The sequence below is a fragment of the Neomonachus schauinslandi genome, chromosome 6 (genome assembly GCF_002201575.2).
Source record: "Neomonachus schauinslandi chromosome 6, ASM220157v2, whole genome shotgun sequence".
NCBI lineage: Eukaryota > Metazoa > Chordata > Mammalia > Carnivora > Phocidae > Neomonachus > Neomonachus schauinslandi.
This window is the reverse complement of record NC_058408.1, coordinates 1,501,166-1,567,575: the sequence shown is the minus strand read 5'-3', so window position 1 is coordinate 1,567,575 and position 66,410 is coordinate 1,501,166. Positions and strand designations below refer to the sequence as shown.

The window sequence follows — 66,410 nt, the reverse complement described above, 5'->3', positions numbered from 1 at the left end:
CTCGCCTCGGGGGGTGACGGCCCGGGGCGGACGCGGGGGCCCCGGAGTAGCCGCGCTCGCCTCGGCTGGGGGTGCGTCTGGAGCGGACGCGTGCGGTCAGAAGGCTGTGCTCGGACTTCGTAAATAGCACAAACTGTCTTCTCAAACTCATTACCAGTGTAAACCAGCAGCGTAGGGCAGTTTGAGTTGGTGCTCCATAATCTTTAAAAATTGTAGTCCTAATCACTGGTGTTAATTACGAGGTTGAGAACTCTTTTTCATACGTTTATGAGCCATTTGGATATCCCTTTTTTGTGAACTGCACGTTCAACTCTCTTGGCCATGTTCTTTTGGGTTGTCTCGTTGATTTGTAGGAGTAAGTACTTTATTGGGGATACAAACCCTTTGTCAGTTTTATGTGTTGAAAATACTGTCCTGTCACTCTGGTTGCCTCTTCGTTTCCTTAAAGGGAGTTTTTTAGGAGAATAGAGGTTTGTTATTTTGTCTTTTTAAATGTAGTCACATTTATGGACCTTTTCAAATATTACTAATGCTGTTTATGTTATGTTCTGGGCTCTTGCTCCTGTCTGTTCCAATTTCACAGAATGTTTAAAAAGTGTCTTAGAGTCCCCAAGGAGACTAAAAAAGGGGAGGGTGTTAGGGGTGACAGAACAGCAGCTAATAAATGTAGAAGGAAGGACAGAATTTAGATTGCAGCCATCAGTTTAACAGTTTATTCAGATGAGGATCATCAATGGATGTTAAAACCTTTGGGTGATAATTTATGGGAAAACGGGATGGTTTCAGGATTTCAAAGTAACACTCTACTTGTTCATTACATTGAGAAAGCTCCTTTTACAATGATGGATGCCAGAATTAACCAAGTGATCAAATTTAGCATCACCAGAGTGAAACAAACTGCAGTGATGTCAAGTGTGGTAGATAGAAAGCATCAGCTGTGTATCGTGTTTGCCAAAAGCATTTAACCTGTATCTGAAGGGAACAATGAGACAAATCCAGAATGTGGACAGTCTGTAAAATAACAGGCCTGGCATTTTCAAAAATGTCAAATAACAGGGCGCCTGGGTGGCTCAGATGGTTAAGCGTCTGCCTTCGGCTCAGGTCATGATCTCAGGGTCCTGGGATCGAGTCCCACATCGGGCTCCCTGCTCCTTGGGAGCCTGCTTCTCGCTCTGCTTCTCTCTCTCTCTCATGAATAAATAAATAAAATCTTAAAAAAAAAAAAAAGTCAAATAACAGAAAAACCAGAGGGCCTACTGAAGCTAAGAGGACACTAAAGAGATAGTTCAGCGTAAATGTAATTTGTGAACTTTGATTGGAACCTGGATTGGAGCGGGGGTGGGGTGGGGCAGCCATTGGGATAACTGGAGAAATTTAAAATTAGAGCACATTAAAAGAAAAAAGAAAAAATAGAGCACATATTAGAGTACATTATGTCCATGATGGGTTTCTTTGGTTGGTTAATGATATCCTGGGTATGTAGAAGATCTTATTCCTAGGAGAAACGTGATAAAAGACGTGTCTGCAATTTACTTTCAAAGGATGACACAAAGGAAATAAATATGTAGAAAGATAGAACTAGTGTGACAAAAGGTTAACAGTTGAATCTAGGTGAAGGTTATATGGGATTCTTTTGTACAGCTCTCTGCATTCCTGTAGGTTTGACAGTTTTCAAAATAGTGTAAAAGGTGAGAGTAAGTCTTGTCTATTCTGGGCTTTTTTATGGCCACATAAAATATTTAGAATTAGTTTGTCAGGTTGCACAGAAAAATTTAAAAATCTCTAGGTGTTTTGATTGGGATAGCCTTGCATCTCTGTAGATCGTTTTGGGGAGAATTGACATCTTTACGGTAGTCACTTTTCTAGTTTTTTTTTTTTTTTAAGATTTTATTTATTTATATGACAGAGAGAAACAGCGAGAACAGGAACACAAGCAGGGGGAGTGGGAGAGGGAGAAGCAGGCTTCCCGCTGAGCAGGGAGCCCGATGTGGGACTCGATCCCAGGACCCTGGGATCACGACCTGAGCCGAAGGTAGACGCTTAACGACTGAGCCACCCAGGCGCCCTCACTTTTCTAGTTTATATTCTTTTTATGTTTTGTTTTGTTTTTAAAGCTTTTTTTATTGATTTATTTGACAGAGAGAGACACAGGGAGAGGGAACACAAGCAGGGGAGTAGAAGAGGAAGAAGCAGGCTTCCCGCAGAGCAGGGAGGCCGATGCGAGGCTCGATCCCAGGACCCTGGGATCATGACCTGAGCCGAAGGCAGACGCTCAACGACTGAGCCACCCAGGCGCCCCTCTAGTTTATATTCTACCATTGATTGAGGCCTTTTAAGTTTTCTCCAATAATATTTTATAGTTTCATTTATAAACATCATATACATACCTTGTTACATTTATGTTTTATCTATTTCTGTTGCTATTGTAAATGAAATCTTTAAAATTTTATTTTCTGTTGTTACGGAGAAATGCAGCTGATGTGTATACTGACATATCCAGCAACACTGCTGTGCTCACTTAGTAATTTTAATAATTTATCTGTAGACTCTTGGATTTCTACACCATCATATCCACAAATAATGATGATTGTATTTATCCCTTTCCAAATCTTATATATAACGTTTTGTTTTCCTCATCTCAGTGTATTGACTAGGAAGAATGGTGTGGAATCAAATGTCTTGTTCCCCGCCCCCCCCCCTTCCCATCTCAAGGGGAAGCTGTAACCCTTCACTTCTGAGTCTCATGTGGACTGAAGAATTTTTTTTTTTTTTGAAGATTTTATTTATTTATTTGACAGAGAGACAGTGAGAGAGGGAACACAAGGAGGGGGAGTGGGAGAGGGAGAAGCACACTCCTCACTGAGCAGGGAGCCCGACTCAGGACTCGATCCTAGGACCCTGGGATCATGACCTGAGCCAAAGGCAGACACTTAAGGACTGAGCCACCCAGGCGCCCCTGACGTGGACTGAAGAATTTTTGTCGGTACTCTGTTGTCTTGTGGGAAGTTTTCTTCTTTTTTTTTTTTTTTTAAGATTTTTATTGATTTATTGAGAGAGAGAGAGCATGAGAGGGAGGAGGGTCAGAGAGAGAAGCAGACCCCCCGCTGAGCAGGGAGCCCGATGTGGGGCTCAATCCCAGGACCCCGGGATCATGACCAGAACCAAAGGCAGATGCCCAACTGACTGAGCCACCCAGGTGCCCCTAAGAGTTCTGTTCACGAATGGATTTGGAATTGAAGAAAACTTTCTCTGAATGAAGGTGATAATTTTATTCTTCCTTTGTTTTGCTAATGGGATAAATTATAGTTTTTTCCTTTTTTATTGGAGTATTGTTAACATAGGTGTTATATTTCACATGTACATAGGTGTTATATTAGTTTCACATGTACAATACAATGATTCAACAGTTCTGTAAATTTCTCAGTGCTCATCAAGATAAGTGTATTCTTACATAGTTTGATTTTTTTTTTAAATAATATTTTTATTTATTTATTTGAAAGAGAGACAGCAAGAGCGAGGGATGGAACACAGGGGGAGTGGGAGAGGGAGAAGCAGACTGCCAGCTGAGCAGGGAGCCTGATGCGGGGCTCCATCCCAGGACCCTGGGATCATGACCTGAGCCGAAGGCAGATGCTTAACGACTGAGCCACCCAGGCGCCCCTACATAGTTTGATTTTTGCATATAATCTTATCTTGTATTCCTGGAATAAACCTTGACTCATTTGTCTTCTATTAAAATGTTGGATGGATCTAATTTGTTTGGGATTTTTGTATCCGTGTTTATGAATGAGATTGGCCTATAATTCCCTTTTTATGTAATGTTTTTGTCGTTTTTTTTTTTTAAGATTTTATTTATTTATTTGAGAGAGAATGAGAGAGAGCACATGAGAGGGGAGAGGGTCAGAGGGAGAAGCAGACTCCCTGCCAAGCAGGGAGCCCGATGCGGGACTCGATCCCGGGACTCCAGGATCATGACCTGAGCCGAAGGCAGTCGCCCAACCAACTGAGCCACCCAGGCGCCCCTGTTTTTGTCATTGTTAAACATCATTTTGTCATGATGTTAAAACATCAACATAATATTGGCCTCAAAAAACAAGTTGGGAAGTATCTTTCCTTTTTCAGTTTTCCCCTAGAGTTTGTATGAGATTGGCATTATTTCTTCTTTAAGTGTTTGGTAGAATTTACTGATGAAGTCATAAGGGCCTGGCATTCTTTATAAGGAAGTTTTCGACTATGAATTCTGTAATAGTTCTATCTTGAGCCACTTTCGATAAGTTGTATCATTCTAGGAATTTGTCTCTTTCATGTTCAAGTTCAGTTATTTCCATCAAATTGTTCATAATATGCCCATTTAATCTTTTTTTTTAAGAGGGTGGGTGTGCATAAGTGGGGGAGGGGCAGAGGGAGAGAGAGAATCTCAAGCAGACTCCCACTCAGTGTATAGCCCACCTGGGGTGGGGGCAGGTTGATCTCATGACCCTGAGCTCATGACCTGAGCCAAAATCAAGGGTCGGATATTCAACTACTGCGCCACCCAGGCGCCTATTTAATCTTTTTTAATGTTTTTAAGATCTGTAGTGTTAACCCTTTATCATTTCTGATGTTGCTTATTTCAAAGGTAAAAAGTCACTTTCACTTTTTTCTTGAATATTCTCACCAGATGCTTTTAAAAATTAATTTTAGTAGCATTTTAATAGATTTTATATATTTATTTGAAAGAGAGGGCATGTGTGCATGAGTCAGGGGGAGGGGCAGAGGGCGAGGGAGAAGCAGGCTCCCTGCTCTAGATCCCAGGACCCTGAGATCATGACCTGAGCTGAAGGCAGACGCTTAACTGACTGAGCCACTCAGGCGCCCCCAATTTTAATAGTATTTTCAAAGAACTAAATTTTTAAGTTTTGAGTTTAGTACTTTAACGGTCATTTAGTTTGAATTACTTTCATTTCCATTCTGATTTTTTTCTCAGAAGAGTATTTCTTAATTTCCAAACATAAGGAATTTTCTGTGAATGTATTTGGTGTTCAGTTTTAGCTTAAATTGCACTGGGGTCAGAGAATACCATTCGTATGATTTAAGTTCTTTGAAATTTGTTGAAATGACCTAGTGATAGTCAACTTTTGAACAGGTATAGGTGTGCTTAAAAGAAATGTATACTCAGAAGTGTTTGGGTTAATTAAAAAAATACTTTCATTAAGACAAATTTGTTTATTCTACTAGATTATGTTCTAATTGACTTTCATCTCTCAGTTACTGAAGTATATTCTCCCACCGCAGTTTATTTTTCTGTCTATTTTGTCAGTTTTTATTTTCTGAGGTTATGTTATTAAGGCATACTACTTTATTTTTTAAAATATTAACATGTAATGTGTTATTTGTTTCAGGGGTACAGGTCTGTGATTCGTCAGTCTCACACAAGTCACAGCGCTCATAGCACAGACCCTCCCCAGGGCCATCACCCAGCCGCCCCATCCCTCCCCGAAACCGAGAGTCGGTCGCTTAACCAACTGAGCCACGCAGGCACCCCCTTTTGTGATTTTAAATGTTTTAGTTTACTTCATATATTTGGCTCTGTGCTACCTTTTGAGTGTCTGATGTGAAGCAATGGCCCAAATTCATCTTTTTGCATGTGCATTATTACCAACTAGCCCAGCATGATTTGTTGAGGATTATTTTTCCCCCAATAAATTGTCTTGACATCTTGACTGAAAATCAGCCGACCATAAATAAAAGGTTTTTATCTGGATTCTCAATGTTGTTCCATTGACCGAACCGCTCTCCTTACTGCCCATACTACACTGTCTTGATTCCTGTAGCTTTCTGTGATGTTTTGAAAAAAGGAGGAGTAAGTCCTCCCAGTTTGCCTTTATAAAAAATCATTTGGGGGGCGCCGGGTGGCTCAGTCTTAAGCGTCTGCCTTCGGCCCAGGTCATGATCCCGGGGTCCCGGGATCGAGCCCCGCATCGGGCTCCCTGCTCCGCGGGAAGCCTGCTTCTCCCTCTCCCGCTCTCCCTGCTTGTGTTCCCTCTCTCGCTGTGTTTCTGTCAAAGAAAATATTAAAAAAAAAGAAAAAAATCATTTGGACTATTCTAGGTTGTGTTTGTTTCTGTATAAAATGTAGGGTCAGTTGCCAATTTTTGCAAAGGAGTCGGCTGAAATTTTGATACTGATTGCATTGTATCTGTTAGATCAGTCTGGGGAGAATTAACATCTTAACACTACTGATGAACAGGGCGCCGGGGTGACTCAGATGGTTAAGCGTCTGCCTTCGGCTCAGGTCGTGATCGCGGGGTCCTCGGATCGAGCCCCGCATTGGGCTCCCTGCTCCGCGGGAGGCCTGCTTCTCCCTCTCCCACTCCCCCTGCTGGCGTTCCCTCTCTTGCTGTGTCTCTCTGTCAAATAAATAAATAAAATCTTTAAAAATAATAATAGCAGGTGAAGGGGCGCCTGGGTAGCTCAGCCGTTAGGCGTCTGCCTTTGGCTCGGGTCATGGTCCTGGGGTCCTGGGATCGAGTCCCGCATCGGGCTTCCTGCTCCACGGGAGGCCTGCTTCTCCCTCTGCCTCTCTCTCTGTCTCTAATGAATAAATAAATAAAATCTTTAAAAAAAAAAAACACTACTGATGAACATAGATTCTCTTTCCATGTATTTAGATCCTCTTTAATTTCCCTCAGTAATGTTTTATAGTTTTTGGTGTGTAATTTTGCATTTCTTCTGCTAAAACTGCTAAGTACTTTACATTCCTGCTATTTTGAATAGAATTACTTTCCTAATTTCCATTTTGCGTATCTCATTGTTAGAAATATAGTTGCCTTTTGTATATTCATCTTGAGTTGTTGTGACCTTGCCAAACTTATTTTTAGTTGTGGGAGATCTTTTGAGACTTAAGGTTTTCTCTATAGAGAATTATGTCATCTGAAAATAATGACAGTTGGACTTTGTACTTTCCTTTTTTTTTTTTTTAAGGTTTTATTTATTTCTTTGACAGAGAGAGCACAAGCAGGGGAAGGGCAGAGGGAGGGGAGAAGCAGGCTCCCCGCTGAGCAAGGAGCCCAACGCGGGGCTCGATCCCAGGACCCTGAGATCATGACCTGAGCCAAACGCAGACGCTTGACCGAATGAACCACCAGGCGTCCCTGGGTTTTTTACTTTCCAATCTGGATTCCATGCAGTTGAGTAAGAGAAGCCCCAAGAGACCAGCTGTGGGGCAGGTGCAGCAGGGAAACAGTAGCAATCAGGGCATGAGGGTCAGGTCTGTAGAAGGATCTTAAGAAAGGGGACTGGACAGAGTAGATTACAGATGACATTTAGTGAATTACAGAAGTAATGATGCTAATTCATCAGCGGGATCTTTGTACATCTCTGACGGTCTAGCCCTACAACTTCCTGTTCCACATTCATTAGCGAAAATGAGGCCTACTGATCCTGACTTTCGCCGCCCAGAGATGGAAGCCACTGTCCTGGCCTCCTCTGCAGTGGAGTTCAGGTGCCCACTCAGACACGGTCCCGGCGTCCGAGTGTAGAGCGGATGCGGCCCTTCCCAGAGGTTGTGGGCACCACTTCATTCCTTCCCTTTTCAAATGAAATGAGTGCGAGGGCACTCAACTTACAAGACAGACTCCTGACAGGGAAAATTTCCAAGCTACGTGGAAACACCAAAGTACAGAAGAGCACGCTCTAGTGTTTAAAAAAAGCCCAATTTATGTGTGTACTTTTATCTCCAGAATTCGGTAACAGAAGTTGCTTCTAGAAAAGGAGGCGAGAAAGGAGGCTGATTTCCATGATACATGGTTCTTTCTGGTTTGAACATGGCTAAACAGTAGGAATAAAGGCGTATGGAAGCTGCCCAACGATCCAGCTGCAGGACAGCTCAGGTCAGCGGCCCTGTGTAGGGGGCTGACCCCCTCCAACGGCAGCTAGAGGGGGAGGCAGGGGTGTGGGTAGAGAGCAGACTGGCAAACACGTGTAGGAGCTCAAACAGGAGGTGACGGGTGTGACAGCAGTCCACGAGGATGGAGAGGACAACGGGCTTTGACTCTTGTGAAGATAGAGCTGAAGACCTGACCGTCCGTGGTGGGGGCATGTCAGGGCTTGGAACAGGCCTCCAGCCTCCCGAAGCTGGGGGCTGATGGAGCAGGCGCTGTAGGGTGGGGATCTGGACCCTCGGCCAGCTGACCTGACTGAGGACTGGGTCAGGGCGAAGGTCGGGTTCTGAGAGGGAGCCTTGAGGCGTTTTGAGCATGGGGGAAGCTCCCTCTGCAGCAAAAACGCCGATGCACGCCCACAGACCATCTCCCTCGTGGCCAGTTTTCAGATAAAGTGCTATAAAATCAAGTCCAAAATGGTAGCAGCCGACCACTGAAGGAGTACTGCCCATGTGTGAGGCACTTTACACACACTGTGATTCGGTGCTCACAAACGGCCGAAAAGTTCGATCAGGTGACACAGGGCAGGACGGGGGCTGCGGGGCCCCAAGACGGCTGGTAAGTGGCAGCTGGGGCGCAGACTCGGCCTCGAGCGCTACAACAGGGGTAGGACAGGGAATTCGACGCCGCGGAAATTGACTGGAGTCACTATTTTCTCCAATCTCCCAAGCTGGCATGCACATGTGCATGAAGGAGGGGCTCCCTCCATCCGTCCGTAGTACTCGGGCCCCTGCAGAGGCGACCGCGGGAGCCAGCGGACCGGCGTGGGAGGGAGAACTTAAGGGGCAAATTCGATCTCCTGACCTGAATCAAGTCTGGAAATAGAACTAGTGGAAATTTCTGCAGAATCTGGTCTCTTCAGACCCCTCGCAAGCAGAATGCTGGAGAAATTCAATTTGGCCAACGAAGGCAGGCTCTTTCCATTTTATAAATCTAACACAACACTTTAAGAAAGATAATTTATTTAAGGGAAAGGTCCATAATTACTTAAAACATGAAAACCCCACCTAATAAACTAGTTTCAGGAACAAGAGGACATCTCAGGCCACTACCGTCAGTCTTCACCGAAGGCTGGGAGCTGACTCGTCCTGGCCACATCCCGTCTGACTGGGTCCAGGACAGGAAATGTCCCCTGTCTTCCAGGCGGGCCGTGACCGCGGCTTAAAGGTAGGCGCAGAGCCGCTCCAGCTGCCCGGGGTTTGCGTTACTCAGGAACAGCAGCTCCTTCTTGCCTTCTTCTGTCTGAGCTAAAGAGGGGGGGAGACGCACACAGCTCGCAGCTCTGTCTGCAGCACCGTGCTGCCCAGAAAATTCTGTGCTCAGAGGCTGCGTGCTCCAGATGGTGCTGGAATGTCATGACCACTGCCGAGAGATCGCACTTCTAGACCCGTTCTCCCAGCAAACGATTCTTTTTTCTGTCTCTCTTCCTCTGTAATCTAGCATCTGTCTCTCGCTCTGTTCCAAGAACATCTTCTGGACTCTCGGACTTTGTCAAATGCCAACCCCCTCCGAAATCTCTGCACTGTGCCTCCCGGCCCACCACGTGCTAAGGCTGCTTTCTACTCCTCCCTCTGGTCTTCGAACGACCCCCTCCAACGGCAGCTAGCTCGCTCTCACCCAGCGACAGAACCACCTCGGCCTCTCTGCTCGCCCGCGCCGGGGGCGGGGGGCAAGGCGGCAGCGCACGGCCCAAGGCGCTCGTGTCTGCAGACCGGGACAGCCGAGCGAGGGGCTGGCCTGGCGCCGGCTGGCCTCTCACGTGCACGGGGCTGGGCTTCCAGCACGAGCATCTCGTCCGACGTGAGAATTTGGGAAGAGATGCGCTGTCTTGTAACCACCCCTGTCCCCCCACCTTTCCTACCGCCTCATCGGCCAGAGAGAAGTCAAGACAAAGGGAGAAAGAGAGATAGTGCAGGCTGCTGCCGCAGGAGGAGATAAGGCTCTGACTCGGTGAGACTGAACGCAAAGCCCGGACGGAAAGTTCTATGACCGACCTTTCTCATGTTGAAGCCAGCTGTTCTCCAGATAATACTGAACACAGCTTTCAAACTCCTCTGGGCTGTAGTTGGAGACCAGGATGGGAATAAAGGGATCCAAGGCATCAAATCCTTCCTGGAGAAGGAAGAAGATTCGTTAAGTGACGAGTCAGCAGAGAGAGTGGCCTGACTTATTAAACACTTTCCTTCCCCGCTGCTCCTCGCGCTCTGGCCAGCCTGCCGTGCACGCGCGCAACACCGGGCTGTCCTTGTGCGACACGTAATGCCCGCTGGGGGCGCCACCTGTCTGTGTGCAGACACAGTTGCGATTCTGATTTTCACAGTTCTGACTTCAACAGTCAACAACCACTTTGACGGCTCATAAACTCAAAAACAGAAACAAAATGAACAAGGGTGGCCATAAAGACCCATTAAATGGAACATACAATGAAACAAAAGAATCCACCAAACCGTATTTCAATTTTCAAACACAATACTGAAGGGGCAAGGGACCCGAGTTCACTTCTGAACAGAGCACCTGGACGGAAGACGGTGCCGAGAAAGACAAAAACCGCGCCACGCAAATACTGAGCTCTCGTTGGCAGCGTCGTTTGCATGAGCCTGGGGCTAGCGGCTGGGGACCGACTCGCCCTGTGGGCTCAGACGGCATTTGTCCCGCTGGAGGGAAGGCTCCCGCACACGGGAAGCGGGGCGCAGGTGAGGCCGCACTGCTGGCCGGGATCAGTCTGCACTCACGGGTTTTTCACAGGAATTGGGAAACGCAGAGATGTGCGTGGGTGTGGATGTGCAGACACGTGCACACAGCACATGTACGTGTGTGCATGCAGGCGTGAATACTGCATCTGTTCTCAGCCTGCGCTGGGGGCCTACAGGAAGTGACACCCCAGCAGCAGTGAGCACACCGAGCACTCGGGTCCTGGAATCTGAAATCCAGCCCATGCTCAAGAGGTGGGGAATTCGGTTCCACCTCTGGAAGAAGGGAGCATATTTTAAACATTTTGTTTAAAAGTGAGCTCCAGGGACGCCTGGGTGGCTCAGTCGGTTAAGTGTCTGCCTTCGGCTCAGGTCATGATCCCAGAGTCCTGGGATCAAGTCCCCCACTGGGCTCCCTGCTCAGCAGGGAGTCTCCTTCTCCCTCTGCCTGATGCCCGCCCCCGCAACGCTTGTGCATGCTCTGTCAATTAAATAAATAAAATCTTCAAATAAATAAGTACATAAAATAAAAGTAGGCTCCACACCCAAGGTGGAGTTTGACCTCATGACCTTGAGATCAAGAGTCGCACGCTCCACCGACTGAGCCGGCCAGGGCCCCCTTGCCCCCGCCCCGGGACTTGGTATCCACATACCACTTTCCTCCACACTGAACCAGGGCTGCCTGCGGAGTGGCTGATTCTAGGCCTGGGTCATGGAAAGTACAAGATGAGTGGGGAACATCTGTATTCCCTGCCAATAAGAGAGCAGGGGCTCAAGAATGATGGGGGTGTGTGAAGAGGACACAGAAGCCAGTTCGAAGGGGCGTCTGCTGGCCAAATCTGGAATAATTTCAGCACCAAAACAGAGAGCGATAGTAAAGGTTTAGAACTCATGAAAGAGGAGTCTGCGTGTCCACAATGAAACAAGTAACTGTAAAGGGGCAGGAACGTTCTCACATGTAACAATGCCAACCGACATACACGCAGAAGTGAGGGAGCTGGAAAATACCATTCGGCAAGAATCACAGCCGGGTTTAGGGAAGAATCACAGATGGACGCTCCGACCAGTAAGGGGCATATGAGGAGTAACAGGACAGTTACACAGCCTCAGCGTGAGCTTCCACAGTGACTTTACCGAGGACACAGCAGATGCACGGCACCTGAACCAAGTGTTCAGACTTCACTGTGGCGGCTGCTAGGAGAGACACCATCCGGAGAAGTCACTGGACGACCCACAAAACCACCCACGACTGGCACGTACTCTTCAAAAGGTTGTAAGAGACAAAGACCGAGGTGCCGTCCCAGAGTGAAGGGACCGAAGAACCAGGACAATCAAATGGGCCGTGTGATCGAGGACTGTTCCTGTGAAGGGCACTAGGAGACCTGGAGAGATCACAGCCCGTTCTCAAGATAAGTTCCCAGAATTCTATCGATGCCAGCTCCCTGATTTTGATAATTCTGCTGTGGTTATATATTTAGAATGTCTTCGATTTTAGGAAATACACATTATTTAGAAGCAGGCAGCATGTCTCAGGTAATTGTCACATAATTCAGGGAAAAAAGTAGATGGAAAAGAATAAAGCCAATATAGAAAAGCGCTAACACTTTAGGAATCTGGATGAAATCATACAGGAATACGATTTTTCTCCAAGTCTATAATTATGTCTTAAAAAAAAACAAGTAACAAAAAAACCTCTTCAGACAGAATGACCATCTAAGGGGAACCAGATTTTCTGATGATCGGACCTTTCCCAGCAGCTCCTGGGGCAGATAGGCCTTCCGTGGTTTAAAGAGGGACCCAGTCTGGCTCAGTGTCAACACAATGGCGCCTCCGTGCTGAAAGAGAGGACAAAAGGCCAAATGAGAAAAAGGCGGGAAACCGAGAAAAATGCATTTTAGTCATCTGTAGATTTTCAGTCCAGGTAGATGGCAACTAAATAGGTTATTAGTCCTGGATTTGGCTCTGACCACAAACTGCTACATGATCTCACATTGATAAAAATCTTTTCCAAAGTTGGTAAGATACAAAAACACTCTGAACTGCCAAGTAAAATTGTGCCAATACTTAAATACAATGGCTACTTCCCAATCCAGTGGGAAGATCAGAAGCCAAATACATAAGACTTTATTTATTTTTAAAGATTTATTTGAGAGAGAGAATGAGAGAGAGAGAGCATGAGAGGGAAGAGGGTCAGAGGGAGAAGCAGACCCCCCGCCGAGCAGGGAGCCCGATGCGGGGCTCGATCCCAGGACCCTGGGGCCATGACCTGAGCCGAAGGCAGTCGCTTAACCGACTGAGCCACCCAGGCGCCCCTGTTTTATTTTATGTTTTTAAAGATTTTATTTATTTGAGAGAGAGAGCTTCAGACAGAGAGCATGAATGGGGGGGTAGAGGGAGGGGAAGGGAAGTGGACTCCCCGCCAAGCAGGGAGTCCGATGCGGGGCTCGATCCCAGGACCCCGGGATCATGACCTGAGCCGAAGGCAGACGCTTAACGACTGAGCCCCCCAGGCGCCCCTAAATACAAAGACTTAAAACGAAGAACCCTCTGTCCCTAAACTCAGACTGACGAGCAGTGGGCGTCCCGCACACTCACCCAGTCGTTTCTCACCATCTTCCTCAAGCCGTGCACGAGTGCCAGCTCCTCGGGGGCCATCTGCGCGCCGCCAGCGCCGGGGAGGGACAGAGGTCAGGCCGAGCTGCGCCTGGACGCTCCCCTGGCACAAACGACTGGCCACAACTCGAGCAGCCTCTGAGAGGGGAGGGCTGCCAGCCGCGGCCCCCACTGCACCCCCCCAGCCCGTTTCGGATGAAAACCAGTCACTGAGGGAGAGCACACCCCCCTCCCGACACCGCGGCTCTCTCGTGCCCCGAGGCCAGGTGCTCCGGCCACCACACTGCAGAAACCAGTCACCTAGCCTCCTTCTGAAAGTAGAGCAGCAAGAAAAACGGACAACACACAGCTTCTGCTGCGGGGGCTCTTTTCCAAACAGCCGCCTTGCGTTTTCAGTGGACGGGGGGCCCCCACAGCCCCCTCTCCCCCAGGTCCCATTTTTATGCTACATCTTCATTCACACGCTCCTAAGGCAAGAAAATCTGCACGGGCTACGAGGCCACGTCCCAGCCCACACGCACGGCGGCACCAGAGGTCAGAGTTTCCTACCAGGCTCTTCTCTTCTCTCCTCAGCGTGGTCCTTCCCCAGAGAGCATTGACGCCATCCACCGCCACCAGGAGGCGGAATGCCCCCGAACCGCTCTGACGCTTGAGCTCTTTGAGAACGATCCCAACGGCATCCGTGGCATTCTTCACCCGCGTCAGGCCCTGCAGGGAAGAGAGGCAGGGGCTTGCGGGCCCAGAGGACGCCTCCTCTGGAACGACACAGTACCCATCCCGTGTCTTCTTTATACCTGTTCAACCACTTCTCCCAGAGGACGGCCTTTCTCAGTGCTTTCTCGCTTATTCCAGACGTACTTCTCCTGAACTTTTATCTAAAAACAAAAATAAAAACCAGAGAAAGGCTATTTAGACTAAAGATGAACCCATCCCTAGCTGAGAAGGTAGGAGGATAAGGTTGTTAGGAGTCAGTTTTAATCTGTTTTTCAAGCCACGTGAGAGACTCCAGTAGAGAAGTGAATGCTTTCTAGCCCTTTTCTGCCTATGGCGTAAGAACAAAACCAGTGATGCATTCTGACTAGAAAGGTCCGGGATGAGGCCTTAGCATCCACAGGTTTAAGCTCCCAGGTGACTCTGATTTATATCCAGAGTTGAAAACTCCTGGCCTGGAGACTGTATCCAAGAATCACCAGAGCAAAGAATAACTTTACCCTTACATTTCTGATTGCATGAAAGACCTTATCTGGAGAAAATTCTATGGCTGGAAATGTGCTTTAGAGGATTTGAGGCTGTATCTTGGGGCAAGTCAGTGGATCCACGTGGCCTGGACTTCGCTGCTGGGAAGCCCCTCACTGCTTTGGGGACGGCTTCCTTCGCGGCTTTAGTTCGCACAGAGGAGTGAGTTCCAGGTCGTGACGCACTGTGCGTAAGACACAGGAGAGAAATACACAATGGCCTAGCGATCCCAGCTACAATATTAGCTTTCCAGTCTACCGTGCTCAAGGCACAAAGATGAAGTCTATTTAAGGACTGTCCAGCATCAAACTTCTGGGAGTCTAGTCACCTGACTCAAGAAACGCTCATTCGCAGTTTGGAAGTCCTTCAGCCAGCTCGAAGCCTCTACAGGTTGGTCGAAGCGCAGCTTGTTGTAGGCCGACTGCAGGAGACCCCGGCAGTTCTTCACCCAAAGATGAGCTAAAAAAAACAAACCAGGAAGGAAACCAGGCGGGAACTGACGGTATTCAACTCAGAACACTCTGGGCCTCTTTATGTTATGGGAAACGATGTTTGCTTCCCACAAACTGACTCCTGAGCGAAAAGGGCGAGAGACCCCGACCCCGACGTTCGCTTCCCACAGACAACTGACTCCTGAGCGACAAGGGGCATGCGACCCCGACCCTGATGTTCGCTTCCCACAGACAACGGACTCCTGAGCGACAAGGGGCGAGGGACCCCGACCCCGACGTTCACTTCCCACAAACTGACTCCTGAGCAACAAGGGGCGTGGGACCCCGACCCTGACGTTCGCTTCCCACAGACAACGGACTCCTGAGCGACAAGGGGCGAGGGACCCCGACCCCGACGTTCACTTCCCACAAACTGACTCCTGAGCGACAAGGGGCGAGGGACCCCGACCCTGACGTTCACTTCCCACAGACAACTGACTCCTGAGCGACAAGGGACGAGGGACTCCGACCCTGACGTTTGCTTCCCACAAACTGACTCCTGAGTGACAAGGGGCGAGGGACCCCGACCCCGACGTTCACTTCCCACAAACTGACTCCTGAGTGACAAGGGGCGAGGGACCCCGACCCCGACGTTCACTTCCCACAGACAACTGACTCCTGAGCGACAAGGGACGAGGGACTCCGACCCCAACGTTCGCTTCCCACAAACTGACTCCTGAGCGACAAGGGGCAAGGGACCCCGACCCCCAACCCTGCACTTGGAAATCTGCATATGACTTTTGTCCCCCCCAAACTGAACTCCTAATAGCCTATTGCTGACCAGAAGCCTTACTGATAGCAAAGTCGATGAGCTCTATGTACACCACACTGTATTCTTATAGCAGAGCAAGCTAGAGGAAGGGTGATATGACTCCAAAGATCATAAGGATGAGAAAATACATTTACGGTGCACTGTTCACTGAAAGACCCCTGCATGGAAGAGGACAGGCACAGTTTAAATCGTTCAAGAGTCAATTATGTATTTCTTTCTTTTTTTTTTTTTTAAAGATTTTATTTATTCATTTGACAGAGAGAGACACAGTGAGAGAGGGAACACAAGCAGGGGGAGCGGGAGAGGGAGAAGCAGGCTTCCCGCAGAGCAGGGAGCCCAATGTGGGGCTCGATCCCAGGACCCTGGGATCATGACCTGAGCCGAAGGCAGACGCTTAACGACTGAGCCACCCAGGCGTCCCTTCCTGGCAGTTTTTAAAGAGAGTCAGAAAAGGTGGATGCCCATGACGCTGAACACAACGGGGAGGGCTACATGCGCAGTATAAGGCTTTAAGTGTGTCAGATCCATGCTGACAAGTCTAGAATGCTGATAAACAGCGCCACGTCAAAGGCCTCCTAGGGACTCAAAACTGACTGATGGGAGTAAAGCCTGTGCTACCCTCTAAGGTGGGAGTTCAAGCTCTGGGGGTTTCATCCAAGTGAGGATTACTGGGCCAAAACACTTCTTTTCTTTTTAAAGGTTTATTTGAGAGCACGAGCACGTGAGCACACACGCAGGAGCAAGTGTGGGAGGGAGGGACAGAGAGCGCATCTCACGCAGAGCCCTGGCTGAGTGCAGGGCCCAACATGGGTCCGACCCCACAACCCTGAGATCAGGACCAGAGCCAAAACCAAGAGTTGGCCGCTCAACCGCCGGAGCCACCCGGACGCCCCCCAAATACTTCATTCTTATTATCAAAAGGCTCTCAGAAGGTTTCCACTGCACTTCTCTTGTTGCACTTGCTGACATCACATGCAACGGGCTTGTGACTACTGTGAAGTCAGGATGGGCGAGCTCCGCCCAGCTGTTCCTGTGCCATAGCCCAATGCCCGGGCCGCAACAGTGAGGAGAGGGCCTTCTTACCATCTGGAATGTGCAGAATCAGCCAGTCCTGTTTTGCACAGAAATGAATAACATGGCAAAGACTGAGGGTTTTTCCTGTCCCCGTCTCCCCATCTAAAGCACCTGTGGTTAAAGAAAACATCACCAAAAGGGTCACCTGGTCTATCAGCAAATGGCCCCTTCCCCCCTCCTCTTTCCCCTCATTGGTCAGGACGGCTCCAGCAGGCAGCAAAGGATACAGAGAACATACCGCACGGCTGGGTGAGCAAAATTGGTGTTTTTCAGGTAACGCAGAAGCTCTAGGGCTGGCTTCCTCACCATCAGGCAAGCTTCGTTGAATGTCCTCACCTGACAAAAAAAAGGAAGGAGGGCGGGGTGGGGCGTGGGGCACTGAGCCTAATACGGCGACCAGAGCGCCCAACTGCGCACTCAGGAGAGGCTGGGCTGGTACTGAGCTGGAAAATCTATCCACAGAATTCAGCTAAAACACCCAGTAACATAATAGGCACCTTCTGATGATTTCTGTTAATGAAGCCGAGATATATTACATCAGTAAACTGAAATCTACAAATAATCGATAGCCATCTTGTCACATAGCTAGTAAACCACTTAGGATTACCATCTTAAAAGAATGTAAAACGTTTAACTAAGTATCTGATACATAGTAAGTACTGAATAAATGTTAATTCTTTTAAATCTATTTTTAGCTCATTCTTCTAAGTATCTGGACTTTTCTCTAGAAACACATACATGGCAGCTCAGGAGCAGGTGTGACCGGGGGCCCCACAGCCCGGGGGCCACACTGGACGCCAGAGAACTGACACACAAGGTTCAATCCCTTTTTGTCACCAGGAATACTTTGGTGGAAAAATCTGGGAAGCACTGATACGTGTGACAGTAATTTGCAGATAAAGGATTTAATGATGTCTTTTAATGAGAACAAATACCTAACAAGTACTATTCACAAGTAAATAAGGATTAAAATAGTGTTGGTATTTTCTTTTTTAACGATTTATTTGACAGAGCGCAAAAGCACAAGCGGGGGACTGGGGGTGGGGCGGGGGAACCCAAGCGGACTCCCTGCTGAGCACGGAACCCGAACTGGGGCTCGATCCCACGAGCCTGAGATCATGACCTGAGCCGAAACCAAGAGTCGGAGTCTCAACCGACTGAGCCAGCCAGGCGCCCCAATAGTGTTGGAATTTTTAAAGAAATCCTAACCACACAACTGGATTGGAGAAGGACTTGACAGGCAAGTTCAAACTTAATGGAAAGTGAAACCTTCGAAAACATGATACAGATATTAAAACAGAAATGCCATATTAGGCAATATGACAGTGCTAAAATACACAAACAATGGGGAGGGAGTTGGCCTTCACGTAAATGGAAAGAATGTATGAGTAATACCCTCCAAAGCCCGGTGGTCAGGCCAGTCTGAAAGCAACTGGACATGGTTACAGTGCAGAAGCCAGAAGCTGCGCTGCATTTGCCAGGGGTCTAAGCACCATTACACGTGATTTCTTCTGGTTGCATCCCATTTCCAAATTTAAGTACCCCCACCCCAATTTAACAGTTTTGATGACAAGTCTAGAATTAGCTCCCTTACTGGTGTCTCATGTAATCTCTTGAAATAAAGGACACGGAAGGAGTGTGATCCTCTGGCTCTGAAGCTAAAAATCACCTGCACAGACCAGTTTGCTATTTCAGTGAGAAGGAACCATCTCTGAGGCTGACAGGAATTCAGCAGGAGTGAGTCAAGAGAACCAATTATGCCAACAACCATGCTTGCAGTTGATCCTGAATTCTTTCAATGGCTATAAAGCAACCCAAGATTAGAGGTTTGGGTTGAAGTTATAGCCACAAAACTACATTTTCTGAAAATCCATGAGAATGAAGAACAATAATGCATCTAAGTCCAAATATCACTTCTATTTGGCTCAGGAATAGATCATGATTTTGTTTTTTCTACAGCATGCTAATTATTTTCACGGTATTATGCTAAGGCAAATATTAAATTCATTATAGACAATTATTTGAATGCCATAGGTTCTAGAAATCTGTCAGGTGGGGAACAAGGAAAATTGCAGGATACTATTTATCTATGATTATTGTGCCTTCAATGGTGAGCCACAAATACACAGACTTAAAGTAATTATAGGAACAGCACTATTTACAAAGATAATCAATAGCCAAATTCATCTGTTTTAGATTCCAATTTCATCTGTTATAGTTTCGTACTCATTTAATCCCACCCTCTGCCTGCAACAGCGTGTGTCCCGAGCTCCCTCGGATCCCGTCCGGTTTTGAGCACCTGCATGCCGAAGCGAGGAGGCAGGCCGTGGGGGAAGACCGTCCTGAGGTCCTGGAGGGGAATGCGGTAGTGCCGGCCCTCATGCTGCTCCCCGTGCCTGGCCTGGGAAACAAAAATGCCGACAGCTACAACGGGGCCACAAAAGGACAGGCACTTTACAAAAGTGGGAAGGGCCGGCGGGACCATATTAAGGACTGACTGGAATCTCTCCGGGCTAGAAAAGATGTCTTTCATTTCTTATCTTAGACAAAAAATGCTGGTGGTTGTCCTCAAATCCACAGTGTGTCTATAAAGCGGCTGTTGGCTCCAGGACGAAGCCAGTTGCTCAGCAACGTAAACCTGCATGTGGAGGTAACAGACAATTCCTGCCATCTGGATTCTTCTGCGCTGTGTATGGAGATGCTCCGGTCATGTGACGAGATCATCTGCACACCACTGTTTCCATAGAAACCCCAGAGGAACTGGCCAAAAAGGGACTAGGATTTCAAGGAAAACTGAAAGACACTTCAGTGACTTCCCTCATTCAATTTAGTTTATGCTTCTGAAGTAGGTGAGCGCCAGAGACATCACGACCCCTCCCACTCCCCCTGGAGCTGGTGTCCTGGGTACTGAGTTCCGGCCTCCCTTCCGCGTGCACAGTGCAGGTGAAGGTGGGGCAGGTGCAAGAAGGGAGAGGGAGGTGACCGGCTCCCTTCACGTTTATGCCCAGACCACACGACTACTGTCATGGGGGAGAGGCTGGGGAAGGAGAAAATGCAACACTGGATGCTAACCAGAACCCTGGCTTCTGCTGACAAACCTCACTTTCAAGGCTGTTCTCACGAAATCAGGTTCGTTCCCCTCCACACACTAGGGAACCCACCTAGAAAGGTGGAAAATAGCACCAGACTGGCCAACAGGAGAACTGGGTTCTCTAGCTGCCCAGCCACGTGATCCTGGGCAAGTTGACTTTTTTAAGGGCTGGTTGACGACAGCTGGCTACCCATTTTTGTAAATAAGCTTTTATTTGTCTTATATATTTATTATTTTAGTTATAATTATTTATGTAGTAATTATTATTTTTTAAAGCCCCACCCACTTGTTTATGGCAGAGCTAAGTAGCTGTGACAGAGACCACTTTGGCTCCTAAACCTAAAATATCGACTATCTGGTCTGTAAGGAGAAAAGTCTGCCAACCCACCCTACAGTAAGATCAATAACTACCACACGTAACTTCTAAGGAATTGACCCGCTTTGTGCCCGACGAAATCCTGGGCACGAGTGGCCTTCAGTGGCAGGGGCTAAATCCGGTGTGGACTGGCCTGAGGTTTTTGTTCCCACGGCCTCGGACAGGGAGGAGGCTGATGTGGGCTCCAGAACGCTGTCTTGGGTGCAATGTCTGACTACAGGCAGATCTGCTTTGCGTCTCTGGGTTTCGGTTTTCCTGATATGTAAAATGAGAGCAACACAAATTATAAGGCCTACAAAAACGTCTACATACACACTAGCAACTCACCGGGTCATCCTCACTGGTGCAGGAAGTGGCTCTGGGGCTCTCATCTGGAACCTGGTTATCCAGGTGAGCAGCAAGGCTTTGGGGGGCCTGGGGCTCCCCGTGCAAAAAACGTCCAGGGTCCAACTATAAAAGAAATCATTTTCATGTTTTGGAATTAGCAGGCGCTTTTTTTAAAAAGATTTATTTAGGGACGCCTGAGTGGCTCAGTTGGCTGAGCATCTGCCTTTGGCTCAGGTCATGATCTTAGGGTCCTGGGGTCAAGCCCTGCATGGGGTTCCCTGCTCGGTGGGGATTGTGTTTCTCCCTCTCCCTCTGTCCCTCCTCCCTGCTTGTGCTCGCTCTCAAATAAATACAGTGTTAAAAAAAAAATAAAGATTTATTTATTTGACAGAGAGCATGATGAGCAGAGGGGAAGAGGCAGAAGCAGGCTCCCCGCCGAGCAGGCAGCCCGATGCAGAACTCGATCCCAGGACCCTGGGATCACGATCTGAGCCGAAGGCAGACGCTTAACTGACTGAGCCACCCAGGCAGCCCTGCAATTAGCAAGCTTTTTATGCCTGCTACAAAACTGAGGTTTTAAGGCCCATCTACAACAGGGAAACTGTCACTAATACACAGTTTAGTGTCATGTCCAAGGAACCGTTATTTTTACAATTCCCTATGTCCAATCACGTTGTCCATCCTCTGAATCTGCTGCAGCCTGCCTGGCTGTGGCCGAGCTCTGTCCCACGCGGAAGCAAAGCCATCTGCTAGAGAAGGTTCAGGGGCCGGGCACGGCCACCGGCAGCCTGGAGCGGGCCCCGTCCTCCTGCGCTCTGGCCCACGGCCGTGGACGGCAGCCAGACGGCCATCACAGCCACCTCTGTCCTCACGGGGTCCGTGCAGGTATTTGACAGATATCATGACAGGCCCGCAACCCTTTTCTTGCTGGCTGTGCCCTGGAATAAGACTCTCTGATTAAGGACAGGGAATGAGGGAGCCTCCGGCTAAGTGAGAGAAACTGCTCGACTGGCAGCTCAGTAAACTGCACACGGGAACCCGGAACTGAGTGGTTGGGGTGTGGGATTTCAGGAGACAAGGCTGAGAAAATGCTACCTGGAGAACCCCCTCAAAACTGAGCTGAAGGATACAGGCCTCATGTAGAAAGGAGAAGATGGCAGCACTGTATGGCTAGGAAACAGAGTTTTTGAAGAACTAGAAAGGCAGGTGAAGTCAGCACAATGGCCTTGATTCTCATGCCGAGTCTCTGAGACCTACCTTGACGGTAGCTGGGAATCAGCCATGCTTTTTCTTTTTATATTATTTATCTATTTTAAGTCATCCTTACAACCCAATGTGGGGCTATAACCCACGACCCCGAGATTAAGAGTCACACACTCTCCCGAATGAGCCAGCCTGGTGCCCTTCAGCCACGCTTTCTGATTAGCTGGGGTTAAACATTTTATTAGGGAGGACAAATCTTTTGGACTAGGAAAGATGAAGAGTCAAGATTTAGCGGTGAAAATACCAGTTAGAAAGTTGTTATAGAACTTTTTTTTTTTTTAAGATTTTATTTATTTATTTGACAGACACAGCGAGAGAGGGAACACAAGTAGGGGGAGCGGCAGGGAGAGGGAGAAGCAGGCTTCCTGAAGAGTAGGGAGTGAAAGTCGTTATAGAACTTAAATGGGTATAATTTCTATGAGCAAAAGAATTGTTTAAATGTTAAAAGCAACATGCTGACACAGTACCCCAACGTGATGGACCGTCACCCCATGTCCACCCCAAACCATCTCAGAAACGTAGCAACAACAAGAACAAAACAACATCTACGACACCTGGGACACCTGGGTGGCTCAGTGGGTTAAGGGTCTGCCTTCGGCTCAAGTCATGATCCCAGGGTCCTGGGATCGAGTCCCGCATCGGGCTCCCTGCCCAGTAGGGAGCCTGCTTCTCCCTTTCCCTCTGCTGCTCCCCCTGCTTTGCTCTCTCTCTCTCTGACAAATAAATAAATAAAAATCTTAAAAAAAAAAAAAAAAAAAAAGAACCTCTGCAACACCCATAGCCACGTTGGTGGTGCTGAGCCAATGAGAGCCCGGGGTCTGGGGCATCAGCGCAGGAGTCTGAACGCAACGCCCCAGAGCTGCTCAGTTTGCTCCATTCTACCGAAGACAAAGCATCAGGTCTTTACAAAAAAAAGCAGCAGATAAAAAATTAAAGATATTCAAGGGCCACAAGGTGGTGGTATTTCTACACAAATCCTGGTTGGTTTTTTTTTTTTTTTAAGTTAAATGCCTTTTGCAGCAAATTAAGACCTAGCAAAATGGATCCTTACTTCTTACAACGTTATATACGGCACCACCCAGATAGTCTTGTGTTTCCGGGGAAAACCACCGTGTGTACCATTGGCCCTGCATAGCTCTGGAGTGAGAACCAGGCAGTTCCCGAAAGAACAGCAGTCGTGACCCCATCAAGGTTACTTTAATTCAATCTACAAAAAGCACAAAATTCTTCCCACTGACTCCTCGCTGCAGTTTGGACTCAGGTCGTTCTCGTCTGCCATTAAGAACAGATTTTAGCCTTTTAATGGAAATAGCTGAGGCCCGAATCTATCCCTCTGTTGATCCTTGCTCTTTTTTCATTTTATTTCTTAACCATGGTTATTTTACCTCTACAAGTTTTATCATGAACCCCTGGGAAAAAGAGGAGTCCTACAGAAGGAAGGGATCCTCCTCTAGGCGGTCTAATCCGTCCCAAAAGGATGAGATGGAAGTGACGAGTCCTGCCGGGGCTCTCGCCTTTCGGGATCGAGTCTGGGGCTGCTCTCTGCAGGCCCTGTGAGCCCAGGGTACCCGGGGCTGGCACAGCACTGATTCTCCTACTGGCTTCTGACGTCCTGGACAAGGACCACAAAAGGCTACAAAGCGCAGCGCTCGAGGCCACAGGCTTTGCAGTGAGACAGCCTGGGCTCTACGAACCTCACAGAATGTTCCTGCAGGCAATTTACTTAGCCTTGCTAACCCTCAGTTTCTGTACCTGTGAAACAAAGGTATTTCCTACTTGCTTCCTACTTGGACATGACGATTTAAAGAGATAAAGCACTTCGCAATGTGCCTGGCACCTAATAAAGCCCAACAAATCATAACCATTAATGTGAAATGAGTCATCTTAGAATCCGGAGTACCTGTCCCATGGAAGGTATTGAGAAAATATCTGCTCAATGAATGAAGTAAAGCAACACAAGGTCCTTTTTATACATGATTTTACTATTTTATTCAACTATCAGATGCTAAAAGTCTAAAGAAGCCACTTCTTTTTATTTTAAATACTTCATTAAGGGAGGATAACCATTAATCCAATTAGATGATGACAAAGGTTAATAAAGATAACTGCAATCAAGCTTATTTAGCTATTTCTTTATTTTATTTTTAAAAGATTTTATTTATTTATTTATTTATTTTTAAGATTTTATTTATTTGACAGAGAGAGAGACAGCGAGACAGGGACCACAAACAGGGGCAGTGGGAGAGGGAGAAGCTGGCTTCCTGTGGAGCAGGGAGCCCGATGCGGGGCTCGATCCCAGGACTCTGGGATTATGACCTGAGCCGAAGGCAGACGCTTAATGACTGAGCCACCTAGGCGCCCCCCCCCCCTTTTTTTTTTAAAGATTTTATTTATTTATTTGAGACAGAGAGAATGAGAGAGAGCACATGAGAGGGGGGAGGGTCAGAGGGAGAAGCAGACTCCCTGCCAAGCAGGGAGCCTGATGTGGGACTCGATCCAGGGACTCCAGGATCATGACCTGAGCCAAAGGCAGTCGCTTAACCAACTGAGCCACCCAGGCACCCCCAGGCACCCCTTTATTTATTTATTTGAGAGAAAGAGAGAGAGAGAGCCTGGGAGAGGGGAGGGTCAGAGGAACGAGCAGAAGCAGACTCCCTGCTGAATAGGGAGCCTGATGTGGGACTCAATCCTATGATTCCAGGATCATGACCTGAGTTGAAGGTAGTCACTTAACCAACTGAGCCACCCAGATGTCCCTAGCTATTTCTTTTTTAAATGTTAATTTTCCAATGACGGTACATCCCCAAGCCCCATTATTGTACTGAGGGCTGTCACTCGCAGACTTTTAGGGCAGAGGGATGGAGTTGTGGTGTCCTCTCAAGTAAAATTAAATTAAAGCACTCGAGGCGCCTGGGTGGCTCAGTTGGTTAAGCGACTGCCTTCGGCTCAGGTCATGATCCCAGGGTCCTGGGATCGAGTCCCACATCGGGCTCCCCGCTCTGCGGGAAGCCTGCTTCTCCCTCTCCCACTCCCCCTGCTTGTGTTCCCTCTCTCGCTGTGTCTCTCTCTGTCAAATAAATAAATAAAATCTTTAAAAAAAAAAAAAAGCACTCGACAGCAGAGGTTCTCCAGAGCATGCTATTCTGGATACAGCGAATCATCTAGAAACAAGAATTCTACCTAAAGACAGTCTGCACAAAGCTGTGAGGTCAGCCAGGACTCACCTGCCGGGCCCCGGAGACAAGCCTTGTCATCCTTTTCAGCATCGTGCTATGATCTCAAGCCAGGTGAAGAGGCAAGCCGAAATCACGCAACGGATTTGCACGATGGACTCCTACCTACAGTACAAAGAGAACACCTATAAATTGACCGAAACAAAAAACAAAACAAAAAAAGAGCAGAAAACACAAGTAAGACATTTCATAGAACAGGAAACAAATGGCTAGTAAACCCATGAATAGATTTTCATCCTCATTACAAGTCAGGGAACTGATGAGACGCCATTCAGCCACGGTGTTGGGAAAACTGAGAAAGAGACAGGAAATGCGCCAGAGGCCATGTAGCACGGGGGGGGGGGGGGGCACTGTCCGGGGGACAGATGGGGACGTGATTGGGGAGCACTGATGAGACACTGCTGGGGGGGCACTGTCGGGGGGCCACTGTCTGGGGGTGGGATAGACATACATGTAATAAAACTGAAGGAGAAAGGCAGAAGGACAGCACGTGGAGAATGGGGCTTCCTCTCAGGGAGGAGGTAAGGGGGAAGGCTGGGCAGGGCACACAGCGAGACTGGGAATGCGCTATTTTTAACGCTGGGTAATGGGTACAGGAGTTTTAGTTTACTAATTTTATATTATGTGTGTTATACATATTCATTTGTATGTTGAAAATATTTCATAAAAAACCCCCTAATCTCGCGGCACCTGGGTGGTTCCGATGGTTAAGCGTCTGCCTTTGGCTCAGGTCATGATCTCAGGGTCCTGGGATCGAGCCCCACATCGGGCTCCTGGCTCAGCGGGGAGCCTGCTTCTCCCTCTCCCTCTGCCTCTCCCCCTGCTCGTGCTCTCTCTCTCTGTCTCTGTGTCTCAAATGAATAAATAAAATCTAAAAAAAAAAAAAAGTTAAAAAAAAAAACAACCCTAATCTCTTGAGAGCTAAAAGATGTTTAAAATACTTAAATGCAACTCTCAATATTCAGTAGTGATAACATGCCTAAATCTAATCTCCAGGTAATTATTGCTTCATTTTGGCTCATCATTTTCACCTCTCTTCCACCCCAAATCTTTGGCCGGCAGCAGCAACAGAGGTGTGCCATTTATTCGGCTGTTACTGAGCACGTGCTGCGTCGGGCCCTGTGAGTAAGTGAGTGAACAAAGCTGGACGGTCCCTGACCCAGGGCGCTTACCAGTAGTCAAGAGAAGACACAAAGTGGTTTGAATTCCATCTCCATTTAGTTTCCAAGTCTACTTCTCGATGAAGATGCCAATGCATTCCTTAATTCAGGCATTCAAGGCATGTGCTTCCATGGAACACGCAGCGGTCACCCAGCCTGACCTGCCCCGTCCCCCTGTGGCATTCCAGGGCTGCTGTGCTGTGTGGGAGAACCCCAGGCCACCAGCAGCAGTCCCCAGCAAGAGTTAGGGGGAGGGCTAACTGGGCATAAAATGCACCACTGCTCTATGGCTGAGAAATTTGAGAAATGCTGAGCAGCTATTTATTTCTTGAAGACAACATATATTAGCATAAAGTCTTTGAAAAAACTAAAGTTACTTCATTTTAACCCAAATTCTCTTGGTCTTTGAATCCTTGGAACTGCACTGTTGCAAAATACTCTCTCATTCTCCCGGATGCTAGTGGAGTAAGGAGGTGGCTGTGAGTGCAGGCCCAGGCCTGGGGATGAAGTCCTATTAGCCCACAGGCAGAGGAAGGGTCCCCTGTGTTCCCTGCATGCTATCTGCTCTCCTTAACTCTGCCCTGCACCTTCTCCACTGCTGTCCCACTCAGCCTGCCAGCACCACCGGCCGCCAGCCAGGAGCGCAGAGAAGAGCTGAAGGGCAGGCAGGGGACTGCTGTCCTCAGCAAGGCCTGCTCGCCCGCTGCTCGCCCGCAGCTCTCAGAGCAGCTGTCTGGGCACCTGGACTTCTGGAGAGTTCCCAACAGCCCTAGAACGGGGGAGAGTGGGTCACTGGGCCTGAACTATTTATACACACAGCATGGCTTAGGCTGAACACTTGCTCTCCCTTCTCAGAGTCGGGCATTTCAGTACCCGCCAGGCCAACGATGACTACATGACCAGCGCCCAACCCCAGGCACTGAGACTCCCTGGAAACTGAGTTTCACTGGCTGGCACCGTTTCACGCGTGTTGTCACAATTTGCTGCTGACATCATTGCGTCCTGTGGGATTCTAGTGGGAAAGGACTCTTGAAGCTTGTACCCGCTTTCCTCCACCCTGCCCGATGTGCCTTTCCCTTTGCTGACCTGCCACCGTCCCCTTTCCCTGTAATAAATCACAGCCGTAAGTAGGACTATGTGCTGACTTCCAAGTCCTCCTAGGCCATCAGATGGTGGGAGTGGTCTTAGCAACTGATGACACAACACCCAACATCCACCACCGCCTGGTACCCAATACCACCTGACGCTGACCACCACCTGGCGCCCAACATCACCCAATGCCCATCTCCAACCAGTTCAATTTTCTTCATCTCGGCTCTTCTCAATCCTCCCCTACTTAAACCACCTCAGCTCCCTGCCCCAGCACTGTCTTCCCCCATCCATGACAGCTAACTGCCAACACCAATTCTAACCCTCCACATCAGCTCATCTCCAACTCCGAGCCCTCCACTCAACCTCAACTTTCTCTACTCCAAAACTACTTATGACCTGATGTGACTCCAACAATGTCTGGCCCGCCCAACCCTGCTTCCCCAGTCTTCCCAATGCATTCCAATGCAGACAGCTGTGGGCTGGCTGTATCTTTGAAGGGGGGATGGGTCCTGGAGAGAAAAAAGCAGATGACAGGGTCCTGAGGTCAATTCTTCCCATAGGTGTGCCTGTGGTCATTGGGGCCATTATTCCGCCATGTTTTAGATATTATGGGAAATGCTGGTTAGGAAAATGTGATTAGCTCTCTATCCCAGGACACTACCATCTTGTATCCATATTACAACAATTAGTCTACCAGTTTCCAGCCATGAACTTCTCCATCCATTCTTTCCACTAAAGTCTTGCTTAAAATCCTTCAATATTTCCCCGCGGCTTTTTAAAGGTAAAGGCAACACACACACAAATAATAGAAGTTACTTTAGGGGCGCCTGGGTGGCACAGTTGGCTGAGCGTCTGACTCTTAGTTTTGGCTCAGGTCGTGATCTCATGGTGGTGAGATCGAGCCCCATGTCTGCTTTAGAGTCTCTTCCTGTCCCTCTGCCCCTCCTGCTTATGAACATGCTTGCATGCTCTCTCTCTCTCTCTCAAATAAATAAATAAATATTTAAAAAATGTTAATTACTTTAAAAACAAGGGGGTTAGGTGGGGAATCTTAAAAGTTTGATCTCAAATCAAACAACCTGGACTAAACCATGTTTCTCCTTGTCTTTTAAAATACCCGTTTGCAGGGGTGCCTGGGTGGCTCAGTTGGTTAAGCGACTGCCTTCGGCTCAGGTCATGATCCTGGAGTCCCGGGATCGAGTCCCACATCGGGCTCCCTGCTCGGCAGGGGGTCTGCTTCTCCCTCTGCCCTCTTCCCTCTCGTGCTCTCTGTCTCTCATTCTCTCTCTCTCTCAAATAAATAAAATCTTTAAAAAAAAAAATACCCGTTTGCAGAATAAATCTTATTGACAGGCCACATGTAAGGAGAAGAGAGGAATATTTGCTGATTCCACTTTTTAGGGCATATACAAATCAGGGCAGTGCAAGATAAAGGCTCACAGCCACCAGTACTAATTTCTCCTTTCAGGTTTTCCATGTCCTTTGCAGGAGCACAGATTAGACATATGGCTTATTACTAGAAGGTAGGTATGGGGAGAGAGTTCCTATGAGAACAGACTGATGGTACAAGATGAAAAGAATTATGGGGATGGACGGTGGTAACAGCTGCACAATGATGTGGGTGTGACCTCATGGAACCGCACACTTAAAAATTATGGTAAATTTCACGTTCTGCATATTTTACCACAACAAAACAAATGACTGATGGTAAAATCAAAGATAAACCAAAGGTAGATTGTCCACTTCTCTTCCAAGACAGAAGAGTCCTCTCTCCGATCCCATGCTTTGTTTTAAATGGGTATGAAACAAACAAATCCCAGAGACGAGTCATTTCCTTAGTCTTTAAGCCATCTGAAGATTTGCCAGGGGCACCTGGAAGGGATACTTGCTCACCACTGTATTTGAAGTTTTGCCACTACTCTGATGAAAGTTAGAGTCTTCTTTCTAAAATAAAAGTCTTCTCACATAGGAAGCGCAAATGCATACTGAGACGGAAATCAGAAAAGGCCCGTACCAAATCTAGAAAGGTATCCCAAAGACTATATGCTAGACTAAGACTTCAGGGATCACAAAAATCAGTTTTTCGAATTTAACTTGTACTGGAGGTCACTGCAGAGCCACCTGCCGTTGAAAGAAAAACTCCGCGTGCCCTTTCCCCAGGGCTCCCCGGTGGTCACAGGACGCACTGCAACCGCACGCCCAGACGCAGATGTCCACAGAGCTCATGTGCAGGACATTTCCATCACCTCAAGCATCTCCTCAAGGATCCCTCATGTTGTCCTTTCCGAGTCTCCCCCACTTTCCTCCCCCTGCTTAACCCCTGATGACCACTCATCTGTTCTCCATTGCTGTGATTTTGTCATTTCAAGGATGTTATATGAATGAAATAGCACGGTATGTTGTCCATCATCGACGGCCTGAACATGTCCAGTCAGGGGGAACTCAAACACAGGCCACATGGTTTTCAGACAGCTTTTCTGGAAAATTCTTTCACAATCTGAGCTGAAATGTCTCCCTGCAGCTTCCATTCACTGTCCCAGTCCTTCTCTTGGGTTCTACAAGCCATTTTCCACATGATGAACTGAAGGTAGTTAGTTATGTGCTCAGTTTTTTCTTTTCCTGGCTAAATGCCTACAGCTTTTTAAAGCAATCATTACACAATACAAGTCCCTTCCCCACATAACTTATCAATACTCTTTAGGTATGACCTATCATTTTTAGATTTTCTATTTTAAGAGTGACTATTTTTTTTTAAATATTTTATTTAATTTATTTGACAGAAAGAGCAAGAGAGAGCACAAGCAGGGGGAGGAGCAGAGGCGGAGGGAGAAGCAGACCCCCCTGCTGAGCAGGGAGCCTGATGCAGGACTCGATCCCAGGACCTGACCCGAAGGGAGACGCTTAACCAACTGAGCCACCCAGGCGCACCAAAAGTGACTTTTTAAATGTTCTATCACATCATTGTTTCATTGAGAATGCAGTTCATTAAAATCATCAGTTCTCTTTTTTCTTTTTTAAAGATTTTATTTAATTGACAGAGAGAGAGAGAGAGTGAGAGCAGGAACACAAGCAGGGGGAGTGGGAGAGGGAGAAGCAGGCTTCCTGTCGAGCAGGGAGCCCGATGCGGGACTCGATCCCAGGACCTTGGGATCATGACCTGAGCCGAAGGCAGACACTTAACGACTGAGCCAGCCAGGTGCCCCATCAGTTCTCTTAAAAAAAAAAAAAAAAAAAAAGTTACTTATCAAAATCCCAGCAACATTTTTTATGGCAATTGTCAAGCTGATCTCAAAATTCATATGGAAACTCAATAGACCTATAAAAGCATAAATAACCTTAAAAAAAAAGGAACAAAGTTGGAGGATTCCGTTTCCTGATTTCAAAACTTACTACAAAGCTACAGTAATTAAGACAGTTGCTATTAGCATATGTCTATAGATTACATGCGTCTGACCACATCCATGAGTCAGTGGGATAGGGCTGAGAGTTCAGAAAGAATTCCTTATGTCCCAATCAGTTGATTTTCAACACAGGTGTCAAGACAATTCAATGAGGGAAAGAAGAATGTTTTCAACAAATGGCACTGGGACAACTGGATATCCACAGGTAAAATAATTAAATTGAAGTGGGTATTTACCCAAAGAATACAAAAACACTAATTCAAAAAGATACATGCCCCCCTATGTTTACTGCTGCATTACTTAAAATAGCCAAGATAAGGAAACAATCCACATGTCCAGTGATAGATGTGGGGGGTGTGTGTGTGCGTGTGTATAATGGACTATTAGTCATAAAAAGGGATGAGGTCTTGTCATCTGCAACCATATGGATGGACCTAGAGTGTTATTATGCTAACTGGATATGTCAGAGAAACACAAATATGATTTCGCTTATATGTGAAATCTTAAAAACAAAACAAATGAATAAACAAACAAATAAGCAGAAACGAACCCATAGAGAACAAACTGATGATTGCTGGAGAGGGGGTCAAGGGATGAGCAAAATAGGTAAAGGGGAGTGGGAGATATAGGCTTCCAGTTATGGAATAAATAAGTCACAGGACTAAAACATACAGCACAGAGGGACACAGTCAATGATAGGTTGTATGGTGACAGACAGTAGCTACACTTGTGGTGAGCACAGAATAACGTATAAACTTGGGGTTGGCTCAGTCAGTTAAGCGTCTGACTAATGATTTCAGCTCAGGCATGATCTCAGGGTCGTGGGATGGAGCCCGTTGTCGGGTTCCACACTCAGCATGGAGTCTGCTAGAGATTCTCTCTCCCTCTCTCCCTCCCTCGCCCCCTGCTCGTGCTCTCTCTCCCTGAAATGAATCTTAAAAACAAACGAAAAGCTGGGGCGCCTGGGTGGTTCAGTCGTTAAGCGTCTGCCTTCGGCTCAGGTCATGATCCCGGGGTCCTGGGATCGAGCCCCACTTTGGGCTCCCTGCTTGGCAGGAAGCCTGCTTCTCCCTCTCCCACTCCCCCTGCTTGTGTTCTCTCTCTCGCTGTGTCTCTCTCTGTCAAATAAATAAATAAATTCTTAAAAAAAAAAACAAACGAAAAAAACCTTGTTGAATCATTATCATGTACATCTGAAACTAAGGTAACTGTGTCAACTATACTTCAACTAAAAAAAAAACAAAAACAAAATTCAATAAGGACAAAACTAAAAATCAAAGCCTGGTTCTCCCTAAGTATTTTATCTTTTGGAGAATGATAGTACTATTTGTTTCCTGCATGAGCCAGCAATCAAATAGTCACTTTTGAAACTCTCGTTTTCCTTTGCCTCAAAAAAACAAAAAACTTAAATTGCACCCCTACCTCACATCATACACAAAAAGTAACTCAAAGAGATCATAGCTCTAAATGGAAGTGCTAAAACAATAAAACTCTTAAAAGAAAACATAAGAGCAAATCTTTGTGACCTTGTATCAGACAATGATTTCCTAGTGATACCAAAAGCTAAAGTGAACAAAAATAGATAGATACTTGGACTTTATCAAAATTAAGAATTTCTGCTTCAAAGGATACCATGAAGAAAGTAAAAGACAAAGTCTAGAATGGGAGAAAATATTTGCAAATCATATCTGATAAAGGACTTGTATCCATAATATATAAAGAACTCTTTACAACTCAACAATAAAAAGACAACCAACTCAAAACAGGCAAAGAATTTAAACAGACATTTCTCCAAATAAGATATATAATGGCCAATAAGCACTTGAAAAGATGTTCAATGCCACAAGTCAGTAGGAAAATGCAAATCAAAAACAGATTGTGATATACTTCATGCTCACAAGTATAGCTAAAGTCAAAAGAACAGACAATAGTAAGTGTTGCGGAGAATGTAGAAGAACTGGAATCTTCATACATTGCTGGTGGGACTGTAAAGTGGTACAGCTACTTTGGAAAGCAGTTTGGTAGCTCCTCCAAAGATTAAACACATAGTTTCCAAATGACCTAGCAATTCTCCTATAATTTCTTGTATATCCAAGAAAATGAAAACATATGTACACACAAAAACTGTTCACAAATGCTCACAGCAGCAATATTCCTAAGAGCCAAAACGTGGAAACAATCTAAATGTCCATCACCGATGAATGGATAAACCAAGTTCGTGTAGCCATACAGCGGAATACTATTCAGCACTAACAACAGATGAAGTTCTGATAAATGCTACAACATGGGTGAATCTTTACATGAAGAAAAAGGCTATCAGAAAAGATCACCTGTAATATAATTCTAATTATTTGAAATGTCCACCAAAGGTAAATCTATTGAGACAGTAAATTAGATTAGTGGTTGCCAGGGACTGGGAGAGGGGAGAATGGAGAGTGACCACTGATGGGTTTCTCTTTGGGGTGACCAGGATGTTCTAACATTAGCTAGCGATAGTGATTACGTAGCTCTGTGAATGTACTAAAAACCCACTGAATTGTATACTTTAAAGATACTGATTTCATGGTTTGTGAATCTTAATGAAGCCATTATTAAAAAATGTTGCTATGTATGGGGGCACCTGGGTGGCTCAGTCATTAAGCATCTGCCTTCGGCTCAGGTCATGATCCCAGGGTCCTGGGATTGAGCCCCACATCGGGCTCCCTGCTCTGAGGGGAGCCTGCTTCTCCCTCTCCCACTTCCCCTGCTTGTGTTCCCTCTCTTGCTATGTCTCTCTCTCTCAAATAAATAAGTAAAATCTTTAAAAAAAAAAAAAATGTTGCTATGTAGCCATAACAAAACAGCAACAGCAGAAACCGCCACGATTAGTTTAGTCCTGATTACTCTACGTCCGGCAATGTGCTGCAGACATTACATGCTGTGTCATTTTATCATCACAGCATCATTTTTAAGCACTGTACCAGCTGTCGCTGTGTAACAGACCACCCCAAAACTCAGTGGCTTCAAACAATATCTTGTTATTATTGCTCACAAGTCCGTAGCTCCAGGCTTGTTAATTCTTTGTTCTGGATCAGGTCTGGCTATCTCTGGTGGGCTTCTGCATGCATCTAGGGTTGGCTAGCTAGGCAAGGTCGTCTTAGCTGGGGTGACTGACTCTGCTCCACATTGTCTCTCATCCTGTGGCAGTGTGACCTGACTTGTCATAGCAGTGGCAAAGGTCCCAGAGAGCTAAAACACTAAAGATCTCTTCCAACCTGGCTCAGAGCCAGCAGTCGGTCACGTTCTAATGCAGCGCATTACAGTTTCGGGGCGGGGGAGGGAAGCACACTTGACCTCTCTATTTAAGGAGCCAGAAAACTCACAACTCTTCTGACACATGGAAACCACTGTACTGTTAAAAAATGGAGACTCTCGCATGCAAACATGGTTGTTGGACTTAAGAGCCTCCATTCTTATCACTATACCATGTTCTTCCTAGGTGGCCTCCATCATTTATCTGTGCAGCTATTTGTTGATTTTGATCTTAGCAAAGTAATTATTAAAATCCATTTTATTAATATTGAACCTTTTTTCAGTTTGTAGGTGTCTTCTATGTAATAGAAATTTTTGTAAGTACACAGTTTTTTTTTTTTAAAGATTTTATTTATTTATTTGAGAGAGAGAGAGAATGAGAGAGAGCACATGAGAGGCGGGAGGGTCAGAGGGAGAAGCAGACTCCCTGCCAAGCAGGGAGCCCGATGCGGGACTCGATCCAGGGACTCCAGGATCATGACCTGAGCCGAAGGCAGTTGCTTAACCAACTGAGCCACCCAGGCGCCCTGTAAGTACACAGTTTTTAACATTTAGTTATAAAGTTAACCAATGAGAACTAGAAGTTGTTTCGATAAAATTCTAAATCAGAAATTACGGAACATTTTCTTGCACCATACACAAAAAATAAACTCAAAATGGATTAAAGACGTAAATGTGAGAACTGAAACCATAAAAATCCTAGAAGAGAGCACAGGCAATAATTTCTCTGACATTGGACATAGCAACATTTTTCTAGATTTGTCTCCTGAGGCAAGAAAAACAATAGCAAAAATAAATTGTTGGGACTACATCAAAATAAATAGCTTCTGCACAGCAAAGGAAACAATCAACGAAACTAAAAGACAACCTACTAAATGGGAGAAGATATTTGCAAATAATATATCCTATAAAGGGTCAGGATATAAAGAACTTCTACAACTCAACACCAAACCAAACCATACAAAACAAAAAAACCCAATCAATTAAAAATTGGCAGAAGACATGAACAGACATTTCTCCAGAGAAGACCTCCAGATGGCCAACAGACCCATGAAAACATGCTGAGCATCACTCAGCATCAGGGAAATGTAAATCAAAACCACAATGACGTACGACCTCACACCTGCCAGAATGGCTAAAACCAAAAGCACAAGAAACAGCAAGTGCCGGCGAGGCTGTGGAGAGAAAGGAACACCCTCGAGCACGGTTGATGGGAATGCAAGCTGGTGCAGCCACTGCGGAAAACAGCATGGAGGTTCCTCAAAAAATTAAAAATAGAATTACCATATGATCCAGTAATTCCACTACTGGATATTTACCCAAAGAATATGAAAACACTTATTCGAAAAGATACATGCACCCCTATGTTTATTGCATTACTTACAGTAGCCATATTATGGAAGCAGCGCAGGTGTCCCTTGAAAGATGAATGAATAAAAATGTGGAAGGTGCGTGTGCACACACACAGGAATATTACTCAACCATCAAAAAGATGAAATTTTGCCATTTGCAATGACGTGGATGGATATAGAGAGTATGATGGTAAGTGAAATAAGTCAATCAGAGAAAGTCAAAGACCATATGCTCTCACTCATATGTGGAATTTAAGAAACAAAACAAACGAACAAAGAAAAAAGAGACTCTTAACTCTAGAGAGCACACTGCAGGTCACTAGAGGCGGGGGGGGGGGGGGGGGGGGGGGGGGGGGCGCCGCGGACACGGGGAAACAGATGAAGGGGACTAGGGGTCCACTTACCACGACGAGCACTGAGCTACGTATGGAAGTTTGGAATCACTATACTGTACATCCGACACTGTATGTTAACTCTGCTAGAGTTAAACAAAAATTATGAAACCGAGTTGCAGTTTCTTCAGTTTCAGCATCAAATGAAATTCAGCTTTTACTTTGTTCACACAACATTAGAAATCTTGAGCCACACAGATAAATAGTTGCAAGTGGTAACCATTTGTAGTATTTTTAGTTTCTATTTTAAAAAACCTTTAGGGCGCCCGGGTGGCTCAGTCGGTTAAGCGACTGCCTTCGGCTCAGGTCGTGGTCCCAGGGTCCTGGGATCGAGCCCCGCATCGGGCTCCCTGCTCCGCGGGAAGCCTGCTTCTCCCTCTCTCACTCCCCCTGCTTGTGTTCCCTCTCTCGCTGTGTCTGTCTCTGTCAAATAAATAAATAAAATCTTTAAAAAAATAAAAATAAAAAACCTTTAGACAAGCAGAACTGCAAAGGCGCACTGTCAGTGAGCAATACTATGCGGAGAGGGATCTGTTTTCCGAGCAGGTCTCAACGTGGACTCCGGACATTCAGTCAACCCTGTTGCAGGCAGACGAGCCGTCATCCAGGCTTGGCTGGGCCATTTCCAGAGCACAGGCGGAGCAGAGTCGGCATCACCCCGAAGGGCCCTGCGATGTTCGGAATGGTCAACGAGCGTGGGCTTCACTTAGAGTCTCGGCGGCCTTAGCCCCTAACGAGAGAGGCAGCCTGTTCTCTGCAGCTTGGAAGCCGGACACTGACCCCTCCTGTCCAGCCATGAGGGCCCCGGATGCATCGTCTTCCCGTAGAAGGCGGTCTCGTCCACGTGGGAAGTTGGTCGGTCACGTAGCCACCTCCAGGAATTCTCTGAGCTACACCTTCTGGGGACCCGGCTGCTTCACCAGCCACTTCTGTGTTGCAGAGACGGCTTCTTTGCCGACACCCCACAAAGCAGCCCCTGCCGGCCCCAGGCTGTGTTCCCGCAGCTCCGACCCCGGCTCGGCCTTCCCGCTGGGGCCTCGCTCTGGACTGGACTTCGGCAGAAGGGGGTGTGCGGCTGCTCGAATGCTCGGTCCACACCGCTGCGACCCTGTCCACGTCAGCAGCAGGCCGGCTCGCTTCTCCTCGGCCTGTGTGCGCGCTGGAATCGCACTTCTAATCTCCTCCGACGACTTTTCCTGTGCGCTCACAGCTCGGCTGACCGTTGGCGCGAGAGGCGCAGGCTTTCGGGCTGTCGGCTCTGGACACGCCTTCCTCCCTAAGCTTCACCCCTGCTCGCCTCTCACTGCCAGCCCCGCACGTGCGACTCTTGCCTTCACCCGACGCTTCGAGGCCGTCGTAGGGTTATTAACTGGCCTCATGTCCGCACCGCCGTGGCTCAGGGACGAGGGAGGCCCGTGGGGAGGGAGAGAGACGGGGCAGCGGCGGTCGGCGGAGCCGTGGTCACACACGCACTGGGTAAGTCGGCCGTCTTATGTGGGTGCAGCCTGCGGGGCCCCCACACAGTGACGCTGGTGCATCAGCGATCGCTTGGCACACATCACCATAAACGTCGAATAATGGAAAAGTTTTAGATACTGTGAGAATCACCAGACTGTGAGAGAGACGGGAAGTGAGCACCTGCTGTCGGGGCACCGGGCCAATGCGGGGTTGCCCCAAACCTCCCGTTTGTAAAAACCCAGCAGCGGCGAAGCACCCCAGGCCGTGCGCGGCAAAACGAGGTCCGCCTGTAATCAAAATGTTTGATGCCCAGGCTATATCTCAGACCAATTAAATCACAATCTCTCATAGGGAGACTTATGATATTGGTGATTTTTTAAAGTTCCCCAGCTGATTCCAACGTGCAGCTACGAGTGAGAACTCCTGCACGGATGTCAATGGTAAAGGGAATTTCAACCTATTTAACACAGAGGCATTGGGTATGGTTATTCAAACAGTTAAACGGTCAGGACGGGGCGCCTGGGTGGCTCAGTTGGTTAAGCGACTGCCTTCGGCTCAGGTCATGATCCTGGAGTCCCGGGATCGAGTCCCACATCAGGCTCCCTGCTCGGCGAGGAGCCTGCTTCTCTCTCTGACCCTCCCCCCTCTCATGTACTCTCTCTCATTCTCGCTCTCTCAAATAAAAAAAAAAAATCTTAAAAAAAAAAAATAAAAAAAAAAAAAACGGTCAGGACGTATTTCCCCAAAAGGCCATAATGAGACTGTCAAATAAAGACACAATATATGTAATCTCATTATTTTGACTTACCATTCTAGGAATTCAGACAAAAAGGTTGTATTACTCTGCCATGACTTTTTCTCTACTGAAGAAAGATTGATGTCCTGGTGATCAGCAATTCTTTCTCTTTTAAGATTTTATTTATTTGAGAGAGAGAGAGACAGAGATAGAACACGAGTGGGGAGAAGAGGGAGAAGCAGCTCCCGGCTGAGCAGGGAGCCTGATAACGGGGCTCGATCCCAGGACCCTGGGATCATGACCCAAGCCGAAGGCAAATGCTTAACTGGCTGGGCCACCCAGGCACCCCAGCAATTCTTTTTCTAAACCAGTGGTTCTCAATTGGGGCAATTTTGCCCCCTGGGGGACATTTAGTAATGCCTGGACGCATTTTTGGTTGTCACAACTTGGGGGAGTGGTGCTGGCGACTAGTGTGTAGAGGCCAGGGATTTTGCTGACCATCCTGTCAGGCACAGAAGAGTCTCCCACAACAAATTACCCAGGCTCCAATGTCAATAGTGAGCGCTGAGGTTGAGAAAGATTGTTCTAAATCCTGAGTCCTATAGGAAAAATTTGGTTCATGGAGACTAATCCCACTGCTTTCATAATTTTAGTTAGAAAAAACAGGATTTGTTATGCTGGTTTCTGTAATCCTCGTTATATCTACTTCCCCAGGTTTGGGCTCTCGAAGTAAAGGCGTTTCTTTGAAACACACTGATTATGACAAACCTGAATAAGTGCAAAGCTCTGCAAGCTCTGCGTTGTACTCGTGGTACTATCCTCCTCAACAAACTGAACCTGTGAAACATCGGAGAGGCTTCTGAAGGCTTCACAGAAGGCATGTTACATGAACGCACATGCCCAGCCTTACCACCCTACAACTTTAGGGCTCAGGGGTACACCTATGTTGAGCTTAACCCAACGGTGCATTAGATTAGTGCTGTGAAGTGGAGATGTGTGAAGACTTAAAGAAAAAGATATAAAAAAACAATCTGATCTATGGTGGTGCTCATGTTGCAGGTAACTTTCTTTTTTTGATTTTGATTTGTAATGTTATTAACAATAATTAGCAATATTAATAATATTGTTTATAATAAAAACTGTCCAAACTTCAGTAAGGTGTCCATGTTAAAAAGATTTTTTTAATGAGACCTAAGCAAAGCCATTTTTACAGTGATGTAATAAAAACAAAGATTGCTATGTATATTAGATTATTCAATTACAACACTGTTTCTAATATTAAAATGGAAAGAACCTAAATATCTGTCACCAGCAGATAAACAGCATATCCATACAATGCAACATCATGCAGCTGTTTAGAAACAAAACAACCCTAGGAGCTCTCTGCATACTAATGAAAAATCTCCAATATGTATTAAGTAGGGGATTAAAAGCACAGAACAATATATACAGTTAGCTATCACTTGTGTAAAAGGGGGAAAATATATATACAATTTGTAAAAAGGTCCATATTTTGAAGGATATACAAAAATTGTTAATACTAGTTGCTTTCAGGGAGAAGGAATGGGTTCCTATGGGAGCAGGAAAAGGGAGGGTGGTATCTTTTGTACTTTTTGAATCTGAACCCCTTTGCTATTACCTAGGCAAAGAGTAAATTTTACAAAATTAAATCAACAAACCTTAGTGAAATCCTTTAAAGCTAACACATAATTTTCCGCGTGAATTATACTTCTGTGGATAGAAAACCTTGCTGCATCAAACTGTTAGAGATTGAAGATAAGTAATTAAAAGTAGTGGGTCCTTACACCACATCTAAATCTACCTCAAGACTGTTTGATAAGCCCTTTGCATTCTCAGATGAGTACCTTTCACATAACATTTTCTACAGGAAAAAACAACGTTGTTTTAAGCTCGTAGAAGTCTTTTTTTCCTTCTCTCTGGGCCCAAGTTTCCTACCTCTAAAACAAGGGCACTCTAGTGTGTTTCCCAGACATTTCCCTCCTCTGGCAATCTAACTTCTACCAAGCTAAGAGCAACAACAGCACTAACATATAAAAGAGATAAAAGGACTGTGCTGGTCAAGGCAGAAGTAAGGAACATCCGCATTGATGTTTCCTTTCTTCCAGTGACTCAAGCACATTGGAAAATAATCTAGGGCTCCAACGACAGCAATAGCTAACATATTACTAACACTTTCTGTAAGTCAGGGACTGCTCTAAGCGCTTTATGTGAATTAACTCATTTTACCTTTACAACAACCCTATGATGTAGGTAGTATCTCCAATTTACAGACAAAGAAAACAGAGTGGCAAGTATGGCAGAATGGCTAAAAGCATGGACTGTAGAATCTAAGTGTTGAAATCTGAAACCTGGCTCTCCTACTTAATAGCTGTGTGACCTTGAGCAAGTTACTTAAACTTTGTGTGGCTGTTTCCTCATTTCTAAATGGAGATAACTATAGTATCTAAATCTACAATGTGTTACTACCACTAAGGTTCTACCTAACTTTTCACACCTAGGCTTTGCACCCATGCAGTCTGGAGTGTCCACTGATACTTTACTAATAGGCAATCCATCACCTGAAGCAGTAGTTTAAAATCTTGGTACCCCCCACCTCCAAAATTTCAGAGTTCTTCCCTTGTTAAAAGAAAATTATTTAGACTACTATGCTTATATAGTATTTACCCACAACTTGTCAGATGTAAAGTCAACCATGATGATATTCTAGTTGACTTTTATCTTTAAAAATTTTTAACATTTGAAACCTTATTTTGAAGTTTGTAGTGAAGAGGTTTTCCTGCTTATCTATCCTGCATTTAGACAACACCCCAGCAAGGAAGCACCATGAAATAAATGTTTAATTGCTTCTATTCTAGTAGGCAAGTCTGAAGGCAGCTTAGTTAGCGAAGACTGCTGCTGTACAGTAGGACCATAGAACCCAGCTGTCCATTTACAGCTTGGGGACTGATGCCAGAAGCAGAGCAGCAGGGAAATACTGGAAATCTAGGCAGCTTGGCTGAGTGCAGATCACTTTATTTGGGGCAAACTTTCCGTTGAACCATACCCTCATTTTATGGATTAAAGCACGGAGGCGCCTGGGTGGCACAGTCAGTTAAGCGTCGACTCTTGATTTCGGCTCAGGTCATGATCTCAGGGTCCTGGGATCAAGCCCCGTGTCTGGCTCCATGCTCAGCGCGGAGTCTGCTTGTCCCTCTCTCTCTGCTCATTCCCCTCCACCCTTCCCCCTGCTCGTGCTCTCTCTCTCAAATAAATAAAATCTTAAAAACAAAACAAACTTTAATTTTTTAAAAGATTTTATTTATTTATTTATTTGACAGGGAGAGACACAGCGAGAGAGGGAACACAAGCAAGGGGAGTGTGAGAGGGGAAGCAGGCTTCCCGCTGAGCAGGGAGCCCGATGCGGGGCTCGATCCCAGGATCCTGGGATCATGACCTGAGCGGAACGGAAGGCAGCCGCTTTAACGACTGAGCCACTCGGGCACCCCAAACAAAAACAAAACAAACTCTTGAATTAAAGCACAAAACCACAATCCAAGGCAGGTATTCTGGAGCTTAATCATGATTTGGCTCCCCTTTCTGCATTAGTTTCTAGCTCCTGTGACAAATTACCACAAACTTAGTAGCATAAAACAACACAAGTTTGTCACCTCAGAGTTCTGTGGTTTAGAAGTCCAAAATCAAAGTGTATATGTACAGTTGTGTTCTTTCTGGATGCTCCAGTAGAGAACCTGGTTTTTTGACTTTTGCAGTTTTTAGAGGCTGCTCTTTCATCTTCAAAGCCTGCAACAGCTGGTCAAGCCTTTGTCATATAGCAGCATTCAGACGTTGACTCTTCTGCTCCCTCTTCCATCTTTTCACAACTCTTGTTACTTATAGTGGGCCTACCACATAATCCAGGATAATCTCCCTATTTTAAGGTTAGCTGATTAGCAAACTTAATTCCATCTGCGTCCTTAATTCCCTCTTGCCATGTAACATATGCACAGGATCCAGGGACTGGGCCATGGGCATCTTTGGGGGACCATTATTCTGCCTTCCATACTTTCCCTAGTTCAAGTTATTCAGGTTTCATTCATTCAATAAGGTCATTTTACTGAGTATTTAATATTGTTTAGTAGGCACTGGAGCTTATACAAAAGAACAGGGTACTATCTTGTCTATACTTAGCTGACAATTCATGAAAGCAAGATGAAGGCAGAAACCATAAGTAAGCACCCTTCTTTGTATACGGGTGCAGTGGAATCCATTGTCTTTTCTTCGTAGCATATATACTTATGTTGGTGATGATAAATTTTTACTACGAAAACAATGTGGTATTGTGAAAAAGGTTTTTAGGACAGGCACAGTTAAAGATTTTATTTGAGAGAGAGAGCACAAGCATGAGTGGGGGGAGAGGCAGAGGGACAAGCAGACTCCCTGCTGAGCAGGGCTCAATCCCAGCACCCTGAGGTCGTGACCTGAGCAGAAGTCAGAGGCTTAACGGACTGAGCCACCCAGGCAGCCCAGGCAAAGTGAAATCTAAAGATAAAGTTACTGGACTTCTCTGAGCCTCAGGCTTCTCATCTGTAAAATGGGGATTAGGATGATATACCTCAAAGTGTTATTAAAGCGGGAACACATGCTCTACCGTTATGGCATTCCACAAATGTTTCTCTTTCCCTTCTCAGATTTTAAGTATCTAACATTCTTTTAACATTTCCACTACTTACATTGCACTAGGGTTATAAAAGAATACACAAGAAGTGTTAGACCTAGTCCCTGCCATCAAATTAAAAATGTTGGTAGGGTAACACATTTGCATATACGACACAATTAAAGAAAGATCAAAGTTAACCTAGATAGGCTCCATGAAAGAGCTGAGACTTAATACATGGTTAGGAAAAGCAAACATACAGTGAGGTCATTAAAGCTGACTTCCTCTTTACCTTAAAAAATACAAAGCAAACAAACAAAACCTGATCCGTACATTGAAATGTGGAAAGGGGGGTATGTCTACTCGAACTTGAGAGCCTGAATAGGGCTTTGAGCTCAATCTAGTAGAGTGATTTTCAAACTGTTTCCTGGATCCCTACAAGCCCACGGAAGTGAAGGAAAGGGAACCCAAGGAGATCCCTCCGGGAATGTATTCTGCTTTACCCTTTGGATGAAACTAAAAACTAGATTAGGCAGACTTCGAGTTTTGACAGTTCATAGTTCTCCTGAATTCCCTCATCGAGAAAAAGTAGGTGTTGGGGTCAAATGTTGATAAAGCAGCATCAGGAGCTGCAGAAATCTGCCAGGTCTCGGTTCGCACTGTTTCGTGAACCATTTGGAGAACAGGACACACACTAGCAACTGCACCCACAAACCTGACCTGCACCAGGTCTGTGAACGGGAACACTCTCTGCTTGGCGTATAGTATCTCACCAACTCTGAAGGCCGATTTGGACTCAACTAATTTTTCTGTCCACTCTTTCGGGTTTTTTTGATAAATAACGAAGAAAAACAACTTTCTGAAGGACACGCAAGAACTGGAAGATCGAGCCCAGCACTGAACTAGAAATACGTGGTTTCTTTACCCTCTGCCTTCAAGCTGCCGGATGAGGCTGAGGATGTATCATCCAGCCAAGACGAACGCGTGAAAGTGCTCACACGCATCGTGCGGGACACAGTGGCGAGAAACCCAAGCAGCCCCGGCTGGGCTTTACACCACAAAGCAAGAAAGGCGACCAGCGCGCGGGTTCCCTGGCGGGTCCGAGTCCGCCACACAGAGCCCGAAGGAAGCCCCCAGGACAGCCGCCGGCCCCAGGGCCTCACCCCCTACCTCGCGGGGGCTCGGATCCTGCACCCTTCCCTCGAGGGCGCACCCCGGCGCCGGCTCCTTCCCCGGCGAGCGGCGCGGCGGGGGTCCCAGGGCCGCGAGCAGCACGCACCGCCGACAGCCGGCCGCTCTCCGCGCTTCCCGCAGAAGACAGGCGAACTCGGGCCGTTCGGCAGGAAGCTGCTCACCGCGCAGCCGCCGCGGCCTCCAACCGCCGGCCAGCGGAGGGGAGCCAGGCCGCCCTCGAGGCGCCCACCGCGGCCCGGCGGCGGAGCGCGGAAGGCAGCCTCGGCGGCGCGGCGCGGCGGCCGGGGAGGTGAGTCGGCCCGGGCCCTGCCCGGCCCTCGGGGGCTCCACTCCTCACGACAGCCCCGCCGCGGCGCCGGCCCTCCCCCCTCCCGCTCCTGCGGCCGCGAGAATGGAACGGTCCGGCGGAGGGGATTGTGGGAGGTGCACGCGCGAGGGGCGGAGGGCATGTGGGGGGGCGGCGGCGGCGGCGGCGGCGGCGGCGGCCGTGGCGGCGGTTGGTGGCCGTGGGGGCGGGGAGGGGGGGAGGAAAGAAGAGGCGGTGGAGGAGGAGGAGGCTGGGGCTCGCGCCGCCGAAGGTACGCGTGAGGGCCCGCGCCCGGCCGCCCTGACAGGGGCCGAGGGGGAGCGGGGGGCCGTGCGAGCGAGCGCCGACGGGCCGGCGGGTGCGCCAGGCGGCCGAAGGCGGGGGTCGGGGGAGAGCGAGCGGCGAGCCCGGAGACCGTCCGGCGCGTGCGGGCGGGCGTGCGCGCTCTGCCGTCCGAGTCGGGGGCGGGGGGGCCGCGGGGGGAGGCCGCGGGGAGGGACTGGTGGGAGGTGGGGGGGCACGAGGCGCCCTTCGCTCGCGCCCGCCCTCCCTCCCGAGCAGCCGCCGCCGCCGCCGCCGCTCTGCCGCCGCCGCTCCCGCCGCCATTTTGGGTTCGCTTTGCGGAGGGGGAGACGATCCCCGTCGCGGTTGCGGGACCGCCTCCCCTCGGTGGCCCCTGCTCAGCCCCACGCCTTTCCCTTCTCTTCGCTCGCGTTTCCGCCAGTCCGCGCACCCGCGGGCCGCCTCCTGACAAGCGGCAGGGATCCGCCGCCGACCCGGGGACGCGGAGGAGCCTGCTGGCGGCCGCCCCCCTTCCCCTCTTCCCTGCACTCTCCTCTCGCTCGGCCTCGGCCTCTGACACGGTGAGCAGAACCGCTCGCGGAGGCTTCGGGCCTAAGTGCTCCGTGAGCGAGGCGAGCCTGGGCGGCCCGGGAGCCACTGTCACCTCCCGGACCTGGACCTCCGTGGAGCGGCGGCAGGGGTGGGGGAGGGGAGGGAGGCGAGGGGGATCCTGAGCGTACCGGGAAGTCCCTCCCGGCGGGGGGGGAAGGGGTGTCCCTGACGGGCGGGCTCCCGGCCTGGGGGGAGGGGGCGGGAAAGTCGGCGAGCGGAGGCGGAGTCGCCCGAGCCCCTGACAGGTTAGTTGGCGCGTCGCGGAGGCGCGGCGGGAGCATCCCCCCGGGTCTGGGGAGAGTGGCCGGGGCGCTGGGCTTCGGGGGTGCTCGACCTGGCGCGCTCGGCCCACCGCGGGGGTGTAAGTTGAATGGATGTCCTGGGGAGTTTGGACGTGGAAAGACATGTTTTTGGTCTGGAAGACAGATGGTCTGCTGGTGTCGAGCGGCTGTGTTTGTGTGTGTATGCGAGGCAGGAAAGTGTTCCGGAAGAGTTGGCTCGGGTTTGTGCAAGTGTGCTGCAGATCCCCTCACGAGTTACCTCATTTTTGAAAGAAAATTGGGGATGTTCCCTTCCGGTTGACAGGCGTGTGTAGTGTAGAGATTGGGAGCGCCTTAGTGCAGGTTGGGAAAGAGGAGTCATGGCGGTATCGCATACGGTGTAGCGTCTCTGTGTGGGGCCGGGGATGGGGCCCATTCGTCGTAGCCGGTTGTGGTCTGAGGAGTTCCCCCCACGAGAGTGAGAGTGGATCGTGTCCGTGAGAACCCCCGGAGCGTCTGTAACCGAACAGCTCCCGCGAGGCTGTGAGGAAGGCCCGAGTTGATGCTGGCACTTACCACAGAATAAAGCTTTTCAGAATGCTCCTTCTGTCTTTGTGATCCTACATCTCTGTGTGAAAATGGTAGAAATGGTAGAAAATGGTAGAAGAGATGTTTTCTCCCATTTGTAAAGTAGGAAGGGGAGGCATAAAGAGATCCTTTTTCCAAGGTCACACGCTTTAAGTTGGTGACAAAGTTGAGACTCGACCTCAGGTATTGTGACTACTTGTCTAGTAGTCCGTTCACCACACGCCTCGGGCAGCTCAGGAGGTCTTGTCAGACCAATCCGGGTTTCCGGAAAGATAGGGGCACATGCGACTGGCCGGATTGTAGCTGCCAGAGAGGAGTTGTGTCACACGTCGGTACGGATCATAGGCTGGCCTGTAGGGAAAGGGCATCTGCAACTAGATCATTTCTTGTTTGTGGAGGCATCAGGGCAGTTCTGACGCTTAGCTTGTGTATTTGAGGGAGGGATGTCTTCCACAGCTTAAACTTGTACTGGAGCAGCTGACGACTTAACTTTAGATCTATGGGAGGGAGGATCTTCTTTCATTCATTCAACAGTTTATTGAATAATTACTCAGGAAGTGGTCCCTGCCTTGGGGTGAGAATAATCAAGGTGACCCTGTTGAAACAACCTGGGTGCATAGGAGGGGACTTGTCTTGACAGTGGTAGGTTATTAAGTCCAGCAGGGAGGACGAGTCAGTGTTGGAATTGAAACTAAAACTTTCCTAAAAAGTCTGTTCAGTTTGGAGGGAATTCACATATCCCAGACATTTTAATGTGGAAGGATGCAAGTCTGTTTACCAATCTAAAAGCATGGCAAGTTTGTGATACAGTGTACCTTCTTTTGCATTTTCTTTTGGCATTTATGAATAAACTGTTTTGGGGATCTGCAAATTGTTGCTATACATTCCTGTGGATATTGGACCTTTTTGGCTCAGCTGAAGGAGTTCTTTGAAGACTAATTTTGCAGTAAGGATCCCGTCAGTGAATATGAGGGAAAAATACTCGAACTAAGGCAGCTTAACTGTATTATCTCTGGAAAACAGAGTTTTTGATATACTAGATTAGTACTTAAAGTTTTTTTGGGTCACTTATCCTTCTGAGAATCTGATGAAAGACGCTCACTGTTAAATGAGCATAAACACAATCACACAAATTATGCATACAATTTCAGGAACTTAAATTGTGATGAAGTAGAACCTTTTTATATTTAGGTCTCATTTGAAAGCCTTTTAAAATACATAGAGCTTTGTTTGGAGATGAAGATGTTGGTATGAGTTTAAGGTGAAAGATTCTGTGACAGTTTTTGAGTGTGCTGAAAGTAAGGAGAACTTTAAAGTCATGTCTTTTATTTTTTATTCTTTATTCTTTTTTTTTTTTAACATATTTATTTATTTATTTATTTGAGAGAGAGAGAGAGAGAGAGACAGCATGAGAGGGTAGAGGGTCAGAGGGAGAAGCAGGCTCCCCGCTGATCCGGGAGCCCGATATGAGACTCGATCCCAGGATTCCGGGATCATGACCTGAGCCGAAGGCAGTCACTTAACCAACTTAGCCACCCAGGCACCCTTATTCTTTATTCTTTACAAATTCATTTTTGCAGTGTTAGTACATGATTCTGAATTGGGTGGTACGAAAATATATTGCTCAAATATTTATAGCTTTATTTTTTTCCTTTCTAAAACTTCTCTTTGCAGTTTTGCATTGGGACTGAAGCTTCTGAAGCTCATTTACTGGAGTTTATGTTATGTATAACAAACATTATTGACTCAATTCTCTGCAGGAGACACAAAGATGAGTAATATATGGCCTCTGTCCCTTGAGAGATTCTAATCCAGTAGAAGCTAAGGATTCTATGAAGGTGGAGTTTTCAAAAGGGCAAAGAGGAGGGAAGAATATTCCTGGAAGTCGAGGTTTCATGACTTAATTGCAGAGTTTTTGCTGTTACTAATTCTCAAGAAGCTATAAAGTCTTCCCACTCTCTCTGCAACTTGTAGCTATGATATGTGTTTTGATATCATTTGGTGTTTTTGAAAAGCAGGCACACTTTGGTTGCATTCCTTATCTTGTTTTCAATGTATTTCTGTGGTGAGTTTGTAACAAAGGTCTTAATGTCATTTTTTTTGGGTGTGCATGCATCCAGGAAACTCTTCTGAGGTAAAATGCAGTAGCTGTTTGACAGACTACGCATGAATCCAGTACTGGAAATTTAAAATAATCACTGTATTTTTAAAAGAACAAGAAATTCAGAAAGGTGTTTTGATAGCACAGATTACAGTATTCGGTAAGATAATGGAAGGATCTGAAGAAAAATGGTGTGATTGTCTCTTCTCTTTATTGTCATGGCCTCTCTGTAAGAAGGTCTTGGAAATTTGTGAAAAGTTTAATATTTTCTCTAATTTTTACCTTGGGTAGTAAATTTGTGGGTTTTTAAAATAGCATGTTATACACATGTGTGTAGTGCATATAGGTACATATTTATATAGTCTTGGATGTATGAGATACTTTATTATTTAAAAAATAATGCTTTTGGGGGCGCCTGGGTGGCTCAGTTGGTTAAGCGACTGCCTTCAGCTCAGGTCATGATCCTGGAGTCCTGGGATCGAGTCCCGCATCGGGCTCCCTGCTCGGCAGGGAGTCTGCTTCTCCCTCTGACCCTCCCCCCTCTCATGTGCTCTCTCTCATTCTCTCTCTCTCAAATAAATAAATAAAATCTTTAAAAAAAAGAAAAAAAAAATAATGCTTTTGGGGCGCTTGGTTAAGTGCCTGGGTGGCTAAGTCGTTAAGCGTCTGCCTTCGGCTCAGGTCATGATTCCAGGGTCCCGGGATCGAGCCCCGCATCGGGCTCCCTGCTCCGCGGGAAGCCTGCTTCTCCCTCTCTCACTCCCACTGCTTGTGTTCCCTCTCTCACTGTGTATCTCTCTGTCAAATAAATAAATAAAATCTTTAAAAAAAAAAAATAATGCTTGTAATAATTACAAAAAATTATTCAGGATCTTTAAGGATCAGGTAATGAAAGCAATTTTCATGTCATATTTTTGAGTTGTGTTCTAAAATGTGGAGCATAACTTTATTTCTATATATCTTGCTAGGCATTGTGTCTTTATAGCATTAGAAGTACCACTTGAGGTTTTATCCTAAGTCTTCCAGGCCTTACAAATAAAGAAGTGGCCACATTCAGTTCTGCCAAAATGATCTGCCTATACACAGTGGAGAAGTTTTACCATATCTGTAGGTGATGCATCTCTAGTTAAAAATTTCGTATTTCTATTTGAGTTATGTGTGTTGGTCTGAGTCATTTAAAGGTAATATACAGTCTTACTGATGTCTGCTGTGAGGTCTACTTTGTGTCAGCCTTTCTAGAAGCATGAGATGTCTTAAACCTGGTTGCTGTAAAAGAGGGAAATGAAAGTAATTTTTGTTTTATTTTGAGTTATTTTACTACTTTTTTAAAATTAGTTTTTTCTTTAAATTGTAATTTTTTTATATTTTGTATGGAGAGGCTAGCTTTTCAAACTTATTTGTTTTCTTAGTTAATGATAACTGTCAATCTTACATTTCATGTTTTAGAAATCAGTATTTTAGTGACTGCCTCGTTGGGGGTGGTTAATGGTAGTGTGATGTTGGCACAACATAATAAATTATAGATTTAAGTGATGACAGAAATTTAATAACCTTGTTATTTCAAGAGTTGTATTGCCTTCATTGAACATCTAACTTTTGTATATTTGAAGAATCTATAAAATTTATTTTAGCATTAATTGGTTTTGCTTTTCATAGTTTTTAGTCATTTGCTCTCAGACATACACAAGTTGATGACAGGATTGTATACTTTTTCCATTTTATTTTGTTCATTTTTTTAAATGTGGGAAATTTCAAACATACAGAAATGAAGGGAATAGTGTAGTGAGTTCTTTTTTTTTTTTTTTTTTTTTTTAAAGATTTTATTTATTTATTTGAGAGAGAGAGAATGAGAGGGAGGAGAGTCAGAGGGAGAAGCAGACTCCCTGCCGAGCAGGGAGCCCGATGCGGGACTCGATCCCGGGACTCCAGGATCATGACCTGAGCCGAAGGCAGTCGCCCAACCAACTGAGCCACCCAGGCGCCCGTGTAGTGAGTTCTTATGTACTCAACATCCAGCTTCAGCAGTTACCACCACCCAGTTATCACAGTGTATATATCCCCATCTACTGGCCTCTCTGTTGCCTCCCCTCCCCTGCTTTGCTTATTTTGAAGCAAATCTTTCAGATGTTATATAATTTCATTCATAAATACTTCAGTGTATGCATTCTTTTTACACTTTAATGGGGAATTATTTCTCCATAGGTCTATATAACTTTTTAAATAAAAGTATCTGATGATAAGTGGAATTAAACTACTTCTAATCTATTTTACCTGTCAATAGGGATTCCCCCTGCAAACTGTAAGAAATGAAGGAGTAGAATTCACCTCACTGGGACGCCTGGGTGGCTCAGTCGTTAAGCGTCTGCCTTCGGCTCAGGTCATGATCCCGGGGTCCTGGGATCGAGCCCCACTTTGGGCTCCCTGCTCAGCGGGAAGCCTGCTTCTCCCTCTCCCACTCCCCCTGCTTGTGTTCCCTCTCTCGTTATCGCTCTGTCAAATAAATAAATAAAATCTTAAAAAAAAAAAAAAGAATTCACCTCACTGCTTTTTAGATGTTTGCATTGAAAAATGCGAACAGTTCCTGTGTTTGCCAGAAAAGCTGATAAGCTTTTTTCTAATATACAAGTGAGAAATAATGTGTCTCTTATAGTCTTTTTTTAAGTACTAGTAACAAGATGCTAAAAACATTTTTGAGTTCTTCTTGTTCTTGATTTTCTAACTGGATCTAATTACCACTAAGAAATCAGATAATACTGGTGATGTTGAACAGGAGCCGAAATTGGTCTAAAATCAGCTTGAACAGTATGAAATAACATTGTTTTGAATTTTGAAATTTTAATTGTGGTCATTTGAAAGTCCATACCATTGCTTCGGTTGTTAAATACAAACCGTGGTACAGAACAGGGTAATCATGACTAGTATGGAAATATTGTAGAAAAAGAAAGTAAATATTCCTATTGTTACAAAGATGTATCAGAATGTACAAATTTGAAGTGATTGCTGGTAAAGTAGAATTTAGCCTTCTATAAAAGGCTGACAGTTATAATTATGAATGTAAGTTCTATCACTAGTGAAACTTTGGTTAACTTATCTTTTGTTATAGCTTATGTTATAGTCCCATAGTAAATAAATCATGAATCTTGGACTTGTTTTACATTTTATCTTTTCCACACTTGATACCAAATCACTCTTCTCATTCCGTCTTATTTGTCCTAAGACCCCAGGTGGACTGTGTCAGATTAAGAAAGTAGCTATATTGTTGGCCTCTTGATATAAGGGACATTATTTAGAATATGGAGGAGATATTCCTTATGATACGGTTTTTTAAATTCAGCACTAATGAAAATGAAAGCACCAGAATTTAAATGTTTACTAATATAAGAAGCCTAATAGGGCTGAATGGAGAGAATTTAAAAGATTGTCTTTGAAAGAAGAAACTGCTAACTCTGACATTTGAGGAAATGGGGGACTGAATCAATCATGTATAATAATTCCTGGGTAAACAATATTATATGTAGTATAAAGGTCTTCAAAGAAGATTGGAGGATATAAATCACAAGTATAGATTACATCAAGTGAAGTGATAACATGTTAGGAAGTTAAAATTTAGATGCAGAAGCATATCAAAGAAAAAAGTAATCACCTTGCAACTACAAAGAGAGATTTAAGTTAATTTTGTGTGTGTGTGTGTGTAAAGAAAAAATGTTATATAAATGTAGGTAAAGTCAAAGTTTAATTCTGTTTATTTTTAAATTTTTTTTAAAGATTTTATTTATTTGACAGAGAGAGAGAGAGCACAAGTAGGCAGAGGGAGAGGGAGAAGCAGGCTCTCCGCTGAGCAGGGAGCCCGATGCGGGGCTCAATCCCAGGACCTGAGGATCACGACCCGAGCCGAAGGCAGCCGCTTAACCAGCTGAGCCACCCAGGCGCCCCTTAATTCTGTTTAACAAGTATTCTTTCTGCGGCACCTGGATGGCTCATTCGGTTGAGCATCCGACTCTTGATTTCATCTCATGTCTTGATCTCTGCACTGGGCCTGGAGCCTACTTTTAAAAAAATAAAAAATAAAAACAAGTATTCTTTCTGTTCATCTCTCATTCAACCAACTAACATTTTTCCAATGCTTATCTCATTTCCATTTCTGTGCTTAGGTGTTGGGAGAAGATTTTTTTTTTTTTCCTGCCTCAGAAAGTAGTGAATCTATGGGCGCCTGGGTGGCTCAGTTGGTTAAGCGACTGCCTTCGGCTCGGGTCGTGATCCTGGAGTCCCTGGATCGAGTCCCGCATCAGGCTCCCTGCTCAGCGGGGAGTCTGCTTCTCCCTCTGACCCTCCCCCCTCTCATGTGCTCGCTCTCTCTCTCTCAAATAAATAAAATCTTAAAAAAAAAAAAAGCGAATCTAGTAAGAGGAACATCATGTTAAACGTTATAATATACAGCGTAGTACATTTCTCCCAGGTAGAGAAGGGAAAAATTTATTAAATCTGTGGAGAGAAAGAAAAGGTTAAGGATAGCTTCCTGCAAGGGTCGGGGAAGAGCCAGGTCTTAAAGGATAAATACGAGGTACTCAGTAAGGCTTAGAGGGGGCATTCTAGGTAGGGGAAGATCATCTGCAAAGGTATGAAAATGAAAATAACATAGCAGAATGAGTTTAGGGGACTGCAATTTGGATCTGTACTTTCTACCTGTTTTCCTATGATTTCCTGTGTCTTCCAATACTGTGTAAGGTTGGGTTTTGTACTTAGAGATCATCAACAGAACAAAGGTGGAACTGTGTTCCATACACTCTTAGACAAAATAGTACTGTGCTGTTATTGTTAAAGGTAATTTTTAACGAAGATTAAAATCAAGAAAATAATTGTTTATGTTTTAGTTACTCAAAAAACTTTTACTAGAACATACTCCACTCCTTCAACATCTTAGTTAATGTGGCATTGATTATGATAATATGTATCCAGCCAAATAAAGACATTGTATAATTGCTTTTCTTAATAATGAACAAATGTCCCAACCTTCACATTGGTATATTTCCCCTCAATTTGTTGAAAATCCTAAATAGTGATTAAGATCATGGAGTCAGAAATCGGATTGACTAGGCTCAGGTCCCAGTTTTGCTACTTACTGTATAATCTTTAGCAAAATCCTTATGGTCTTTGGTTTTCTTTCTTTTTTTTTTAAAGATTTTTATTTATTTATTTATTTGACAGAGAGAGAGAGAGAGAACAGGAACACAAGCAGGGGAAGTGGGAGAGGGAGAAGCAGGCTTCCTGTTGAGTAGGGAGCCCGATGTGGGACTCGATCCCAGGACCCTGGGATCATGACCTGAGCCGAAGGCAGACACTTAACGACTGAGCCACCCAGGCGCCCTGGTCTTTGGTTTTCTTGACTGTAAAATGACGATAATACTTAAAGCATAGGGCTGTTGAAAGATTGTACCAGATAATATGTGAAAAGTGCTTAGCATCATATATGTCATGCAGCAAGTACATAATACAGATATGCTACTATTATTAGTTTCTCTTATTTATTTCCTAAACAGAGAAAACATTTTTAGGAAAGCAAATGATCTCCCTTGTATATGATGCCTATAGGAGGTAAGAATACACAAAATACATTTTTGAAAGTATGTATAAACAACTTTGCTACATGTATATGTATTTTTTCTAATTCTCAGTTTATGTTATCTTATTTTCCTTACCTATGAATTTTTTTGTGTTCTCCCACTTAACTCCAGACCAGGCTTTTTTTTTTTTTTTTTTTAAGATTTTATGTTTAAGTAATCTCTGTGTAGACCCAACATGGGACTCGAATTTACAACCCCAAGATCAAGAGTCACATGCTCTATCAACTGATCCAGGTGCCCCGAGACTAGGCTTTTATGTTTGGCTGCTGCTTCTTACCAAATCAAGGACTTGTCTCCAAAGTGAACAGGAATATATCTTTCAGTGTGAAGTTTTTGGGGCGGAGAACCTTAAGTCTTTGAACTGAATTGGGTTTAGTTAGGACAGTTCTCTATTTACTAAAGATTTTATTTATTTGAGGGAAAGAGAGCATGCACACACGCATGATGGAGGGAGAGAGAGAAGCAAACTCCCTGCTGAGCAGGGAGCCCGAAGTGGGGCTTAATCCCAGGACCCTGAGATCATGACCTGAGCTGAAGGCAGACGCTTAATTGACTGAGCCACCCAGGTGCCCCGGGACAGTTCTCTCTTTAAAGCTGATGAGCACTTCTTTGATTTTTAGGGGCCCAGTGTATTCTTCCATAGCAGAACCCATTGCTTTCACTATATCACCTCACTTTATTGTTTATTATGTGCTAGACTTTAGGATACAGTGATGAATGAACAAAATCAGGTCCTTGGGCATTTTCGTTTTACTCTTCCAGCTCAAGATGTTTTAGTACTGCTGTAATGTGCTGCCATCACATTGCATGTGGTTCAAGCAAGGTATTGAAAGAATGTCTTGGGATAGGATTATTTTATGCCAGAGCAAGTCAGTTCTAGGACAAAAATCTCTTCCTCTTGAGGACCTTTATTATGTGCCTGTGTTTAATCCAGGCAATCTACTGGACAGTTAGTCCTTTGGGATATCAGTAGATTAAGTCCTCTGTTCAGAGTCAAATAAAAACTAAAACGAGCATTCTGTCTCCTGTGCCTTCCAGCAGAAGGAACATATATAGTCTTTCATTCAGTAAATATTAATTGTATACTTATGTTATACCAGCTATTGTTCTAAGCCCAGAGGGTAGTACAGCCCTGAAGAAAGAAGTAAAAATCATTGCTTTCAGGGGCACCTGGCTGCCTCAGTCGTTGGAGCGTGCAACTCTTGATCTCGGGGTCCTGAGTTCAAGCCCCACGTTGAGTGTAGAGATTACTTAAAAAAATCATTGGTAAGGGCGCCTGGGTGGCTCAGTCATTGAGTGTCTGCCTTCAGCTCAGGTCATGATGCCGGGGTTCTGGGATCGAGCCCCACATAGGGCTCCCTGCTTGGCGGAGAGCCTGCTTCTCCCTCTGCCACTCCCCCTGCTTGTGTTCCCTCTCTCGCTGTCTCTGTCAAATAAATGAAATCTTGAAAAAAAAATCATTGGTGCTCACTTCTTGTAAGATATTAATAAATGGGTATAATGTCATAGCATTTCCAGGATAGGTGTAAAGGAAATGTAAACAAAGTAAGGGGATGTTCAGTGATTAGGGAAGTTCTTTGAGGCAGTGGTACTTGAATAGAGACTTGAATGACACAAAGCGCCCCATGCAGCTGTCTGGGGTGTGAACATAAGCCCTGAGGCAGTAGTATGTTTGCTGTGTTTAAGAAATAAGAAAGGGCTTGAACAGAGTAAACAAGGTGGGGATGAATGATAGGAAATAGGTAGAAGAGGTAGCCAGGGGCTATATAACTTAGGGACTTGTAAGACTTGACTAACGGTGTAGATCTTATTCTAGACTTGATGGGAACCTGTTGGGAGGTTTGAACAGGGAAATGACTTGATCTAATATATACACTTTGAAAGGCAAGAATGATGCAACCAGAGTGACCAGCTAGGCCATTGTGATATTTGAGGCAAGAGATGATTGTAAGTTGAATTTAGGGTGTTATCAGGGAGATGGATTTGGGATACATTTTTAAAGGTGGGGGGATGATAACTTGGATTGGCTGTGGGGTCTGAGTAAAAGAGTAGTCGAGTTTCACTGCAATGATGGCCTCAGTGTTGGGTGCCATTTACTGAAATTTGGAACACTGGGAGAGGCAGGTTTCAGGAGTGCAGAAATTAAGAAGTTGGTTTGGATGTACTGACTTTGAGTTTTCTATTAAATCTTTCTGGTTGAGATATTGAGCAGGAAGTTTGATATATAAATCTCAGGATTGGGGCAAATATATATTTGGTAGTTGATCAGGGTAGAGATGCTGTTTAGAGCCATGGGACTTGATGAGATTACCTGGAGAGTGAGTGTAGATAGTCTTGAAATGAATTGTGGGGTATTCTTGACATTTAGAGGCACTTAATCAGTAATGCCAGGGCTGAAAGAATTGTTTGATAATTTTAGGAATAATACTTTCTTAAGGAAAACTAGCAAGTACTAATTAGTAAAGACAGACAAAAGTAAAATGGTTAATGAACAGATTTATTTTAAATTATATTTTATTATGTTAGTCACCATACATTACATCATTAGTTTTTGATGTAGTGTTCCATGATTCAGTGTTTGCGTATAACACCCAGTGCTCCATGCAGTACGTGCCCTCCTCAATACCCATCACCAGGCTAACCCATCCCTCCCCTCCCCTCCCCTCTAAAACCCTCAGTTTGTTTCTCAGAGTACATAGTCTCTCATGGTTCGTCTACAGATTTATTTTTTATCTGTTAAATAGCTTTTTTATTGTGCTGCAGAGATCAGAACACTCATTTTATATGAAACTAAAAGCCAAAGTGCCTATTTTTACTAGATTACTCTGAAAAGATGGCCAGAATGGTCATTACCTTCCTAGATCTCCATTGTGGAGGGCAACATAAAGTAAAATAAATAAATATAAATATAAAATAATGAAGTTTTGGGGTGCCTGGCTGGCTCAGTTGGAGGAGCATACAGCTTTTGATCCCAGGGTGGTGAGATTGAGCCCCATGTTGGATGTAGAGATTACTTAAATAAACTTTAAAAAATAATAATAAAATAAGGAAGTATCAAAAGACATGATATGATAACCATTCACATGATATCCATTCACATGATAACCATTCCTGGCTTTGAAAATTTAGAGTGAGATCAAGCTGCCTCCTTTTCTTCTTTGGTCTATCACTGGGCATTGTTAAACCTTCCTTTCATCTGTGGACTTACTGAGTCAACACATTATTATCTGAGAATACATGTGTAAGATCCAATACTTTGAAGGTATTAGGGGCTTGTGAGGTTGACTTATTGCGTATTTTGGGACATCTGGGTTTGGGTAGGTATCTATTTAAATGTATTTGAGGTGTCAAAAATGGAAAGGAATAGAAATTACAGACAAAATCACAACATGTAGGTTATTTTGTGTCATTGATTTAAAACCCTATCAGAAATCCTCTTAGCTACTGCATGAAACAGATACTCTCTTTTTTTTTTTTTCTTAAGGATTTTATTTATTTATTTGAGAGAGAGAGAATGAGTACATGAGAGGGGGGAGGGTCAGAGGGAGAAGCAGACTCCCTGCTGAGCAGGGAGCCCGATGCGGGACTCGATCCAGGGACTCCAGGATCATGACCTGACTCCAGGATCATGACCTGAGCCGAAGGCAGTCGCTTAACCAACTGAGCCACCCAGGCGCCCGAAATAGATACTCTCTTGCTTGAGTACATGACTTCACACTTGCCAGTCTACCTCTACCATTAGGAAAATGTAGGGCCCATCTGTTGAATTGGCACTATGCCTGAAAGGCCAGTAGTTTTGGACTTTGTCAGTCCAGGAAGAGAAATTAATTCCAGAACATTGAGGGGAAACATTTCTAATAACATATTCCCCAGGGTTTATCTGACATCTTGTTGCAATTTTATAGAAATCACCAGAGAATTAAGGGTCCATCATGTATGATTTCTTTTTCCCATGTCAGAGTCAGAATCATCAGTTGTGTGCATTAGAGAGCCATTTCTTTTCCAAGTTAATGGTGTCCTTAGGAAAACACTACCAAAAGTTTCCAGATAGGTTAGAGGTGATCTTCTTAAGTAGAAACTGAGATGTTTAAGATGGTAATATGATTTGGGATTCAGATGAGCCTCTCAAAATATTTCTAGATGAATCTGTTCCACAAAAATCTGGAAACTGTTCACTGAGACTTAGGTGGTTCAAAGTGGCCATCTTCTAGTTTCCTGGGTATCCATTCTGTACCTTACCGTAGAAGCTGATTTCAAAAACAGAGGATCGTAACTCCTTTTGTGGTGGTGGTGGTGGTGGCGGTAGTTATGGGCCCCAATAAGAGTATGAAATCTTTGTACCCTTTCCCAAAAAGTGCATATATACACATAAAATTTTTGCTATATAATTTTGGGGAGTTTTTAGGTAATTTTGGTTATAGGCCAATACCCTTGTTTCATAGGCCTCTTAATTATGAATGTTATGGAATGACAGTTGCATTCTTTACATTTTGTTCAACAGTGATTGCTCTTAAAAACAGAAGTAAACACATAAGGACAGTGGTAGTTGTTTGTGGGGAGTGGTTTAAGTAAATCTTTGCTTCTGTCATCTGCACACCTACTTTTCCCCTTCACCATTTTGGTAATGCAGTAATTTCTGGAGGATCATCAGTTAAAGCAGCATACCAATGTTAGAATGGCAGGCTGGGTATAAGAAAAGCAGTTATTCTTCAAAATGGGTAAAATGGCAGCAAAGTGAGAATTACCTCTCTGTGCCCCACCCTGATTGGCTTCCTTAGCTACATCCCACACACCTTTCTGAATGTAATTTCTAAATCCAAACCTGACTGTGTCTCTTGGCATAACAGACTGTTTGGCTCTTTCTTCAAGATCCTGTCTACCACTTCAGCTTTGTGTCTCACTGGGTCTCTTACCCTTGTGCTTCAGCTGTTTGGAACCGTCATCATTCCCAAACAGTTCGTTTTTATCTCCATGACTTTCATGTTCCTCCCAGTGCCTGGCTGCTTAGGGAACACCTACCCATCTTCTTTTTTTTTTTTTTTTTAAAGATTTTTATTTATTTATTTGACAGAGAGAGAGATAGCGAGAGCAGGAACACAAGCAGGGGGAGTGGGAGAGGGAGAAGCAGGCTTCCTGCCGAGCAGGGAGCCCGATGTGGGACTCGATCCTAGGACCCTGGGATCATGACCTGAGCCGAAGGCAGACGCTTAACGACTGAGCCACCCAGGCGCCCCACCTACCCATCTTCTGAGACAAAGTTCAAGTTGATGCTGTGAAGCCTTACCTGGCCACCCTCCCCTCTTTTGGTGAACAATACGCACTCATTTCTCTTTGGCATATACCTAGGAGTGGAATTGCTGGGCCACAGGGTAAGCATATTTTTATCTTTAGTAAATACTGTCAAACAGTTTTCCAAACTGACTGTCTGACTTTATAACTGTACCAGGAATGTATAGGTGTTCCATTTGTTCCACATCTTCACCAACATTTGTTTTCATTCTTTTTAATTTTAGCCATTTTAGTGGGTAATAGTATTTCATTGTGGTATTGATTGCATTTACCTGATTATTGGTGAGGTAGAGCATCTTTTAGTGCTTGTTGGATAGTATGTATTCTGAATGCAATCCTTTTCTCCAATATATGCCTTGTACATAACATTATCCAATGTGTGGCTTGCCTTTTCACTCTCACGGTGGTTTCTTTTGATGAACAGAAGTTCATATTTTTTATAAAGAGGTATGTAGTTAGGAATGGGGGAGATGGAGAATTCCTTATCAACAGGTGTGAAGTTTCAGTCAGGCAAGATGAATGCGCTCTGGAGATGTGCTGTACAACATTGTGCCTATAGTCAACACTACTGTATTGCACACTTAAAAATTTGTTAAGAGGGAAAATCTCACGTTAAGTGTTACCACAATAAAATAATAAAAAAATAAAGATGTGTGTAATGTGCGGTAGTCCGTTAAATGGGAATGAACAGGAGAGGAATGTTTTAAGAAAATAGCTAGTCAGTAGTAGAATATTGGAGTTAGAAAGTATGTCCACAATTAATTGGGTTACTTTGCTCAATTTCATGTAGATATGAACACAACAAGACTTTGAGAGATATCGACATATGGTAGCTATGTGTATTTCAAATCTTTTCAAAATATGTTTTTATTGGATTTTTTAAAAAGATTTTATTTATTTATTTGAGAGAGAGAGCGAGCATGGAGGGGGGGAGGGTCAGAGGGAGAAGCAGACCCCCCGCTGAGCAGGGATCCTGATGTGGGACTCGATCCCAGGACTCCAAGATCATGACCTGAGCCGAAGGCAGTCGCTTAACCGACTGAGCCACCCAGGCGCCCAATGAAACTTTATTTTTATTTTTATTTTTTTTAAAGATTTTATTTATTTATTTGAGAGAGAATGAGAGAGAGAGGGCACATGGGAGGGGGGAGGGTCAGAGGGAGAAGCAGACTCCCCGCTGAGCAGGGAGCCTGATGCGGGACTCGATCCAGGGACTCCAGGATCATGACCTGAGCCGAAGGCAGTCGCTTAACCAACTGAGCCACCCAGGCGCCCTGTTTTTATTGGATTTTTGCTTAGTTATGAAACTAATACAAATTCTGTAACAGGTCAAGAAAAAATGTACATAATTTTATTTCCCTTTTACCTCCAAACCCCTAAAATAACCAGTGCTGTTAGCTGGTGTATAATCATTTTTTTTTTCCTATTCCTTACACATATAACATCATGCTTGCTCTTTTACTGAAAAATGGCAGACATGGTTTTGTTTTTGTTTTTTTTTAAGATTTTATTTATCTGACAGAGGGAACACAAGCAGGGGGAGCGGGAGAGGGAGATGCAGGCTTCCCGCTGAGCATGGAGCCTGATGCGGGGCTTGAGCCCAAGACCCCAGGACCATGACCTGAGCCAAAGGCAGACGCTTAACGACTGAGCCACCCAGGTGCCCCATCAGACATGGTTCTATATTTGTGTGTGTGTATGAATATATGTATATCTTTTTTTTTTCCTGTGGCCACATTAAGCGGTGCTATAATAAATCATTTATTAGTGCTTTTGTTTTTTATGATAAGAACCTCAAAATTGCTATTGAAGTCTGAGAGTATGTAAAACTTAAAATTGTCATAGATGCTGTAAGTAGTGCTTTCCAGAATAAATGATGGTGGCCACTAGTGTTTATTTGCCTGTATACTCTGCTAGTAGTAGTTGTTGTCAGTGTTTAAAATTTCAACCAAACTGATGAGTGAAAACTGTCTTGTTTTAACTCATACCTCCCTGACTACTAGTGATATGGTGCCTCTTCTTATGTTTCTACTTGATTATTTCCATCTTTTCTGTGATTGCCTGTGCACATCTCTCGTATTATATCATTTCTTACTTACCAGTTTATAGAATAACTCTTAACCTTACTGATCTATAATGTTTTTATATAATCAGATCTGTCAGTATTTTCCTTTATGGCTTCTAGTTTCTTGATTTGCTTACGAAGGTTTCTCTACAGTAGGCTATAGAAATATTCACAAAAATCCTTCAGATACTTTCATTTTCGCATATAGCTCTTAAATCTATGAGGAAATTATTTTTTAGTGTAACTTGAAGAATGGATCTTTGTCTTCTCCAAATGAATAGCCAGTTAGGTCAACATGTAGCAACATATGTCAAATAAATCAGCTTGTTGCCATGTTGAAAGCTATTAATTGAAAAAAGTTTTTACAAGATTACCACTAGCCCACATTTTGTTTTTATGCAAGGAAAGGAACCCCTTCCACAAGGTACCTTATTTTGATCTGCCAGAAAATTTTTAAAAGGCTTCATTGAGATGTGTTTCGTGTCCTATATAATCTACGATTTAAAGAGTACAATTCAGCCTAGGTGCTGTTGTTAAGTGTCTGCCTTCGGCTTGGGTCATGATCCCAGGGTCCTGGATCGAGCCCCGCCATCGGGCTCCCTGCTCAGTGGGAAGCCTGCTTCTCCCTCTCCCACTCCCCCTGCTTGTGCTCCTGCTCTCGCTACCTTTTTCTCTCTGTTAAATAAATAAATAAATAAAATCTTTAAAAAAAAAATAAAGTTGGGGCTCCTGGGTGGCTCAGTCGGTTAAGCGTCTGCCTTCGGCTCAGGTCATGATCCCGGGGTCCTGGGATCAAGCCCCACATCGGGCTCCCTGCTTGGCGGGGAGCCTGCTTCTCGCTCTCTCTCTGCCTGCCACTCTGCCTACTTGTGTTCTCTCTCTCTCTCAAATAAATAAATAAAATCTTTTAAAAAAAAAAAGTGTACAATTCAGTGGTTCTTGGTATATTTCACATAGTAATACAACCATCACCACTACCTAATCTTAGAACATTTGATCTTGGTGTCCATTAACTAGTGGTCACTCCATCCCAGACATTCCCCTTTTCCCCATGCATAGGTAACCATTAATCTACTTTCTTTCTCTATGGATTTTCTTTTTTTGGACATTTCGTATAAATGGAATCCACAGGTTGTCTTTCGGAACTGGCATCTTTCATTTAGCATGATGTTTAAGATACATCTGCATTGTAGTATGTACCAGTGCTGCTTTCTTTCTTTCTTTTTTTTTTTTAAAGATTTATTTACTTATTTGAGAGAGAGAGCGCACATACGTGTATGAGTGGGGAGAAGAGCAGAGGGAGAGAATCTCAAGCAGACTCCCCACTGAGGGCGGATCCCAACACAGGCTCCATCTTAGGACTCTGAGATCATGACCTGAGCTAAAGTCAAGAGTTGGGCACCTAACTGACTGAGCCACCCAGTTGCCCTGGACTTCATTCTTCTTTATTGATGAATGACATTCCATTGTATGGATAATGTTGCTGTGAACATTTGTATACAAGTTTCTGTGAACATATTTTCATTTTTCTTGGGTATATACCTAGCAGTGAACTTGATGGGCCATCTGGTAACTCTCTTTAACCTTTTGAGGAACTGCCAAACTGTTTTCCAAAGTGTCTGCACCATTTTACATTCCTATTCATTTCTCCACAGAAAATTTTTATAAAAAACAAATGTAAGATATTTACAATGTGAGTGGTGCCCTTTTGAAGTGGCTCCTTTGTTTAATGTGAAACCACGTGCATTGGCCCTGAGTTCACAGTCCCTAACCCTTGTGAGAATACAGTAATTCATTTATGGGAAAATCTGATGTAACTTTTACTTCCCTCCTGTTGCCATTTTAGAATTCCCTAGGGGTAGAAATCAACATCTCTAAATATTCCTTTCCACTACAGCCCCTTTCCACCTTTTTTTTTTAAAAAAACAAAAACAAAAACAGAGTTAAGTGTATACATCTGAGCTGTGTTAACTTTACTTCTCAGGAAGAGCTAAGCAAGGTTTGATTAGATTATCCATGTGACAGTCAGTGAGTATAATTTTTTTCCCAGGATTTAGCTTTGGGAATGCTTTTTTTTTTTTTTAAGATCTTTATTTATTTATTTGAGAGAGTGAGCCAGTGAGAGAAGCAGGCTCCCCACTGAGCAGGGAGCCCGACGCGGGGCTCCATCCCAGGACCCCGGGATCATGACCCAAGCCGAAGGCAGACATCCAACCGACTGAGCCACCCAGGCGCCCCGGGAATGCTTTCTGTGTGTATTTCCCCTGTGGCTTCCTAATTGTAATTTATGTCTCCTATTTGACTTTCTTGTTCTGTCAGAATTAGTTTGTTGGTATAATACAGTATTTCCTTGGTCATGAGACATACTCTTTTCTCCCAGTTTTATGTTTCTGAAATTAGGAAATAACACAATTGATAATTATATTTAATGTGGTAGTGGTTAAAAATTTTTTCTCTTGAAAATGCGGTCAGTGATTCATGAACCCTTTTTAAATTACTAGCATCTTGGAATTTAAGAAATATGTACCGTACGTAAGTGTGAAAACAGCTAGATTTATTGGTGATGAGTGCTTTGAAAGTTAGGAATTATTGGTGGTTGTCACTCTGTTTTAAATGAATGTTGTTCTGTAGTTGAGTATAGAAAAAAAAGCTTTGTCCGGGGCACCTGGGTGGCTCAGTCGGTTGAGCATCCGACTCTTGATTTCAGCTCAGGTCATGATTTCAGGGTCATGAGATTGAGCCCCACTTTGGGCTCTGTGCTCAGCGGGGAGTCTGCTTGAGATTCTCTCCCTTTCCCCCTCCCCCTGCTCGCACACCTCCTTCTCTCCCTCTCAAATGAATAAATCTTAAAAAAAAGAAAAAAGCTTTATCCAACTCTGTAAGTGTAGTTTATGTTATATAAATTATTTAGGAACATAGTTCAAGATTTCTTGGTATCTTTATGAAGATAGTCTAGCTTTTTGTGATTTCAGTGATTTGTATATCAGTGATTCAATATAAAACATCTTAAGGCAGTTAGTACACTGCTTACCCTTTTACTTTTGAAGAGCAAATTACATGGTGATATACATAGTGCTTATTTTTAAAATCGTAATAACAGTGTAAGATTATATAATACTTAAAAATGTCAATCCTTTAGTATTTTTATTTTTGTTTTTTATTTTCATTTTATTATCTTTTAGTTTTTGTCTACATGTGTAATTTAAAATGTAGTATTATGTATGTTTTCTTATTCAGTTAGTAGATATTTATTGAATACCTTTTATGTTCTGGGTACTTTGCTAAGGATATTGCAGCAAATAAGGCAGTCAGGATTCTTATTCTCATGGAACAAATGCTGTAGTGGAAAATATGGGTATTAAGCATATAATTTACCCCAAAAAAGCATATAACTTACTATGATGATGAGTGTTAAGAGACTTAGAAAATGCTGCATGAGCACTTAACAGGGAGCTCTCCCTTAATCTAGCAGGGAAATGACATAATCAGATTATTTTTTAAATCATATTTCTAGCTGCATCTTAGAGCAGGGATTGGAGGAGGACAAGGTGGATATACAGAGAAGTTAGAAAGCTGCTATATTCTGTGTAAGATTTGTTGTTGTTTTGGACAGAATGGCAGTGGACTTAGAACTGGGTGTAATCAGAAATTATTTATGTGGAATTCACAAGTTTTGGTGTTAGGGTCACGTTGGGAATAGGGCAGTGAGAGGAGGCAAGGATGACCGCCAGGTTTCCAACTTGAGCAACTGGTGGTACTGTGCTTACTTAGCTAATAAGATATATCCTAAGAAATAGGATGGTCATCCATAAGATGTATCATGAAAGAGTATAAAAGCTAGGGCAAATTAAGATACGTAATGTGCTGTAATTTTTTAAGATCTTATATAGTTAATTTATATCTGTTTTCTTACTCTTGAGAAATAGAATAATGATTACAGTCTCTTACTATGTTTGATAAGGACCACACAGAGAAGACAAAAATTTATCACGGATGAGAAGAACTATACTTAAGCTAAAAATCTGCCAACATTGTTCAATCTGCAATGTGATAATTTTAGATAAATGTACTTACCCAAAAAGAAAGAAAAGTTATTCTTACATATTAGAGTTAATATAAAATATCTTTCTTATCAGGTTGAAAAAAAAATTGTAAAACTCTATTATATGTTTATAGAGTGTCATCATACTGCCTCCTTCTGTGTATATCATATGTGCATGTGTTCCTGGCTGTCGGCTTGACCTTTCTACCTAAATGTTTCACAGACATCTAAAATTTAACATACTTACTGAACTCTTAATCTCATCCCAGCAGACAACTTTTTTTTTTTTTTTTAAAGATTTTATTTATTTATTTGACAGAGAGAGAGACACAGTGAGAGAGGGAACACAAGCAGGGGGAGTGGGAGAGGGAGAAGCAGGCTTCCCGCGGAGCAGGGAGCCCGATGCGGGGCTCAATCCCAGGACCCTGGGATCACGACCTGAGCCGAATGCAGGCGCTTAACGACTGAGCCACCCAGGCCCCCCAGCAGACAACTTTTATAACGTCAGCCACATGAGGGCAGGGATTTTTGTGTTTTTGCACTGCTATGTCCCCAGTTCCTGTTACATAATGGTCACTTGGTAAATAATTTGTTGATGGAATGTCTAAATGGTACTACCATACAATTCACCAGTTGCTTACGTTTTCAATTCTCTCCCTCCTTTCCTGCATCTTGCTGAAAATCAAATCAGTTACACCTTTGAAGTATCTCCTAATGCCTCTTTTGCCTGGCTGTTTCCTACTCAGACTGGGTCTCAGCTTAAAGTTAATTATTTTTCTAAGATATATTCCCTGTTCCTCCAAGTTTCCTTGATATACTACCTCATATTTCAATACCTTCACATTTATTATAAGTTATAATCACATATTTAAATAATTAGTCAGGGGCGCCTGGGTGGCTCAGTCGTTAAGCTCAGGTCATGACCCCGGGGTCCTGGGATCGAGCCCCACATCGGGCTCCCTGCTCCGCGGGAAGCCTGCTTCTCCCTCTCCCACTCCCCCTGCTTGTGTTCCCTCTCTCGCTGTGTCCCTCTCTGTCAAATAAATAAGTAAAATCTTTTAAATAAATAAATAAATAAATAATTGGTCATTTATCTGCCTCCCCCTCTAAAATTTAAAGTTCATAAGACTTAGGACCATATTGAATTATTTATAACTATTTCTACAGTGGGTATCACAATTCTCAAAACATATTTTAGGCTCTCAGAATATTCACTGAATGAAGGGATAGATTAAGGATGATGAATGCATAAAGGAAATGATAATCATGGTTGCAGAGGTAGTTGGAGAGCCAGTAGAATGTGTGATCATAGAAGACAAGCGAGAGTTTCAAATAGCAAGTATGCTAGATGTAACAGAGAGGAGTAGTAAGACCAGGAATGAAAATGATCTTTGGGAGGCAGCGTAACATAGTATTGAGAGGAAC

At 44.9% G+C, this 66,410-nt stretch overlaps 1 protein-coding gene across 2 annotated transcripts; it reads right to left on the bottom strand.

Annotated features, from left to right (window-relative positions):
- Positions 1 to 8,875: 8,875 nt before the first annotated feature.
- Positions 8,876 to 43,990, bottom strand: DAP3 (death associated protein 3). 2 transcript variants are annotated; one of them, XM_021681976.1, is made up of 13 exons: positions 43,795 to 43,990; positions 25,080 to 25,193; positions 20,593 to 20,715; positions 19,098 to 19,199; positions 17,026 to 17,134; positions 16,808 to 16,900; positions 14,790 to 14,920; positions 14,020 to 14,100; positions 13,775 to 13,933; positions 13,208 to 13,267; positions 12,358 to 12,447; positions 9,917 to 10,034; positions 8,876 to 9,169 (listed from the first exon to the last, which is right to left on the bottom strand). In XM_021681976.1, the coding sequence occupies exons 2-13, from the start codon at positions 25,119 to 25,121 to the stop codon at positions 9,084 to 9,086; spliced, it is 1,194 nt and encodes a 397-aa protein (XP_021537651.1). In that variant the 5' UTR covers positions 25,122 to 25,193; positions 43,795 to 43,990; the 3' UTR covers positions 8,876 to 9,083. The 2 variants fall into 2 exon arrangements, with proteins under 2 accessions (XP_021537651.1, XP_021537652.1); XM_021681977.1 differs by lacking the exon at positions 19,098 to 19,199.
- Between the last annotated feature and the right edge of the window lie 22,420 nt (positions 43,991 to 66,410).

Bases quoted from the DNA above. Each gene is read 5' to 3' on its own strand.
- DAP3 (XM_021681976.1), bottom strand. From the start codon at position 25,121: ATGCTGAAAAGGATGACAAGGCTTGTCTCCGGGGCCCGGCAG. The intron at 14,921-16,807 runs GTAAGAAGGCCC...TGTTTTTTTTAG, and splicing joins GATTCTGCACATTCCAGATG to CTCATCTTTGGGTGAAGAAC. The intron at 10,035-12,357 runs GTCCGATCATCA...TTCCTTCTCCAG, and splicing joins CCCAGGAGCTGCTGGGAAAG to GAAGGATTTGATGCCTTGGA.